At 48.1% G+C, this 70687-nt stretch overlaps 4 protein-coding genes across 8 annotated transcripts; 2 read left to right on the forward strand and 2 right to left on the reverse strand.

Annotated features, from left to right (window-relative positions):
- Positions 1 to 18327: 18327 nt before the first annotated feature.
- On the reverse strand, positions 18328 to 29803 carry LOC133896245 (glutamate decarboxylase 1-like). Its single transcript, XM_062336815.1, has 7 exons — positions 29583 to 29803; positions 29301 to 29505; positions 20503 to 20703; positions 20198 to 20412; positions 19385 to 19638; positions 19251 to 19303; positions 18328 to 19077 (listed from the first exon to the last, which is right to left on the reverse strand). The coding sequence occupies exons 1-7, from the start codon at positions 29666 to 29668 to the stop codon at positions 18604 to 18606; spliced, it is 1488 nt and encodes a 495-aa protein (XP_062192799.1). The 5' UTR covers positions 29669 to 29803; the 3' UTR covers positions 18328 to 18603.
- Positions 21166 to 23473, forward strand: LOC133896246 (protein HHL1, chloroplastic-like). Of its 5 annotated transcripts, XM_062336817.1 has the most exons (5): positions 21166 to 21548; positions 21891 to 22028; positions 22340 to 22387; positions 22738 to 22922; positions 23054 to 23473. In XM_062336817.1, exons 2-5 carry the CDS (start codon positions 21930 to 21932, stop codon positions 23118 to 23120), a joined length of 399 nt encoding a protein of 132 aa, XP_062192801.1. In that variant the 5' UTR covers positions 21166 to 21548; positions 21891 to 21929; the 3' UTR covers positions 23121 to 23473. The 5 variants fall into 5 exon arrangements, 4 of the variants coding, with proteins under 4 accessions (XP_062192801.1, XP_062192800.1, XP_062192803.1 ...); XR_009905732.1 differs by having other exon boundaries at positions 21166 to 22028; positions 22238 to 22387; positions 22738 to 22933; positions 23054 to 23465; XM_062336816.1 differs by having other exon boundaries at positions 21166 to 22028.
- A 20431-nt stretch (positions 29804 to 50234) lies between the features above and the next one.
- On the forward strand, positions 50235 to 54840 carry LOC133894891 (DNA polymerase epsilon subunit B). Its single transcript, XM_062335075.1, has 13 exons — positions 50235 to 50439; positions 50548 to 50728; positions 51316 to 51469; positions 51651 to 51781; positions 52077 to 52155; positions 52242 to 52346; positions 52440 to 52520; positions 52606 to 52736; positions 52833 to 52927; positions 53243 to 53342; positions 53740 to 53854; positions 53924 to 54034; positions 54234 to 54840. Exons 1-13 carry the CDS (start codon positions 50268 to 50270, stop codon positions 54378 to 54380), a joined length of 1602 nt encoding a protein of 533 aa, XP_062191059.1. The 5' UTR covers positions 50235 to 50267; the 3' UTR covers positions 54381 to 54840.
- A 12258-nt stretch (positions 54841 to 67098) lies between these two features.
- On the reverse strand, positions 67099 to 68979 carry LOC133895148 (uncharacterized). Its single transcript, XM_062335328.1, has 5 exons — positions 68661 to 68979; positions 68460 to 68560; positions 68272 to 68356; positions 67601 to 67819; positions 67099 to 67474 (listed from the first exon to the last, which is right to left on the reverse strand). Exons 1-5 carry the CDS (start codon positions 68977 to 68979, stop codon positions 67155 to 67157), a joined length of 1044 nt encoding a protein of 347 aa, XP_062191312.1. The 3' UTR covers positions 67099 to 67154.
- Positions 68980 to 70687: the final 1708 nt, after the last annotated feature.

Here is a 70687-nt window from a genome sequence, read left to right on the forward strand (position 1 = left end):
TGCTATTGCTAAGGAGTGAAATCCAGAAAGCATCATCAATAAAAGAGGGCATCCATGGAATGCCACTCATGTAGCTAAAAGTAGTCACACCATCATTATCCATTCGTCCTCTCTATTTCTATTTCTTTTCAGCATGAAGTGATTTGTGTATTGACCCTTTTGCCCTTCTCTCTATCCAACACAGCAATAGTCACCAGCCGAACCAAAACACACGAACAGAACAAAGAAACGCATGCACAACCAAATGCTAACACTAAGCGGCGACGGAGGCTAGGGCATGCGCGCGGAGGCTTAGGCATGAGCATCGAGGCTAGCAGGCGTGCGACTCAGGCGGCGCCACATCTCAGGGGCGTGCTCAGGGGGCTGTGGGTTGAGCGCGCAAGGGGGGGCGATGCTCGGGCAAGCGCGCACGTGTGGGTGCAACGGCTTGGGCATGCGCACGACACGAGGGGGGGGCAGAGGCTTTGGCGCGCACGCAGAGGGCAGTGGCGGTGGCTTGGGCTCGAGCGTGGAGGACGTCACTGTAAAGGAGTTGCACAACCACCATGGTTGAAGGCGGCAATGAACAAGACTTGCGAAGGTGAGTTCAATTTGGTCTTTTACTGGACTGGTGCGCGCTTCAAATTGATCCGTTTAGAACTGATGGATAGGAGCAATTTCTAAATTTTTGTTATGCCTTTCATGTATAGGAATGAGTTAGCGACATAATTTACTTTAAGTCTAAGAGTGCCAGGTACACAACAATTCTCGATGATAGCAGTAGGATTGAATTGGAGGCTAAAGACCACGTTCTATATGTGGATATAGATAGTGGGTACTTGATGCGCAATCTGTTGGATGATCCAGCAACCAAAACTGTCGGAGGGTGAACTCCTTAAGCGGGGATCCGGAGGGACCCCTTTGAGATTCGGCCAGGGGGATGATTCTGAACCCGCTTTGCACGTGAAGTAAATGGGAGTAAATACGATGCAGGTGGAGTGGAAATGATCGGATGCAGGAGTAAGTAAATGCTCAGAAGATTTTTAGACAAGTTCGGGCCGCTGTGAGTATAATACCCTACTCTTGTGTATATACTATAAATGCTCTAGAGAATGTCCCTCTGGAGATCTGCTGTGTTACAAGAATGTTATCTAAGTCTAGAGCTTCGTGCTTCTTCTGCCGTGGTCGACCAGGGTTCGCCGACGTGTTCTATGTCGTCGGTCGATCCAAGCCTCTCTTTCTCTAAGTCTTCCTCCCTTTTTCTCCGGGGCACCCGCCCCTCTTTTATACCCGGCGGGGCGGATGGCGTGCCCAAAAAGGGTTGGCGCAATTTCCAAGACGCCATAAATGGAAAGCAACCATCACGGGCTGCTGCTTGAGGTGACGGGGAGGGTTGAAAACGCGCCCCCGTCCGGTCGTCGTCGTCATCATTCCGCTTTTCAGCGATACAGCGGGGGGACCCGCCGGGTAGCCACCGAGCAGCCCCGCGTGCCCGCCCTGTCAGAGCAAGCCTGACATAGTAGGGCGGCAGGCGTTACACCTCGAGCCCTACGACGTTATCCCGAGGCACGCCGGATGACGCGCAATGGGACCCGTGCATTAAATACCCCCACGCCCCTCTGTCAGACCGTGGCAGGACCTGACAGCAAGCGTGAGGGGAGTGGTTGGAAGTGACAAGACACGCGCCCTCTTAAATGCAGCAACGGGCCTATCACCAATTGACACCTCACCGCTGAGTCCCTGTGGAGGCCACCGGCGGAGGACTTCTCAGTCCCTCGGGGAACTGTGAGTGCTCGGGGGGGCACTGTTCACGGCCTCGAGCACTCTCTCCCGGATATACCTTTTTCTTGGCCCTCGAGGAACTTGGGTGCTCGAGGGCCACTGCTCGCGGCCCCGAGAGCCCGAGCGCCCTTTCCCAGTACTGTATTGCTCGGGTCCTCGGGGAACTCGGGTGCTCGGGGACCACTGTTCATGGCTCCGAGCACCCTCTCCCGGTACTGCGACTTCACTTGTCATCGGGGAACTCGGGTGCTTGGGGACCACTGTTCATGGCCCCGAGCACTCACTCCCGGGACTTGATTTTCTTTTACCATCGGGAAACTTGTGTGCTTGGGGACCACTGTTCATGACCCCGAGCACCCTCTCCCAGGACTTGGTTTTCTCAAACCTCGAAAAGATAATCCCCGAGGGAGGGCGCCACATGGCAGACTGCTATCCTGGCATCGGGACTTAGGGACCCCTGGTTTTCATGTCACCGACAAAAACCGTTTGGGGGTGCTGTCAGGAGCCTGCTTTCTGGTTTTGGAACACTGAAAAGAGGAGATTACAAAGTATTGTCACAGACATAGATTTGGAATCTGCATTTCTGAATTTTTTGGTCCCGCAAGGTAGTCACTTTGGTTGTTGAGTTTCCAATTAAACATGGTTATCAAAGTAGCATCACAATGGAGAGAAAAATGGAGAAATTGCCATTAAAGAGGAAGCATAATCAGTTGCAAGAAGCAAGTAGTGTATCAGGATCAGATGATGAAAGTGAGCCTGATGTTGAGAATGTGGACCCTGCTTTGATGGATGATGTTGATATATTCATGGAGGATGATGAGGTGTTTGTGTCTCTAAAGTTGAGGGCCAAAGATGAGGCAACAAGATTGCACAGAATCGAGCAAGATGGTGTGGGGAAGATTGACCATGATGCACAAATTCCAGTTGATGACAATGCATATGTTGAGCCAAGTTTTGCAATTGACAAGGAAAATCCAAATATCAAGGTGGGTGAGACTTTCCCGACCATGGAAGAGTTTAGGATGGCTTTGAGGCAATATGCAATCAAAAAGGAGTTTGAAGTGCACAAGATTAAGACTGATAAGAAAGGTATAGAGCTGAATGCAAGGCAAAAGGCTGCCTGTGGAGGTTTGTTGCAAACAAGCTGTAGGGCCAGCTATCTGTGGAGGTGCCTAACTTGTCTCTAACTTATGTATATTTTCTTGGATTATCTAAATATGTCTATCTTGCCTAAATTTTTCATCCTTTTTTCATATCACTATGATTCCTAATGGGGATGATTGTGTCTCTAGTGGTAAATATGTAAGCTCAATGGCATCTCAAAAGTGGGTTGCAGAGAGGGTTGTTGGATGGCAGAGGAAGAATCCATCTCTTGGAGCAGCTGATTCGCAAGACAAATTGCTTAGAAAAGGATAGTGTAGAGACGGGTTATGGCACAGTTTGGGCGAAGACAGAAAGAAATGGATTCACTTTTTGGGGCTTGGTAAGATAGTTTTGAGCCATTGTTCAATTTCAGGGCTGAACTCCTACAGAGGTCTCTTGGCTCTATTTTTGAGATTTCCACCAAGCTGATTGGAGATGATGTCCACTTTGACAAGCTATTCCTAGCTATGAAGCCATGCATAGATGGATTCCAAAAAGGATGTAGACTTATCTTGGGATTGACTCAACTGCCTTGAATGGGAAGTACTCGGGTCACTTGGCATCTGTTATAGCCTTGGATGGTAATAATTGGATGTTCCCTGTTGCACGGGCAATCTTTGATTAAGAATCTAAGGAAAATTGGACATGGTTCATGAGACAGTTGAAGAAGTCAATTGGACATCTACCAGTTCTAGCAATTGTAATAGATGCATGCAAGGATCTGGATAGTGAATGTCGTATTCCCTGGCATTGAACACAGGAAATGCATGAGACATTTGTGGATAAACTTCAAGAAGAAGTAACATGGAGATATCTATGACAAAAACATGTGGCCAGCAACTAGAGCTTACAAGCTTGAAAATTTTTAGTACCATTTCAATCAAGCTGTTGCTACAAGTCCTGATGTTGTCGACTTCATGAACACGCATCACAATCACTTATGGAGTAGATCAATGTTCTCCAATGATATCAAGTGTGACTATGTGAACAATAATCTTGCTGAGAGTTTCAATAAATGGATTAAGAAGATAAAGGATTTGCCTCTTGTTGAGTTAGATGGATAGGTTGAGGCTTATGATAATGGACTTGTGGGAGAAGAGAAGAAGGATTGGGAACAAGCTATTTGAGATCATTCTTCCAACAATAATTTAACAACTCAAAGCCAAAACAAAGAGGGTTGGGACAAATGAAGGTCTCCAAAGCATTACACACAGCCGAAGTGTTTGGTTTTCATCATGATATGACACCATAGAGGCATGTGGTAGACTTGACCACTCACACTTGCAGCTGTGGGGAGTGAAAAATGATTGGGAAGTCTTGCCTTCATGTTTTGGCTTTTATTCAGATGATCCTACTATATTTAGAGGTTTAGGACTGCAAATAGTGGCACAATTCCACCCATGACAGACAAGTCACAATGGCCTTAAGTGGACATAGGTTTCAAACTGCTACCACCCCCATTGAAAAGAGGCCGTGAAAGACAAAGGAAGAACAGGTTTAAAGCTAGCCATGAACCAGGTGCAAAGAAGCAACAAATGTGCATCAATTGTAGAGAATTTGGACATCGTGAGACCGGGGCTTGCCCATTGAATGGCCCAAAGAAGAGGTGAGTCAAGTCTCTTGTTTTCATTTATGCATCCTTGTGTATAAGAAATTACTTACTAACTAGACTATTTGATGCAGGATAAGGGGCCCTAGCAAAAGAGGAAGCCAAAAAGGCCAAAGACAATGCCAGCTGAAACCATTTTGCCAGGATCCATCACTCGAAAAATTGTCAATTTGATGTATGGAGACCATGATATTGGAGGATCATCTAGCTCTACCACTTCATCTAAGCGCTTGGTGTCGTCCCAGGAAGGAGGCTACTCAACATCTAAATAGGATGATTTGGATGTGTTGTGTGTATTTCAATGATATTCTATGATCTTTCGTGTTCTTGTTAAACTATGCTTGTTAAACTATGAACTTTCATGTCCGAGAATAGTTTATTCACGCTAGTTTGGTTGAGTAAGGCTGAAATGCGCCTGTTGTTGTGTTTGATAGAGAGAAGGGCAAAATGGTTAATACACAAATCACTTCAGGCTAAATAGAAATAGAGAGGTGGAAGGGATAGTAGCGTAGTGTGACTACTTTCAACTACAGGAGTGCCATTCCCTAAATATTCTCTTTATTGATGATGTTCTTTCGATTCCACCCTTAGCAATGACAAAGAATGAATGATCCCATCAACCGGAGGGGAGGGGGGCCTCCGAAGCCCACGCGCCGGCGATCATTGGAGCCGGGGTCCACGGTGGCGTCACACTTGTCGCGCCGGCGTCGCAACGTGCTAGGGGGGTCGCTGGTCCGGTCGCCCCATCGCTAGGCCACGGCAATTATTGAAACCACCCAGAGCAATCAACTGGAGAGCGGAGACGACGGCGCCCACCGACGCTACGGCCGTGCCGTGGGGACTGGCTGCTAGGGAGCACAGGTGACGCGTGAGCCCCTACGGCGAGCGAGCACAGACAGCACCGCGTGCGCCCCTGCTATGGCTCATCTCCGTGGTGGTGGGCACCCACCGTATCCTCGCGTCGCACGATGCTAGCGCGCTGCACGGTCGCGTCGCACGATGCTGTTAATGCCATGGCAGCGAAGATCTTTTGACCCGGACCGATAGATGCGTCGGATGAAAACCAGCCAGGCGGCCAGGGCCCGGGCGAGCCCCGAGCCCCGGCTGGTCTTCACCTTGACGTGACGTACGCGGGGTGAAAGCTGGGGCACATTTGGGACGCGCGAAGCGGTAGTGGTAAAAAAATCAACACGGATGCGCATGTCTCGGTTCTAGCAACCGCGCCGCGGTCAGCGAAGTTCGACAGTGATCTCACATGTGATGCGGGCGTGGAAACGCACACAGCACACGGCGTACGCGAGACTGTGGAGACGCTTCTGGCGCCGTAAACGTTCGATGCCGACTGGACAGTTGTGCTGTCTGAATTTCGCTGTGAAATCTGCGAGGGAGGTGCCGTGTAAACGTGCTTTCTTTTGAGGCACCTCCTTTCTTTTGATGCCCAAGGTTTCCATTCATGTCTACTTGCCAGGCATTGATGATGTCTCTTTATTTGCATCGGAGGTGGACGAAACCTAGGATGTATTTGGTTTAAGTCTAGTCTTGTTAGATCTAAGTCTAGTCATGTTATAAATTTTAAGTAATTATTTAATTAACTGTTATAACTATAGCAAACTATATTTTAGAGAAAAATAAAAAAAACATTTCAGAAGTTATTTAGATTTTGATTTTTTCCTCAGAAATTGTTTTATTGCAAAAAACCCCTAAAGTTCGGCTTTGTTGCAAATGCACCCCTAAAAATTCAAAAACAATTTAAAAAATCACAAAAAATTCTTAAAAACTAGAGACAATTTAAAGACCTTCTGTGAATTTTTTTTCAAAAATATTATACTTTGCATCATATTTCATGGAGAGGAAGTTTGAAAAAAAAGAAAAACGTGCAACTCATTTATTAATTCGAATTAAATACATAGTTAATTATTTACTAATCCAAAAATTATGAAACTAATTTTTTTAGTCTTCTTACATGATCCTCTATCTTATAAAAATACATGAAATCTTGAAATAATTATTATAACATGCAGGATTGAGTAAATGTATTGCAGATAGATTAATTCATAACTAATCCATAACACCCCAAAATTAGTGAAACCACTTTATTAGTTTACTTAAACAATAATTTGTGTAGGAAAAATAATGGTACACATGATAAAGTTAAAATAACATGAGTTAATAAATGAGTTGCACGTTTTTCTTTTTTTCCAAACTTCCTCTCCATGAAATATGATGCAAAGGATATTATTTTTGAAAAAAAAAATCACATAAGTTCTTAGAATTGTCTCCAGTTTTTTTAGAATTTTTTGTGATTTTTTTTTGAATTTTTGGGGAGATTTTTGCAATAAAGCCAAACTTTTAGGAGGTTTTTCGTAACAAAACAACTTCTAAGGGGAAAATCAAAATTCAAGTGACTTTTAGAGGGTTGTATTTTTTCCCTATATTTTATTCAGTTTTTTTACTAACTTTGCCACACTTATGATTAATAATTTGTTAGACACACTTTTTATGATAAATTATATTTGGCTAACTTTAATCATGGGAAATATAATTGCAATCCAAACATGTCCTTAAGTCCTAAACATTATAGGTGGATGGAACTTAAGTCCCAGCTATCATGTTAAAGGGGTGTTTGGTAGGGTTTCATATACGAGATCTATGGATCTAGATGAAGTCTTATCAAAGGTGGCGATTCCACGATTCTATTGAGTAGTTCATCCATAGATCTTCTCACTTCCTTGTGCATTTCTATACAGTGGTCAAAATGTTGCTCCAAATGTGGATCCATCCCTGTGAAAACCAACAACCCATAGAGTTAAGGGGATATTACTCGCTTTTTAAAGTGGATCTTTTTACTTTTTAACCTTTTTAAAACTTCTTTTATAAATAGACCCTCTCAAAAAAGATTTCTAAGGATAAACTATTTTTATGGTGTTATAGTATCATTACACGACACCACAGGATTTTCACGCACTTGTGTGCCACGCAGGACATGCGATGGAGCCTCTCAATGACATGGGTTGTTAATGGTGCCACAAACGTTAGCATTGTAGGTCCAAGACACGACACCAAATAATTTGACATCGTACCTTGGAACTTAAGTGCGGGCCTAATTCTTTCGAACCTCTCCATCTCACCTTTCCCACCCCGTCGTGTAACTTCGAAGAGAGGAGAGGAGCGCTCAACCTCCTCTTTGTCTCCTTGTCTCTCCCTCCCCAAATTTGCAAATCCGCATGGATTTAACCCCTTTTTCAAGGGGATGAGATCCTAAAGGTAATCTTTCTCCATTCCTCCAATTATTTTCTTTGGATTGAATTGATTTTGGTGTGTATTTGATGAAACCCTAGTTTTGAGTGATGCATGCTGTCGGAGGACGAACTCCACAAGCGGGGATCCGGAGGGACCCCTTTGAGATTCGGCGGGGGGGGGGGGGGGGGGGATGATTCTGAATCTACCATATACGTGAAATAAATGAGAGTAAATGAGATGCATGTGGGATGGATGATCGGATGCTAGAGAAAATAAATGCTCAGGGGATTTTAGACAGGTTCGGGCGCACGGAGCGTAATACCCTACTCTTGTGTGTGCGCTATAAATGCTTTGAAAATACCTCTCTGAGGATCTCTTTGTGTTACAAGGATTTCTGTCTAAGTCTAAAGCTTCGTGTGTCTCGTTCTTCGTTAGCTTGTCTCGGTCCTGAAGAACTTGCTCTGCCTCTGTCGATCTGAAGCACTTCTTCGACCTCTCTTTTTCTTGTTTGGGGAGCCCGCCCCTTCTTATACCCCGTCAGGGCGGCCTAGCGTGTCCAGAAAGGATGGCGCGAGTTTTAAGACGCCATAAATGAAAAGCAAACATCATGGGCTGCAGCTTGATGTTACGGAGGGGTTGAAAACATGCCCCCGTCTGGTCCTGTCGTCATCATTCCACTTTTCAGCGGGTGCAGCAGGGAGGGCCCATCGGGCAGCCACCGAGCAACCCCGCGTGCCCGTCCGGTCAGAGCGAGCCTGACACAGTAGAGCGGCAGGCGATATGCCTCGAGCCCTGCGAGGTTATCCCGAAGCGCGCCGGATGACGCGCGACAGGACCCGCTGTATTAAATGTCCCCACGCCTCCCTGCCAGGCAATGGCAGGGACTGACAGCAGGCGTGGGGGGAGTGGTTGAAAGTGACAGGCCATGCTCCCTCTTAAATGCAGCATGGGGCCTCTCACCAATTGACACCTCACAGCTGAGCCCTTGTGGGGTCCACCAGCAAGAGGCTTCTCAGGTCCTCAGGGAACTCTAGGTGCTTGGGGACTACTGTTCATAGCCCCGAGCACTCTCTCCCGGATATGCCTCTTTTTTGTTCTCGGGGAACTCGGGCACTCGGGGCCCACTGTTCATGGTCCCAAGCGCCCTCTCCCGGAACTCGGCCTCTCGAGTCCTCGGGGAACTTGGGTACTCGGGGACCACTGTTCATGGCCCCGAGCTCCCTCTCCCGGAACTTGGCTTCTTGGAGAACTCGGGTACTCGGGGACCACTGCTCATGGCCCCGAGCACCCTCTCCTGGAACTTGGTCTTCTCGGACCTCGAGGAGAAGTCCCCGAGGGAAGGCGCCATGTGGCACTCTGCTGACCGGGCCTCGCGACTCGGGGACCCCCGGTTCCCATGTCACCGACACATGCAATATGTGATTTTATTCTCGTATTTAGCTTGATTATGTGGTTGAAACAAGTTAGTAGGTCATTGATGTATACGATGTGTCAAGGATTAGCCTATACACGTAGCAATTTGGAAGAGAGAGGGATTGTTTGTTTTGGTAGTGTGCCTCCATGATGTTCATGTATACCTATGAAAAGTGTATGTAAATGTTTATTTATTGGTCCGACAAATTAATGTTGAAGTATAAGGAATTTGTTAGGGTAAATTAGGGGTTTTAGTTGGATTTTTTATTTTTTACATTGCATATATGTTTTGTTTAGGGTCTATGTAGTATTTTTTTAATGGATCTATGATTCCATTTGCTGCGTTGAGTTGCCATTGCCATCCCACCAGTTGTCTGCTACGAAGCCGCTAATGTCCCTTTGTGGTGATGAGTGCAAGATGGCGGTGTCCGATGAATGGGACATATTGTGGATGAGGTATTGGACGTGCTTGAATTACAACTTCGATCGACCGGCTAAACAAAAGATATGTATGGTATGGAAATGTGCGCACACATTTTATCTTGCATATTTTTTTGTTTTAGTAAATATTGTATGACTGTTGGTTTATTTGGTAGTATCCTCCACCGTTGTGTCATTTTGAGGAGTGGATCAACCACAAGATATCCCCTTCGGCCAAGCAGTGTGTTGAGATGGTGAAGAATTAGCACAAGGAGGACCTTAAGATTATTGCCCGCAAAAAGATTGAGGAGGAGAAAATTGAGCATCGGCGTGAGGAAAAACATAGGAAGATGGTGAATGAGGATGAGGCAGAGAGAGGGACAAGAAACATAAGAGGGCACATCATGCTTAGGGGGCTCTTCGTGAGGGCGGAGAGAATGCCAAAAGGAAGGGGGAAGTGGCCCCACGGCATGCAATAGAGGCTATGGTGTATCCTCTTTAATAATTTGTATGTGCTTGTAGTTGAAAGGTGCTATGTCAAAGAATGTGGCGCACATATGTGGTAGGCTATGATGCCAAAGAACAATAACACATCACACCTAAGTGGTAGGCTACGATGCCAAAGAACACGATGCCATGCCAACTACGTCAACAAGAACATCAACGATGAATCCTACGTGGTAGAGCATGACACAAATTGGCTTGGTGCCATCTAATGGACTGTAACACCCTAAATTTCAATTTTTTAATATTTTAAAATTTTGCTAGAATTTTAAATAGGAGTTGAAAATTTGGTTCAATAGAAGAAATTAATATCTAAATTTAATTTTTCCATAGGTTATATATAAGTTTGATGCATTCATGCCGTCGTAGTTGCAATAGGTTTTTATGCATGGAAAAGTTTGCAAAAGTTCGCTAGAAGTCGCTCGTTTAAAACCCCTTTTGAAAAATAGCTCAAATTCATAAAAGAAAAAGGATTTCAAAATTGATACAGCCTCTGGGTTGATTCCTTTTCCCCGGCCCATTTCTTCCCTCCCCCTCTCCCTTTCATTCTTCTCACCTGGGCCGCCCTTCCTTTTCCTCGCGCTGGGCCGCGCCCGATCCGGCCTGCCTCAGTGTCGAGTCGTCCCCTCCCCGTTTTCTCTCGCCACCAAGCGGGCTCGGCTGGAGCTGAGCTGCAGCGCCCGTGCCGCCAAGCTGCCCGAGCGGCTGTCTTTCTCCTTCCTCCCACCCAAGCCCGATCCGCCCCCAATTTCTACCACCTCTGGTTCAAATCCCGCCTCCCCGAGCTGTTTTGCTCCAATTAAACCCCACAACCGTGATTCCTGCCCCCTAATCACGAGCTCCCGGCCGTTTTTTCCCCTCCATAAACCCTATAAAATATGGAAAACCGATGCATTTATGGAATTAAAGCCGCCGGCCATTTCTCTTCGAATCTAGCCATTTCTCTCCCTCTCTCGAGTATATAAGCCTCTCATCCCCTTCTTTGCAACGCTCCTCACCCATTCCACTCGTTTCCCCTCAGTTTCCCACTCGGATTCATCCCCGGCGCCGGCTTCTTCTTCATCGTCGGTAAGAGCTCCGCCACCGCACCATTTCTCTGTGTCCAAGCCACCATTGGTCACGTTTCTTCCCTCTTTGGTATAGCAGGATTGTCCCACTGCTTCCCAGCCACTTTTCAGCTTCGCCTGACCTCCTAGAGCGCCGTCGCCCAAGCTCAAGCGCCGCCGACCTCTCCTCTTCGTCGTCGGCCGCCCACACTCCTCTCTTCCAGTGATAAGCCCACGGTGAGACTCCTCGTGAGCTCCTCTTTCCTTTGCAAGTTGTCCCATCGTGATCCGTGGCCGTTTGCGATGTTCCAAAGAAGTTTCGGCCACCTTCGCCATCGGCCGGCCGCCGCCGTGTCTGCACTGCTGGTCTGAGCTCCATTGAACCCCAACTTATCTACGCAACACTCATTTCGAGGGCCATAACTCCTAGCTGCATTATGCAAAAGGGGACTTCCATAGGTTCAAATTGAAACTCTCGATGAGACTATAACTTTAGTATTGTTAAGATTTGCATTTGAGACCGTTTTGAACTCCAAAACTGCATGGAAAGATAAGGCTATATGTGACTCCCTGAATATCCACAGATTTCTTGGATCCTTTATGTTGGACCTTATAGATAACTTGTATGCAAGCCCAGAGCTTTGGCTTGGATAAGATTGGGTCCAATAGCATCTTAGGCATATCTAGTGTTTTAGAAAAAAACTTTTACAGAGAAATTTGAATAAGATTTGAATTGAATTGAGTTTGGATTGAATTTGAGAGAAACCAGAAGATGAGGTTGAACAAAAATGGGAGTATATAAGGATTTTGAATTTTGATTTGGATAGAATTTGACAAAGAGGAGAGATTGGCTTTAAACAAGGATTTGGATTAGATTTGAATTGAACTAGAGAAGAATTAGGTATGATCAAGGATTGAATACATGATGAATTTAAGGATTTTGAATTCCAACTATTTAGATCCTTAACTAATTTACTACTGAGTTTTGTGAAATACCTTTTCAAAATCTTTTTCACTCAAAACACCAAATATAAAGAAAAAGAACTCTAATGCATTTACCTGTCTACTAGCAAAACTCAGTATGCAATGGACACAAAATAATAACCTATATTGATTGATTATTTATGAAAATAGGTTTTAAATCTATTCTACTGGTGAAACTACTTACTAATGTTGGAATTTTTTTAAAAAAATTACAAACTCTAAAAATCAGGGTGTTACCGGTACCCATCTAATCGGTTAAATCATATTTAATGACACTCACTTAAATATTTTTTTATTTCACATGCACATCCTTTCGACGAGTAAGGTCGTAGACACACATGGTGGCACATTGACATGTCCCGTAGCATTTAATGCTACGGGATGACCTCGTAGATGAGTATGATGACGTTCAGTGATAGGATAGAATATGCAAGACGATCAGAGTAGAGCGTGCGTGTCTAACCTTTGTTATGATGTGTTAGAAGTAGTTGGCTTTATCAGTATAGACGTGCCACATAGTCTGGTGCAATCCATTTGTGTGCACATCTATTTGTAAAATGGTTTTTAAAATAGTCAAAAAGCTAAAATCCCACCTATTAGGAGTATTGTATTTTAGGTAGGCTGTGTTAAAAGGGGCTGCTTCGGTACCTGGATACGTGCAGTGTTTGCGGCAAGTCCGAGGAGGTGCAGACCTGGACGGGCACTTGCCGGGATGACCATTACGTTAAATAGATCTTGCCCTGCGGCTGCTATCCCGCACCAAGTACGTGCCGTCGCGTAGAGGACTAGAGGTGGCTCTGTGTATGTGAATTACTACGTGACCTGCAACGATCTGCTGCTAATGTTCCATCCTAGCGTTGTAGCCTAGCTCCAGTACTGCAGAATGCAATAGTATAGTAGCGGTGCTTGGCACGAAGAAGCTATGGCTAGATCAAGCTCGTGGCAGACTGGCGGGGCTAGACATCGTTCTAGCCGTTCCGGAATTTATAAATCGCGTCAGATGGATGTGATGCTCCGTACCGCTACCGCTACCCCTACCAAATTAAGCGATACACAGGCAGAATTTGGTCGAACTACTTGAGCTAGCTATTGTGAAATTTTCATAAACTCCATGCTTAGATTAGGATTCAAAGGTTGCCACTACCAGAAAATGACACCCCGCAAGATGTAATCGTTCTGAAGCCACTTCAAAGCTATGGCAATTTGTTTTTGCCACTTTCCGGCATGTTTTGAATAATATACATGTGTATAAAATGATCGTAACCTTCTTCCTCATACCATATAATTATGGTGTTTCTTATGCGTTGTCACTTCCTAATTGAGCACAAAGCAGAAAACCAGCTTGATTTCACCACTTTATTTTGTTGCCACGGCCAACCCTCCGGACAGGGGCGAAACCAGATCCAAACCGAGGAGGTGCACGCATGATTACTATTCACAAAATTACTGTTTATTACTGTTCATCACCCCTATGTTTAGTGATAGGAGGGGGTGCATGTGCACCCACCAGCTACAACGTAGCTTCGCCCCTGCCTCCGGAGGCTGCCCGCTCCCACAAGCACCAATCTTGAAGCGGAAGGGCGAGGCCGCGAAGTAGGCTTGTCTCCATAGGATCCAGATGAGGATACCTGACGTCACGCGCCGTCGCTTACTCGTAGGGTCGGGCCCACACGTCAACAATGAAGTCACTGTGACGTCGATATCAGGAGATCCGGATCCAGGATCCACCTCCCACCCGCCTCGTTCTTCTTTCTTCCAAGAATGCCAATCACCTCATGGCGTCACTGAACTTGCAGAGGTGGATGCACGACAAACAACAAGACGATAGAGCTGATGAAGGCCAAGAGGTGGAGTGTGTTCCACAAGGTCGATCGTGTCATCAACTACGTCAGCTACAACGACAAGTGCATGATCCCGCTTATCAGGGTCGACTCGGCCGATCCGCTGGTGGTGGCCATGTAGCGTGATGTGTCGGATTTCAACCACCAGTAGTGGTGGGAGCTAGATTTTCAAATTAGATGTACATAGTTAGTAAATAATTATTAAAAAATTAAACCTCTATAAAGGAAAAGGATACGGTATAAATAGTACCTTAATCACTAGCATCTTTTTGTCTCACTCCACAAAGATTTAAATCAATAACCTTCATCCTTTTCGCCTAATCAAGAGACTCTAATTAAGCAAATGTGTTTCAACAAACTATTGACTGCCCAATTGCAATGCAGCAAATATGAATCAATTACATCAAATCTCAACTGATAAATCAATGAATCAATTGACAGCTGAATTAGTTATTACTAAAATATTGCACAAAGAGAGTAGACATGGTCTAGGTCATGGGTCACGAGCCTTCTGCGGTGCGGATTCCCCACCGTTCGTGTGCGAGACGGTGGATGAATCTTCCTCCTCGCTACTGGAGCCAATCCTAGTTGTTGTGGCCCACGTTTGACGCTGTCGGTGTGGCCTCCTTTGCAATTGTCCCCATAGTAGGACACTCCTCACGCACTTTGGCCCTACTTTCTATGCTCCCACGGACCAGGGGAGTTAGGAGAGGTGTGCATAGCCGCATCAGTTGTCGACCGGCGGGTGGCCAACAATAGACGATGCAGGAAACCCTAGCTAAAGTCCTAAAGAAGGGATCCAGCAGGATGAGATGTGAGAGCGTGAGACTGAAGACGACGGCTAGACGAGATGATGAGTCGGGAGTTGACTAATATGCGTCTGCCTCTCTTCCCACTCATTTTCATCTGGGCCAAACGTGAGCAGCATGGATAGGGGCACTAGGGAAGCTAGGAGAGGGATGGATATGAGTTGTTTTGTAGTTTTTAGCTCAAACACACATAATGTGACCTAACTATTAATATTACATATACAATATACATACTAAACTACAATTTTATTGCAAAAAATATTCAGTGTACATCAATTTTATTGCAAAAAATATTCAGTGTACATCTGTACACCCTTTACCCAAGGTAGGACCACTCCTAACCGCCACATACTCGTCTCCTAGGGCTGCATCGTACGTGAGTCAGTGATGGCATACTTTGTCATCAACTACTTCGAATTGTGCCTTTGGAAATTCATGGACTAGATGGTGCTGCAGAAGCAGAAGCGGTCATAGAATGAGAGGACTCCATTCCCCTCATCAACGGCCATGATCCCCGTATGACTATAGATGACTCCATTCCCCTCATCAACGGCCATGATCCCCATATGACTGCCATCTGCTTCAATAGTGAATGTATTCAACTTCCACGTTATTTTTGCAACATTGGTAAATCCGTTGTGTTGATCTTTGTTGAGTCTCTCTAGCTTGAGACATACAAATACTTCTAGACACGGATTTCTGGGGCTTGTCGGGTATTACTGAAAGTATATTTGCCATTTTGGTGTTATTAGTCGCCCATTGACCGATCTTCTTAAGAAGCATGTGGTGTTCCTTTAGACTCATACGGAAGAAGAAGCGTTTGTTACACTGATTGCTAAGAAGTTTGTGGTGGATACTGATGCTACAGATAAGGGCATGGGAGTCGTGCTTATGTAGGAGAATCACCCCTTAGCATATCTCAGCAGAGCCTTGGGACCGCACAATCAACAGCTATCTACCTATGAGAAGGAATGTCTGGCCATTTTAATGGCCGTGGAGCATTGGAGTGCCTATGTGCAGACGGGTGAACTTTTTATCAAAACGGAACAATGCAGTTTGGCCCATCTGCAAGATCAGCGATTGACTACACCTTGGCAATACAAAGCCTTGACTAAGCTACAAGGTTTACAGTATCAGATCATCTAAAAAAAGGGCTAGGACAATACTGTTGCTGATGTCTTGTCGCGTTGTCCGACAACTTCTGAACTTTTTGCGGTCACTACGTGTGTTCCATCCTAGATAGCTGATATTGTGGCAAGTTATAGCACTGATCCAACTACTCACAGTCTGCTGGCCAAGCTTAGTGTGAATCCAACTGCTTTACCCAACTTCTAGCTCAAAGATGGGGTGATCCGATTCAAGGGTCGAATTTGGGTTGGCCAGAATCCGACAATACAACATACTATCCTGAAAGCTCTCCATGGCAGTGCAGTTGGGAGTCACTCAGGGATTCAGGTAACTTATCACCGAGCTCGGAGACTGTTCGTGTGGTCAGGACTCAAGAAAGGTGTCACGGATTTTGTGGATGCATGTGCGGTATGCAAGCATGCTAAATTGGAAGTTGGAACACATGCTCTATCCTGGCCTCCTTCAGCCATTGCCAGTTCCTGAACATGAGTGGCAATTCGTCTCCTTGGACTTTATCGAAGGATTGCCGTGATCTGCAACCTACAACAACGTCTTGGTGGTTATCGACAAATTCACATGGTATGCGCACTTCATTCCTTTAGTTCACCCATATACTGCGTGGTAAGGTGGCACACGCTTATCTGACCAATGTGTACAAGCTCCACGGTCTTCCCAAGCGCTGATTTTTGATCGTGGTCGGATTTTCACAAGTGCGCTCTGCAAAGAGTTGTTCAAGTTGGCGGGCACTCAACTCAACATGAGTTCAACGTATCACTCGCAAATCGATGGCTAAACAGAGTGGATTAATCAATGCCTTGAAGCCTACTTGCGCTATTTTGTGCATTCTTGTCCCTCCAAATGGCATTCTTGGTTGGCATTAGTGGAGTTTTGGTACAACACGTCGCACCATTCGGCGTTGGGTTGCTCTTCATTTCACGCACTATATGGCCATGAACACAGGCACTTTGGCATCTCCAATTCCTCGATGTGTACAGAATCCAATTTGCAAGATTGGACTTCTGGGCATCATCTGCGCACAGCATTGCTCCGACAACACTTGCAACGGGCATGCCAACGAATGAAGCATTAGTCTGATTTGAAGCGGCCGGAGCGGGTATTCAACGAAGGCGATTGTGTGTATTTGAAACTTCAACCGTATGTTCAATCCTCTCTTGTTGATCGTTCTAACCATAAGCTGGCCTTCCGGTACTTCGGCCCGTTCTTGATTGTGCAGAAAATTGGAGCGGTGGCTTATAAGCTGCAGTTACTGGAGTTGAGCCGCATCCATCCGATGGTACACGTCTTTCAGCTTCGGAAGGCGCTTCCTCCTTCCATATCGAGCTCCACTCAACTGCTTGAGCTGGTACCTGACAATGCCAAGCCACCGAAACCGGAATGCATCTTGTAGCATCGTCTTCTTCGTCGAGCCGCCAAGGTCGTGGAGCAGGCTTCGATCAAGTGGACCACGCAACCTAAAGCGTCAGCGACGTGGGAGCGACTTTCGACGTGGGAGCGACTTTCGGAGGTGTGCCATCACTTTCCATTGTCACCGGCTTGGGGACAAGCCGGACTCGATGAAGGAAGGCAAGCAAGATCAGACATCTAGAGCCTCTCATGTCTTCCTCTGAACCCTCTCTAGTTCCTATGAACCCTCTCTAAATTCTTGATCTGACATTATCCTGTGATCTATAGAAGTAACCACAGCAAGTATTGAGTGGGATCGTAACACTTGGTTGCACATAGATTAGCCACACATGCTAGGCAGGCTGCAAAGCAACTCTGTCGCCCTGTTGTTACTCCTACGAGGCTTTACCTTAGATATGACCCTGTACAGTGTAACTGACACATGTAAACTCTCCATAGGACACCACAGTATCTATCTATGTAATGTTTTTATGATCTTAATGAAAATCCTTAATTCTAAAAATAACCTGGATTCGACCACGGCTATTGGATTCGAACAAGTGAGGAGTATAGTTGGAGGAGTATATTTGCTAAGGAAGTTATGGTGACAGGTCCGCGACACAGCCAGTTATAGTCATTGGGCTCATCATCTCCTGTTATCGAGGTGACTTGTGCTAGCCTGATACAATTTATACAAGGTTCCAAGACCTGGCACAAATCCAACATATGCTACTTCCATTATTTCTAGATCCTGAACATAACCATCTAAACAACAAACGGACAGATCGAAATGCCACGTGAATACATCTTCCTTTTTTGGATAGAAAAAGCTTTATTGATTTTTATCGTCAAACTAATACAAGCACATAAAAATTCATTTTCGATCTCTGTATAATTCAAATGCACGCAGCCACATAGGGGAAAAGGAAAAAACATAAAAAGGACGAATACAGCATCTGGAGTTACGTAACGAGAACACAGCAAATGGTGCCCTGTGCATGCATACGACGCGTACACGGTCCAAATGGATCCAAGCAAAGCTAGCAGGCGTTTACGTAGATACGTCATACGTGGATCCAAGCAAACAAATAAAAATTCACGGTCTCTGCATAATTTAAATGCACACAGCCACAAAAGGGAAAAGGAAAAAAACGTGAAAAGGACGAATACAGCATCTGGAGTTACGTAACGAGAATACAAAGCTAGCAGGCGTCTACGTAGATACGTCATACGTAGACAGGCATACACGAAGGCGTCACGGTGAATGAAACCTCCGAATCACACGCTCTCCGCTTGACGCATCAGCAGACCCCGGTCTTCTTCTTGCTCACCGCGTTCCTCCAACGCGCGGTGATCTCCCTCTCGATCTCCAGGACGCTCTTCTTGGTCGCAGCACCATTGTCCGTCTGCGCGGCGATGGCGCTAGAGACATTCACGGCGTGGATCGCGCGCGCTTCCAGCTCGTGCAGCGTCTTCACGATGTCGGAAACGAGCCGCTCCGCGAGGCTCCGGCTGAAGTCCTCCCTGACGACGACGCGGAGCACGGCCACGTGCTCCGCGTCCGGGGGCATGGTGTAGGCCGGCACGATCCAGCCGAACTTCCGCAGGTTGTCTGAGATGTCGAACACGCTGAACGTGCTGCTATCCTTGAGCGAGAACGCAACCAACGGCACGCCGGCGTCCTTGGAGAGGATGTCGAACCGGCCGGTTGCCGCGAGGCCTTCCCTTAGTATCGCGGTGTTCTCCATGCAGTTCTCCATGATGTTCTTGTATCCCTGCAGGAAAGGTGACACCAAAATATATACCAGGTTATCACAAGAGCATGAACAAAACTGAATGGAACATGATGAATGGACTAGTGCATCAATAATTCTGTGCCTGGCGCCTGCTACATATACTGTCTGAATGAAACTATTCTGGAGCCTGTAAATCAAGAGAGTGGAAATACCTCGAAGCCTAGACGTATGAGCTGGTAGTATTGTGCAATGATCTGGCTGGAACCTGCAGAAAATTACCAAGCACTCAAATCTCCTGCAACATGAGAAAGACCAAAGCAATGGCGCAGACCTCAAAGAAAGGTACCTTTGGAGAAGTTGAGCGTGAACGTAGGCTGGTCTGTCCCGAGGTAGTTTATATGGAAAATGAGTTCATCAGGCAAATCCTCCTTGCTCCGCCAAATGACCCAACCAACACCAGCATAGACAAGGCCATACTTGTGCCCACTGACATTGACGCTCTTCACCAGAGGTAGCCTGAAGTCCCATTCAAGCTCAGGGTAGAGGAAAGGCGCTATGAATCCTCCGCTCGCAGCGTCAACATGAATCGGCACATCCCAACTGTGTTGCAGGTATAACAGAGTAAGCGTCTTGAGAGAAACTTGAGCTAATGTGTCCAATATGTTGCATTGCTCTGCTTGGCACTAACAGCTCTGGTCGTTTCCATATGGAGGTTAGTAAAGCACGTTCTTCGGAATGATTTTAGGAAAATTCCAGCCACTTAACACCAACCATTACAACATATGAAATTTCTACAAACATTTCCACGCCATAATTGCAAACTATGGCATGCCGGTGTCCCAGATAGCACCATTGGCGGTGTTCATTTGACATTCACCTAAGGTTCATTTTTTGGAAATAACTTTTGACTTACCCGTGGCTCCAAGCACAGTCCATTTGTTACACCATTCTTGGGGGCGTGCCAAGCAGCCATCATTCAGAAATGAATTCACGGCTTTGCTTTCAAAATATTTATTTAAAATGGTTTATTTAAAAACTTCTAACAATGATTGACCACCACACAGAACCCAAAGCATACATCAACCAATGCTATTAGATCAAAACACTGTGATGGCTGCATTGAGATGATAATGCCCTAGACAACAGATAAAATGCTTACCCAGTTTCCTTGTTCTTTTCCACAAGCAGGTCATTCAATAGCTTAACATCTTCAAATTCTCCAGTGAGTGTAGATCCAAGGATGGCTGCAACACATATAGTGTTCTCATCCACCATCTCAACAGCCTTCACAGGATCCATGACATAATATCCTTCAGATAACTTAACCTCCTTTAGTTCAACTTCAAAATATCTTGCAAATTTCTCCCAGCAGACCTAGGAACATGATAGATCACCAGAGGCATCTTTTAGACATTTAAAAATGGTTAAGATCTGAGCATCTTACTCATAAAACAGAAAGGATACCTGAACATTAGCACCAGTGACAATGTTGGGTTTGTCATATGGCTTCCCCTGTTCCTTCCTTTTGTTTTGCCACTTCCTCTTGAATGCTAGACCTGCAAGCATAATTGCTTCTGAGGATCCCACTGTTCCGACTCCAATAGCTGTCTCATCCTCCTTAATCGGTGCATTGAACAGGTGAGCTATCATATTTACACAACGGTTCTGCAAAAGTATCAACAAAATAATAAGTAAATGCACGGCACAAAGCATAGAATGCTCAAGATAATAACTTGTCCATGGGTTTGCAACCTAGCTTTCTGACTAGGTGGATTCAACGGTAACAAAAAAAACATAGAAGTATATGAACAACTATAAGCATGCAAATGATTGACAGAGTGTACCCTACTCAAAATTAATAAATAGCCATTAGGTTTAGATATATAGTGTTATCCCTTTGTTTCACTATTTTTGTCCATCTTCTTTAAACGTAGATTCAAAATATTTGTGCATTAAGAAAAATCAGGATGTAGTTATTAATTGCAATATTTCCACTCCGCGCATCTACTTTAGTGATGTGAAACTATACCTCTACTTTAATTATATGATGAAAGAGGAGATTGTATTATATCATTTAATAGGTATATACTATGTGATTATTTCTTGTTAGATTTTCTTAGACTTAGGCCATCTCCAGCGGTGTCTATTTCCGCTCCGCAAACTACTGTAGCGCCTGGTTTGCCGCCGAAGGCGTCCGCATTGGTCTCCAGCAGAAGCCATATCGAGTGGAACAGGGAAGCGGGGAGGGGGTCGGCGTCGGCAAACTTGCGGAGAGATGCGGCGGCCGCATCCCTATTCACGAGGTGACTGAAGAAGTGACCGTTGCTCCCGCGGAGAGGCGGAAGTGGAGCTGACGAGTCCTTGCGGAGGTGAGGCGGGCGGCTTCAGTGGCCGGCGGAAGCAACCACCATCCAGTGAGCCCGCAGACGACGCAGATCCGGCGACCGAAGCTTCCCCACCGTCCGTTTGCTCGGCTGCCGTAGGAAGACCGTGGTCCTCCCAAGCCTGTGGTAAGTCCTCTAGTCCCAATCCATGTCTTTGCGTGGCGGACGTTTCCTTATTACGGCGACGCTGCGGAGGCAGCCGCCGAGGTGCGCGCTGGTGGTGGAGGCCCGAGGCAGGAACTGGTCGGAATGGCAGATGCAGCAGCAGCGGCGCGCGCCGCAGCTGCCCAAGATCGAGGACGACGGCAACCTGCGCTTTGTCATATTCATCCGCACTGCAAATGTCAGTGCCTAGCTCTAGCTGACATCTCCACCCGTCGATTCGGTTCCTGCTGCTTCTCGATTTCGTTCTGCAGTTTCCATCGCGCGCTGCAAACAGATCGATCAAGATTTGTGCTTTTTCTGTAGGTCTACTTCTGGTACCCGCTCAACGTCGTGACCGGCAGAATGACGGCGAAGATCATGCTCGCATCCAAGGACAACTTCCTCGGCAAGTACATCTACAAGGACACGCTCGCCAGGAACCTTGCCGCCGTCATTTACAAAGTAATTAACAATATCAGCAGTTGTTTTCTTTGCTTTACACTCTCTAAGTGGTCATTTTGTTTCACTATCTCGATAGACCATATATAGGCGTCTACTTGTTCTTGCAGCAGAACTCCAATTACTGCAAGCAATTAACTACAACTACTATTAGCAAGAAACTACTACTTGTAATTAACAACTGACTGCTTTGATGTGTCTGTCCAAGAAAGGATGAAGATGAGATTATAGACACAGCAAAGGCGCCGTACCATGTGTTGAAGACCGTGTGTTGAAATGGACAATTGCAATTTACTTCACTTTTGCATGGGTAGGAAAATGGAAACATAAGATCTGCGCTGATGACAAGTAATATGATCGAAGTACGTTTCTTGGATTTTCTAGGTTCTATCACGGTTTATCATAGATAATATTCTAATTGAGGCCCCATTATTAGTTCTTGTCAACCATGATCTTGCTTTATCCTAAGCTCACTCCTGAGAGATTTGACTCAACAAACTGTGGTCTGCTACGATAAATTTCAAATGATCAATAGTAGCTTAAGATATAGTGTCTTGGAAAGTTCTCCTATGCAGAAGTAACCTCCACATAAGAATGGAAATAGCATCTTTGATCATCTAAAAAATGCATCTTTGATAGCAATGTTCAAATTTTCGGTAGACATATTTTGAGCATTCTGGTAAGTCATTAACAGTAAGATTATTTACCTCAGCTTTCAAAGAAGGACGAGCTCAAAACTGTGGTTGACAAGGTGAAGGACTTCTTTGGTGAAGTAACTACTGGCGCCAAAGAATCCCTTGCGCAGATCACAGGGTCTGCTCTCAGCAAGGATGCAGAGCAAGCAGAAGGGGAAGAAGAGAAATTCCGCTCAAAGAGACGAAAGAAGCGGAAGTCAAAGTAGGGCCTCAGTGAGTACATTCAGACTTGTTTCACCAATGTAGCCGGCTTATTTGTGTAAACGATTATCTTCGTTCTATAGCCATAAAACATTTGATCTAATCGCGTGATTTCCCGTTTACATCTTGCAGAGACGGAGGGATGATTCTATCACTCAGCACATCAGGGGCCGTCAGACAAGCGAAGCAGCATCTGTGATTTTGCCGTGTCCCAAACTAGAGCTGCTCTGTAATTTCTCCAGCTTTAATTTTTTGCAAAGAGAATGTGTAACCTCCTTGCGACTGACAAGTTGATTCCTTCTCACTAAATCTCGCAAATTCTGGCGAGGGGTACAGTTGTATATTGATTTCATTTCTTGATAGTTGAAAAGTGGAGTGGTTGTACAGCGCGAAATTGAGATAGTATGGTCTTGCGACTAAACTACCTTGCTGGAAACAGAATGTCACACCTTGGTGAAGTCCGCAATTTCCACTGGTAGTTGATGAAGGTGTTGATAGCACTTTATGTAGGTCAAAAGGACAATCAAATTGCACTTAAGAAGCAATGCACAAAACCACCGATATGAGACTTGAAATGAAAGGACAGGTTCGCAACAAAATAAATGTCCATGAGACGGATTTCCGAATAAATAAAATTCTTCTCATTTATTTTAACCGTGCCATTCAATAGCCGTTGCAACGGAAACATGTGAAAAAACGATGCTGCTATGGCGGTTATGACGGTTGGGCAAAAAACAGTTTAATATAGGGAGAAAGAAGATAGTGGATAAGATATAGAGTAGCTGTTGGAGATGGATGTGTTAGGAATTTAGCGGAAGTATCACCAGGATCATCAAGCCAAGCACAAGATCAACACACAAGACACGATATTTTTTAACGAGGTTCGGCCAAGTTGCCTACATCCTCAGGGCATGACTACGGGCGCTCCTCCCCAACTGTTTCTGTCTTGCCATAGTTACAACGGTGGTGCCTTCTATTTAAAGGCCCAGAATTAGGAGTTCGATTACAACTCTAATCCTAGTCCCACCCAATTACAACTCAAGTCTATCTATAACCCACCATGTACACATATTCGACACATATTCCAACAAACTCCACCTTGACGAATATGCACGTCAACTTGAGTCTGCCATGTGTGAACCTCCGTGTACCTAGACTTGAGCTGTATATCTCTACTGCTCATCCTGAACAATCCGACGAGGATGCCTCGCCGCTAGGAACGTATTCCACAAAATTTGCAGCTCCCATCTTCATGACTTCACCTTTCAACTTGTATTGATGATCTCCCATCTTCTCACTTATCATCACAGTCTTGCCATCCTGCATCACATTTAAGGTCTTCTTATCTGACATCGCCTGATATAGCCAACCTTCTCCATGCAAAAATCCAAGTGATATTAGATTCTTCCTAAGTCCTAGCACATGCCGCACACCCTCAAGTAGCACTTCTTGTCCATCATACATCTTTAGTTTGATATTGCCGACTCCCATAACACGGTAACCCATGTCATCTCCCAAGTGAGCAAGACCAAAATCACTTTCAGAGTATGAAGAGAACCACTCCTTATTTGATGTTGCATGATATGAACTCGCCGAATCTAACAGCCATGCTTCACCACAAGACTTTTCACTTGATAGTACGACAAGATCACCATCGCTATCCGAGTCATCTTTCTTGGAAACCACAATATTTGCCACGCCCTTCTTCAGTTCTGGACAATCTTTCCTTACATGTCCCCAATCCTTGCATTTATAGCACTGTGGCCCCTTCTTTTTCTTTTTCTTGTTAGTCTCCTTGCCTCGATCACCTTTAACGAAAAAAGCATCTCCAGATGAACTCTCACCAGCATTGTTCTTCCTCCTTTGTTCATGAGCAAATAACGCCGCAAGAATATCATCCACTTTGACTGCCTCTTTACCATACGTCAATGTTGTGACCAAGTACTCATAAGACCTTAGCAAGGAACACAGAAGAATAATCGCCTTGTCTTCATCATCAATTGTCACCTCCACCTTCATAAGATCAGCGACAACTTGATTAAAGACGTTTACGTGCTCAGCAAGATCTGACCCCTCCTGCATCTTCAGCCCATACAGTTTTTGCTTCAGATACAGCTTTCGAGTCAATGTCTTGGACATGAATTGATCATCTAATTTATCCCAAATCTTCTTAGGTGATGTTTCATCCATGACATGGTACATGATCTGATCGGAGAGACACAACCTTATTATCGCCGTCGCTTGTGCTTGCATCTCTTCCCACTTGTCATCATCTACCATGACTGGCTTCTTGTCACTAAGAGCCTTCAGGATCCCCTGCTGCGCCAGCAAGTCCTTTACTATTGTTTGCCAAAGCCCGAAGTTGCCAGTCCCGTCAAATCTCATCACCTCGAATTTGGATGCCATCGACGCCATCTACCTGTTGCCGCAGACCGCCGAATCCCACTCACGTGTACCTCACGTGTGCTGAACGCGCCTTTGCACGCTCGTACCTGCGCCCCGCGTGGACGCACTGCTACGCACACGCTAAATCGCGCGTACGCCTGCCTCGTACACCGCTCGTGCATGATCCGCCGCTCTCAAGCCCCGTCGACTGCCACGCTGCTTGCACACGACGAAGCCGACCCGCTCGATCGCCGCCCGCCATTCGCCGTCAACCGTCACAAGCAAAAGTTCACGAACAGCACAATTGCAATTTTCCCGCAATCCTATGGACTTCTACTTCGGTTGCCTCTGCGTTCTGCACTTCTGTTGCTCGCACGCCCTGTGTTTATGCCCCTGGACATCGACACAGCTGACCGACTCGATTTCAGTATGTTGTACGCACACGTCATCCGAGTCCCCTCGTACCAATCCAATCCGGACTCAATACCGATCCAGATCGGCCACATCCAGCTGACCTCCCACTGGGCCACGTCCGTGAGCCAGCCGCCAAGCCACCACATGACCAACACCGCAGGCCCTCCAAGCCGCGCACGGCCTGGCGCTCACGCGTGGCTCTACCGCGCCTCTGTCCTGCTGGCAACGCTTCTCGCGTGCGATCGAGCCGCCTGCACTAACCACGCGCTCCACGCAGCTCTCCCGCAAGCACACGGGCAACACGTCGTAGATGACCAGGCACATGAGTTCAGAACGGACACGCCGACGCCACGCACCTGCCTCTGGACCAAGCCGTGGCTCGTGCGTGCTCTGCTCAACACTCGGGTCCGACACGGACAGCAGCTGCCGATGCCGTTTCAAACTCGAACTCCACACCGAGGACTCTTGAGCCACACGTGCCGTCTCACCACGCGTGCCTAAGCCTGCCTAGACCGCATGGCCATGCAAATTTTCCAAGCCGTAGCCCCACCTGGCGCTCAATCGCCAGAACGCCAGGAGTCCTGATCAGAATCCACGTCGCCACCGCGCCCGGCCTCGCAGCACGTCACGTGCGATCTCCCGATCCTGCCACGCACGTCACGCGCTGTCGATCACGCTGCTTCGTAATCCCGAACGCCTTTGCAACCTCCGAAGTCCACCATGACTTTCATCACCGCTGTCGCTGCTCCACCTTGAGCAAACAACAGCCGCTCCGATCTGAATTGACCGCTTGTCAATCAAACCGTGAGTCAAAGCCGCCACCTTGATCGCAACGTCTTCCAGCCGCACCGTCGAACCTGGCCGTCACGTTTGACCGACCCCTATCGAACAGCAGCCACCAGCCGCCATCAACCGATCTCCACGTCTGGATGGATCCCCGTTGATGCAGCCCATCGAACGGTTCAAGCCGCCGCGCTCGAAGTGTCCGAATCCACCGACCGAATAGTCGATCACCGCCATGCTCCACCTTGCGCCGTCCTTCCACAGACCCGTGCAAGCCTTGCGCGGTGTGGAACATATCCTCGCGCCTTCCCTTGATCTTTCTTCATAGCTCTGGTACCACTTGTTAGGAATTTAGCGGAAGTATCACCAGGATCATCAAGCCAAGCACAAGATCAACACACAAGACACGATGGTTTTTAACGAGGTTCGGCCAAGTTACCTACATCCTCGGGGCATGACTACGGGCGCTCCTCCCCAACTGTTTCTGTCTTGCCATGGTTACAACGGTGGTGCCTTCTATTTAAAGGCCCAGAATTAGGAGTTCGATTACAACTCTAATCCTAGTCCCACCCAATTACAACTCAAGTCTATCTGTAACCCACCATGTACACATATTCGACACATATTCCAACAGGATGGAATGAAGGATGCTGTAATAGTGATAGGGGATGCTGTAATAGTGTTTTAGAGGATGAAATTTTGAGGTAGCTAATGGAGATGGCCTTAGCAATCACTTGGTATTTCTCATTGTGGGCTTAGATAAATATCGTTAAGTGAAGGGCTAGATGACTGTAAAGTTTACCGGTGCTCTACTCTGCATCGTAACAGATGCCCCTCTATGGACTCTGACTCTGCTTCCACTCCCAATTTACTATCTTTCATGTACAACCCAACAGACAACAGTCCATATTGTTCGATTGGATGCAGCTTTGAGATAACGTTACCTACTGGATGCCACATCAGTCAAAACCACGATGGTTTAGAATGAGAGAGGCATAGTGTGAGTTGGTATTTTGCATAGTTTTGAGAGTTCATGGTGTCAAATATCTTTTTTTTTAACATACGGTGTTATTCACCGAAGTAACGAAATTACAGAGTACCAGTCAAATATCTTGTTTTGGAGTTGAGAGTCCATTTCCAGGTTTGCCAAGAGTTTTGACTTTTGAGAGGGGTAAAAGACTAAATCAGACAATATTTCTTTCTCTAGCATTTTCTAGCTTTCGCTGAAGATCGTGCCTGCATGTCTGTGCCTTGATCTGATTCATCCATTATTCCATTGGGTTCAAGACTTCAACGTTCTCTTAACCACGGCAAAACCACCGAGTTTCAGTTATCGATTTCGGATCAAAGATCAGGATTTTTTTTAAAAGCCAAAACCAAAGATCAGGCATGACTTTTACGTCCGGGCCCCTAAATGTTTGGACCACATATCCTCATATTCTTGGTAAGGCGTATACAATAAGGGGCTATGATAAGCTCATCCACATCAACATTATTTCCAGGTGGAGAAGAGAGAGAAGTAGTGAGAGAAGGAGGGGCTCTCATACAAAAGGTTGGCTTCGCACGGTCTCTAAGAAAAAGAGACTGTAGATGAGTGGAGGGAGAAAAAAACAATGGAAAAAAAATTAAAAGTAGCCATACTAATTGTTTCGGAGGGCACCCTAGTGTGTGCAAAAAGGGATTGTAAGCCAAAAAGTTGGTCTTAAAACCCTATCTTAGGATCTCTCTGTCCTAAAATATAAGGCGTATTAGGATTTGAAAAAAAATCTTTGAAAGTATACTTTGACCATTGATATATTTTGCAATATATTATCAATTATTACAAAATTAATATTGTATTAAAAGATCTATGAAATACATATCTATTGATATAACTTTTGTACATTAAAATATGTGTATAATTTGACTAATTGTTGATCAAAATTTATGAAGTTTGGTTTTTTCAAATTCTAATACGCCCTATATTTTGCGACGGAGAGAGTACATTATAAGAGGGAATATTAAGGTTCATGTTGCTATGGCCGGTTTTTAAGTTTGAGGTCAGACCTTAAGCAATAAAACATTGTTTCTAGTTGATTCTCCCCTCTTCCCTCCACCACCTGCCAACTACCACCAATTGGAGCTCTCATAATGTTTATTTATTTATTTTTGAGTGGGACCTACTAGTTCGATCTAAATCTCAAACATACCATAAGTAGATATTAAATTAAACCAGCACATATATGACCCACTCGTTAAATACTCCATTCGTTTCCATTTCATTGGCCATTTTGGCCATGATACAAACCCCAAGGCAGTTATCTTTTTGAGTGGATTGACAAAAATACCCCTGAGTAATTAGGGCCACGTAAGCACATTGATGAAATTTCTAGAAGAAATTTGACCAATGTCTAGCACGCATATTGGAAATATTTCTAATACGGGTGTCTGCCATTCCATTTTTAATAGTGGGCCTATGTTGGTATGGTAGGCCATATCAGGGGTAAAATTGGAATAAAATCTTAGGATATGTTAGTGTCAAGTATTTGCATATAAAAAATAAAGTGGTCAAAATAGATAAGTATTTGTAAATGGAGGGAGTACCATAGAAGAGCTCTCTTATTGAAAAGATCTCTAGTAGCAGGACCTAAATGTTAGGAACATCTCTGAGGTTTTAGGTCCTCGGAATTCAGGAAGTATGCAGCAACTTAAGTCAAAATTATTTAGAACTAATCCGTAAAGATTATTTAGAATTAAACAGAACGCGCAAAGTTGAAGCGCTTCGAAGTTCGAAAAGAGATGACCAGATTCTTCGAACCTGCAGCTCGGTGGTGACGGGGTACTCGTCCATGTCGACGTAGTTCTTGTTGACGGAGTCCATGATGAGCTTGTCGCACTCGGGCTCCATCCACGTGGTGACGAAGGAGGCCAGGTTCAGGCGCGGGTTGCCGTCCAGCATCAGCTCGTCGCTGATGATCTGGTACGCCGCCTCCTTCGGGGTCGACCGCTCCGGCATCCGGTACCTGCAGGCAAGCCAAGAAATGTGACCCACCGGATCAGCACCACACCCACGGTCGGGCCAGCGAATCGCGGTCGTCACCGCGGCAGCGGCTCGCGGACGTAGCGCGAGGCGAAGGTGCAGCACAGGGCGTCGTCCCGGCTCGAGCTCGCGTGCGAGAGCACCATGGCTGCGGCGGCGGCTGCTTCTGCTCCTCCTGTTCGCTCTCTGCTGCTCGTCTGCTCCACCGCACTAACGGGCAGAGAGGACGTGGTTCTTGTGGGCTCGGTTTGTGTGGTGGTGGTGGACTGGTCACGTCGCGTGGTGGTACTTGTACTAATACTAAGTCTGTTTGTTTAGACTCTGATGCTGTTTTTTTAAAGTTATATTTTTGGTTTTTATAAAAGCTATTTTGGATTTTAAATTTTAAATTTTATAACAATCACCCTATTCCTAGGAAAAACTAAACTCAGCTAATTTCTCAACTTCTATTTTATTTTCTCAGAAATAGACTTTCCTAATAATTACTTTTCAGAAAAACCATTTATTTAAGTTTTGACTTCTACACTTCTAACAAAAATAAAAACTAGAAACAATCTAAAATAAACAGGTCCTAATAATGGAAGGCGCGGTGGTCTGGCCCAAAACGCAGCGGGCTGGGTGAACGGAACCGTCACTAGCAGTATAGTAAGTTAGTGACTGACCTGGGGAGCGGGTCGCGGCCGCAGCTTGAGGCCAAGAAGGTGGAGCGCACCGGCTCGGCGTCCGTGCCGGGTCCCGTCGTGGCCACGCTAACCACCATCGTTTCGTACGCGTACGACAGCTACGGCGGAGGGAATCGAGTCGGCCGAGAGGAAGGAAAGGCGAGGACGAGAGTGCGGCGTGGTGTTGTTTCGCTGGGTCCCTGGCTCCCTGCACGACGTGGTGTTTTAGGAGAGGATCGGGCGCCTGCCGCGCGGCCATTTGTTTAGTGCCGCGTCGCACACGTATGAGAGGTCAGGCACGCGTCCGCGCCGCGAGACTGCGAGAGGTCCAGGCACGCGTGGTGGTGTCGGTCGACTGACGGAACAGCTGTTTATTGCGGGCGGATCCCATGCGCGATCACTAGCCGCGTGTCGGCCACTCGGTGCGAACTTTGTGAATAGCATTCCGCCAGGTCGATCATAGTGCCGGAGAATAAGTGTGTTTGGTTTTTGGATATTTTAGCTAGCTTAGAATGCACCAAAATTGAAATGGAAGTAAGGCTGCAACCAAAATATCTGAATGCATTTCAAGCTTCTGTACAGCATATGTTATTTGGATCAGTAAGAGCTTATAGAAAGCTAGCTTACGGTTTATGGATTGTTAAAAGCTGGCTAATAAAAACTTGAGGCTGTTTAGATCCTGAATTATAAGATGGTTGGGTTGTTGATTTTAGGTGTTAATTGTCTATAATATTATTACTTTTATTACTGTTTTTTTGTCGCTAAGTTTTTGCCCATCTATTATTAGGCGGTAAGTTTCTACTATCGCCCTGTCTTTTTTTGACAGGCTGCATCCTGCGTTTTGCAGCAACTATTGTTGCCGCCCTGTAATACACCAAGTTGCATCCTCTATGTATATATGATCGTTCGATCTAGCTAGCTTCTTCACATGTATGTAGTTGCCTACTAGCTAGCAGTTTGTATTGTCAATGCAAGCTACAACTAGCTGATAAGGCAAAAGCCTACCATATCAGATTAATATCATCCTATCGGATAGTGTTAACTGTTAAAAGAATCTGTTAATGAACATAAAAAACATGTCTATCAATTGTAACTATCACATTAATACTCAAAGAAAACTCAAATGGAAGTGCTGCAACCAAAATATATGAGTACATTCCAAGCTTCTGTACAGCATATGTTATTTCAAAAGGCAAACTATCATTTGTGCGTTCAGCTACATGTGACATTGCTGAAATGCTTCTATCTAGATCTTCTTCAGCTGTTTCTTCTCCTAGCACTAAAAGTGGAAAGATGAGACCTTCATGCATGCATGAAGATTAATAAACACAATGTTCATGTTCCCTGTATGCTATCCAAGAGCAATCACAACAGCTAAGCATCAATCAGCTAAGCTTGAATGAAAAATCAGACGAGCAAGAAAAATTCCTCACTGACGATCCGTGACCAAAACCTTCATCCTCTTCCTCTAGGCCAGCAACTGCATCGATCGACCAAGGAGTGCCAGCACTCCCACCAGTATCGGTGGCGAACCGAGGAGTGCCACCACTCCCACCTGCGGCGGCGGTGACCCGAGGAGTTCCATCACTCCCAGCTACAGTGCGGCGACTAGAGGAGTTTCACGTGCGCCTCTGGTAGCCGCTCCAATCGTCTGAGGAGCGTGGAAAAGTCTCGCCACCATGGTAGCAGGATCACCGCCCGATCCGGTGCGTGTCGCCGCAACGGCACAGTCTGCATTGGCGGGTCGAGAAGGGCTAATGCCTCGACGCCCACATGCGATTTTTGCCTCCCCGATGTTGCTGACCAACGAAGAAAGTGGCATCTCCCGGTATGACATCAAACTAGGGAAGTTAGGGGCCTAGAAATTGAGGTCGAGCCCCTCTATTCCGCTGGATCCGCATCGAGGAGTAATACCATGACCGCCAAGGGAGGTGTTCGGCTTGGAGAAGAAGTCCCTGGTGGTAGGATTAGGCGGCAGCGTTGTGAGGAACCGTCCAAACAATATTTAAATTAATCATTAAGTCGATCATTTACTTAATCACGACTTCAACGATTAATCCGAATACCGCTCTGATAGTCCCGGCACGTGTTTTATGCCTAAGATCGGAACACATGTCTTCCAACATAATACATCACAACATAGATTAATAAAGAGCGAGTAATTAACATTATATTACAAGTTCTTTAAACATGCAACGGTTTCCAACAATTTACAGCAAAAGAGAAACAACAACTACATAGCGGAAGAAACCTATACAGCAAAAGAGAGAGCGGTGCCACATGCCCTTAGGCACCGCCCCAAAAAGCACGACCTCCTAGAGTAGGATGAACTACTCTTACCCGCCACCCTGATCGGCAGGCACGAAATAGCCAAAGACAGCCTCTTCCTCGACAGCAGCAATACCTGCATCAACTTAAGGGCAGCACCCTGAGTACGAAGGTACTCGCAAGACTTACACAATATAGGTATATAATATTCCAACTGCAAGGATTATGTATTGAGCTGTTAGCAATGACATACCATAAGGTTAAGTAAAAAAATATGCGGTAGGCAACCTAGACATATATGTGTGAGCACCTATACTTAACCAAGCATGCCATTCTAACCTACAATAATCAACTGAACATAAATGAAACTGTAATGTAAATGTCACACACGTACTTGAACATATAAGTAAACTGAACCAACTCATCCATCACCATAATAACCGAACAATCAACCACATATCCGAACCATCACCCACAAACGAGAACTCTACGATTGGCTGCAAATGAAACAATAGCATTCTCATGACCGAGAGTGCGACAGTTTGAACTGTTTATATACCCTGCAGGGGATACTCCTGGACCCACACGACACGAGGACCATACGACTTGTGCCACTCGCTAAAGTGCACACAAGGGGGTACTCGTGATAATCTTTCCCAACCAGCCCCAACCGTGTAGATCGTGCATCGCTCGGAGCAGCGGTACTAGATTTACTCCCGAAGCAAACTAGTACCACTTACAAACCCGACCGCTCACACCGTCGATGTTCAGGCCCACAAAGCCACAACTGTGAAGTTATTCGGCTCACCTTACCATTAGATCGGCATGTGGTGAGTAAGGTAAGTGCTAAAGCCAACTACCCCGACGATCGGCCTTAAACAATGCAAGCGGTCTACGGTACCCGGGTTCCTCTCCCGAATTGCCCCTAGGACTTTCCTTCGAGGCAGACGTCACCCCTAACACCGTATACATCTCGTCTCATACTCACCACCCATCCAACCAACATCCAACTAACCATATATGTGAACAAGTAGTAAGCCCTAAACTCGCAAACAACGATCGAACCATTACTCGTCTTCTACCGGGGACCTATGCCTTGCTAAGTATTTCGATCGACTCTTAGACATTTACTAAGTTATCAAGGCTACAAGGATATAGATGAACAATTCAAGATATAAATTATGCAATCAACATAGGTTCTACCCATAAAAACCCGACATCAACTCCCCATACATACAAACCTATATATAAGCATAGTTTATCAATATTTAGATTTCATTCAATTTGACAAAACTGCAATATGATAGATGCTTGCCTTGATGCACTGGCTGAAATAGGTGGAGCGCGTCGGGACCGCCCTTGGCCTCCGGGATCGACGGATCGGCGTGCTCTATGAAACATAACCAGTCCAATGATAAGCATGAATGAAATGCAATAATGTATGCTACAAGACGTATATGATGAAATGCCCCAAAATATGACACATAATGTAGGGTAAACAATTTTCCTAGATAGAACAAGTGTCGGAGGATGAACTCCTGTCGCAGGGATCCCGAGAGACCCCTTTTTAGAGATTCGGCCGGGGGGATGATCCTGGATAAGCTTGTCTGGGAAATAAGCGGGAACGGAAATAAATGCAGTGGCTGGTGGGAGATGATCGCCCTAGTGCGAGAAAGATGGGTGCCCCGGGGTTTAGACAGGTTCGGGCCGCGCGGAGGCGTAACACCCTACTCCTGTGTGTGTGTGTTATATCTCTTCTTGAAGGGAATTCTTCAAGGATGTATCTGTTACAGGGGTGAGCTACCTACAGAGAGCTTGAGGCTCTCGTATTTTGCTTGGCTTTTGCTTGTTTGTGATGTTCTTCGCCTTTTTATCTGGGCTTCCTTGCCTTGTTTTTCTTGTTTTTTTCCGTCTATCTCCCGAGGGCTCTCTATCCTTTCCTTTTATAGGCGCGCCGACCTTGACTTATCCAGAATGGGAAAGAGGGGGTGCAGATACCAAGGTGCCACGGAGAAAGGCGTCATCATTCCGTCTTGGCGAAGTGACAGGGGCGGTGAAAAAATGCGGCACGCATCCGACCACCCGCCACTGTGGATGCCCTCCGGCGCCATTAAGGGGGCCCACCGGGCAGCCTCAGAGGTGTCCGGTGCGCCCACCCTGTCTTGTTCTTCTGCCAGGGCAGGGTGGCAGGCGGAACGCTTCGATTCTGGCAATGTTACCCCGAGGCATCCAGATGAAATGGGACGGGACCCGTGCATTTAATGGACCCACGCCCCCCTGCCAGTGTATGGCGGGGTCTGACACTGGGGCGTGGGCAGCTGAGAATGTCAGGATGTCAGGATGTCAGGCCGCGCGTGCCTATTAAATGCGGCATTGGGCCCTTGACTGGCTGACACCCCGACGATGGGACCCTTCGAGTCGTCGGATGATCTTGCGCGAACCTTCGGGGAACCGAGTCCTCGGGGGCTGCCACGTGCAGCCCCGAGCACTCTCTCCCGAGCACTTGGGTGAGACCTTCGGGGAACCGAGTCCTCGGGGGCTGCCACGTGCAGCCCCGAGCACTCTCTCCCGAGCACTTGGGTGAGACCTTCGGGGAACCGAGTCCTCGGGGGCTGCCACGTGCAGCCCCGAGCACTTGGGTGAGACCTTCGGGGAACCGAGTCCTCGGGGGCTGCCACGTGCAGCCCCGAGCACTCTCTCCCGAGCACTTGGATGAGACCTTCGGGGAACTGAGTCCTCGGGGGCTGCCACGTGCAGCCCCGAGCACTCTCTCCCGAGCACTTGGATGAGCACTTCCTTCCCGGTATTTGGACTCTGCGGATCATCGGGGAACCGGGGTGCTCGGGAACCTAGAGGCTACGGCCCCGAGCACCTTCCCCCGGGACTTTAGTTTCTTCTTCTCCTGCAGGGTGGACCCCGCGGGATGGTGACATGTGGCGGACGGCCGGTCCAGTCTCGGGACTCAGGGACCCCTGGTTCCTAATACACCGACAACAAGTCATAAGGAGATTAGAAAAATTAGTTTCACTCATTTTGGACTTGTAAAGAATTAGTGGCGAATTAAAGAAGATTTAACCTAATTAATTCATCTCAGAAATTTAATTACTATTTCATGGTCAGGTATATTTTTAATGGATATAGGAGGTTATTATGAAACCAACAAAATTGGTTTCATAATTTTTGGAGCTATGAAGAATTTACTATGAATTTTACTTCGGGTACCGGAGTCTCCAGATGACCCTCCGAGAGGGGTCCTCTGTTATTTTCGGCTGGGAGTCACCTGGACCCTCCGGGTTAACCCGGATTCTCTAGGTGGCTCCAGAACAGCCCGTTTGAGAGGAGGAAAAATTGATCAAAATGATTTGCGAACTTCTCCATATCAAAAGAAAACATCTTAGAGCTAATTTAAGTGTCCTAGAACTCACTACCCAACCTAGAAACTCAATTCCTAACTCAAATTCATCCAAATCCTCAAATTAGGTCTAAATCATCAAAAATACCCAAACTTCACCACCTAGCTCCAAATTCGGATTTTTGACCAACTAAATGCGTATCCAAACCAGGGGAAGCCTAGAGGACTTACCCAAGGTGCTTTACCAAGGTTGGGGACCGCCGGGAGAAGGAGGAAACGGTGGGAAATCGAAGAACTCTGGTGTTCCTTGAGTTTCAACTAAGAACACCAAAAGACAACAAAATCAGCTCGAATCCTTGGAGAAAACGAAAATAAATTGGAGGAATGGATAGCTTATGAGCTCGTGATCGCAATGGTAACACATGCTTACCTCCACTCCTTCTCTTGAGCTCGGATATGAGGGAGGAAGAGAGAGTTTGAGAGAGAGGGGGTGCTCCTCTTGCCTTGGCCGGTTGGAGCTCGGGAGCAGGTGGGAGAGAGAGAGAGAAGGAGTGGGCTATTGCCCATAAAGAGGTAGGGTGGTTGGCCCACATGTGGGACCCACATTTTAGAGAAAATGGTCCGTTTTGACTGGGAATTTCTTTCTTTTCTCTCCTGAATTTCTTTCTCTCATCCAATTGATTTTTAATAAAGTGCATTAGTATGCTGAATTACAATAACGCAAAATTAAACATAATACTTAAAAAGTATGATTATGCTTAATTGCGTGATTAAAGATTTGAGACATGACAGGCGTGATGGGATCCACGAACGTGTCGTCATTCCCGTGCTTCCCAAAAAGCTCCATCAACGAGATTCGAGGCTACGGTGGGCTGCGACGGCAGCAGTGGCAGAGCTGCAACCCCAGCGGTGGCTAGGGTTCGGCTAGCGTGAACGAGAGATGGGCGGCGGCAACTGCGAGCATGAGGGAGAGATGGGCGGCGACGGCTGCGCCCGTGAGGGAGAGAAAGCGAGCGTAAGTGGAAAGAACACATGCGGGTGAGGGGATAAGGTCGTGGGGGTGAAGGGAAAAAGGTCCTTTTGACATGCATTAGCTGAAAATAGCCAAAGAGAGCCAACTTATGAGATTATTGTTATCTTGGTGGTTGAATTATTGTTAGCCGGATAAAAGCTAGGTTGTTTAGATCAACTAGAGCTTTTAAAAGCAGTTTTTTTATAAATATGAGTACTTTAATATATTTACTTTAATATATTTACTTTAATATGAGTACTTTAATAAAACACCACTTGAAAACCTAAAACGCCTTCTATTTAAGAATAGAATCAAATTTCTAAAATAACTTCTATTTAAAAACAAAGGTAGTAAAAAAATCATCTAATCTAATAAAATATAAATAATCATATCCTATATAATCTTATCGTCTAACAAATTCACACTAAGTGACTCGATTTTCTGGGAGTTACTCTGATGGTGACTTGTGGGCGGAGGTGATGACATCAAGCCTCTGGACTCTGGAGCGTTCTTGCACAAAGTGGATCAGAACAAAATCGATACGGTGTGTGGTTCGGGAAGGGTCAAGGAGATGTGTTCGTAGATTTTCTGGGGATTATTCTTCTGGTTGTGTGGAGGTGTTGGGGTTAGTGTTATGTATCTGGGCTCAGGAAGGATAAAAGCTTTTATCTCGTGCAATTGGGCAGGCATGTGCGCTGTCATGCTGTTGCTCTAGGCAGATGCAGCGGATGGCTTGATGGATCTAAATCCTATAAGATGAACAGTAATTTACGAGGGTGAACAGGAAATAAAATAAAAGAAATATAGTTGAAGCTGGTTTAAACAAACGAGTCCTTTCTAACCATCTTAGTACTGTTTGTTTGTTTCAGTTTCGAATTGTAATTTTTAATTTTTATAATTTAAAATTGAAATAAACAGACAGTTTTTTTATAGCTTTTTAAAATTTGCTGATTAGATTGTAGGAATATGAGAAGCTGATTTTTTTTAGCTTTTGATAGATTATGAAAGCTTATTTTACTAAATTGTTCATCAAAATTTTTTTATATATAATCTAAGATTTTTTCACAATCCAACTTTTTACGATCCAGCTTCTCACAATCCAACTTCTGGCAACCCAACTCCTGTAAACTATTTTTCAAAATCTCCGACTGAAACAGTACTTATCCAGTGATTCAGGATGAAAGTCACCGTAAAACCAAAGGGTCCCACACCTGCCTTGATGGGGAAGCGTGCACAGTCTTTGGCGTGTACGTTGGCTTGATGGGAAAGAATGTGTCGGCAGCACTAATGATCTAGGAATGGGGGATCGTCTGTGGTGCGTGCACAGTCAAGGACGGGGATGTTATATGTCGCTTAGGGGCTGTTAATAAGCGTGAGTTCGCACGCCCCGTGGGGCCCACTCATCAGACGCCACCGTGGCAAAACCACCTAGCAAACCAGCCGAAGGGGATTAAGTGATATAGTATTGTAACATTAGGAGGTTAAATGGACTAAAAATATATTTTAAGGGTTAAGTGAACTCATGCAATATTTATAAAGAGTAAAATAGACTCTCTTTTTTTAAGTCCAGCTTTGGATCCTCTTAGTTTGGAATGGTAAAAGCTGAATTGTAGTTATAATTTATAGGCTAAAATAAGTAGTTGAATTATTAAAACTGTAATATGATTATAATCTACAAACTGAAACTAACAGCTAGATTGTTACGATCTAAATGTTAGATCGTAACAATCCAATAATCTATCTTTCACCAGTTTTTATAATTTACAATAAATTTTTTATAATTCAATTTCTTACCACATACTATCTACTTTTCACAGTCTCAGCTGAAACAAACTAAATCCGCATTCAAGACCTCAGGCCTCACCTCAACTCCAAATTCCAAAGCCCACATAATCTCATAAAACTTTCGGAGTTTTTTTATTTTTTTATTTTTTATTAAAAATTTAAATAAATAGATTCTCCGTAGAAGAATTTGCAAAACTAGACGCCTGCAGCCCTCTGAGAGGGCAGTTAGAGCACCTAACCGCCCTCTGAGGGGGCGGTTATGACCTTTTTCCCCCCCTAAAAATGTATTTTTTTTGTGTAATTTAAAAAATAAAAAGGAAGGGCTTTAAGGAAATTAAGAATTTAAATTTGGAGTAGTTTATATAATAGTCGGAGAATAAAAAATCAGTAATTAGCAGTTGCATCATTTTACGTGAGTATGGGGTGCCAACGATGACAAACATAGTATTAAACATATGTGGAGAACATTACAATACACTGTTACCGCGACGACACGATGAGGAAATAAAGGTGGCATGTACGGTTTGCACTAAGATCTACTTATTAGTGCGCCGATCCTAATCATAACATGCCTTAGGGAGGGAAAGTATGTCGGGTTACATTAGATACTCTCTACTGAGTGCATCTAGGATACTTTCCCTTTCGGAGGGCATCGGGACCTGCCGCCTTAGCACGGCGGGCTCTCTTTCGCTTCCTTTCCCTCTCAGCCTCCTGAGCCTGAGCCACGTTATGGTCGTGCACCGTCTTCCTCATGCGCTCTTCTTCCTCCCGCTTGAGGCGAAGTTCCTCTTGTTGCTGCTCGTACTCCTGACGTGCATACGCTTCCCTTCTCCACCTCATGTTCATGTCGACCCACTGCTTATGTGCGTTATTTTGCTCATTGTCGAGTCATTGAATAAAATCATAGAGCGATGGAGGGGACTGAACAAATGAACAAGATGAGCGGTTAGTAAAAGGGTGCGAAATCGGAAAAGATGAGGCGGATATTTGTTATCGTACCAGTCGATAACCAGTTGTTGCATGTTGAGGCTTGTCATACTCGTAGTTGGCACACATGAAGAAGCGCAGGCCATAGGTGTATGAGATGTCCTGCGACTCGCGGAGCTTACAAAAATCACCACAAAAGCACATTGGTGGTTTAAGACCTTCAGGTATGGTAGTCCCCCAATGTTTCTTTGGTGGGCTTGATGGAGCTGAGGAAGACATTGCACTTGAGAGATATGAGAAATGAGTGATGCTTCAATGTAAGGAGGTTCGGCTATTTATAGTTGGGGGAGGCAGGAGCATTGGATTCGCTCTTGAAGAAAGGAGTGAGGGCAGGGGCGTAGCTGGTGGCAGGAGCATCGGATTCCATCTTGAAGAATGGGAAAGCTGTGTCATTGATCATGGTCAGAGATTCCACATTTATTGGTACCTGTGTTATCATTTATTGTTTGGAAAAACTAGGTAGTGTTGTCACTTCTTGTTTAAAGCCTGCGCAAGGAGGCATGTGTTGTCAAGTCATGGTTAAAGTTCAGTAGTGTGGTCACTTCTTCATTAAAGTAACACTCCCAACAGAGGAAGCGAGGTATCACTCGTTGCATAAGTTATTTTGTAAGATATAATGACGATGACAGAATGTAGCTTGTGATCGTGTCGGATTAAGAAATGCAACTAGGATCCCATTGTTTTGGAATACGAAATGCAGTTATGACATGCTAAGTGGACCATAAAGAGTAAACGTGTCTGAATACGTAGGAGTACATCACGAAGCGAATATGCATATGTAAGTTACATAAAATCTAAAATTCTACTGCTGCCTCCCTCGTTGTCGTCACCCGTGCGCCTCATCGTGGTCCCGATGCCGCTGGTTAACCCTCACGTGACCCCTGGAGTAGGTGAGGGGGTCAGGTGGACCGATGTGTCTGGTAGGCCTAGTAGGGAGCACCGGTGTCGAGGTCTCATTCTGCGTGGGCTGTGTCCGAAGGGGAGCACTGGGTACCTGGGAGCGCTGGAGGACGTCGTAGTCAGGTGTGCCCCCGAAGAAGTCACGAACGAGGTCGTATGCGGCGTTCGGGCCAGCCTCATCCTCCTGACTAGGGTAGGAGGACTGTGAAGGCTCTACTAGCGTCCATATGTATTGGCTGGAGGGGCCTACGAACAAATAATTATGTTAGATATGAACAATGTGGTATTGGAAGTAGTAGTAAAAATTGTATAATTGTACCTACGTGGTATGCCGGTGCAGCAGAAGAAGGCAGGCTGTTGTGCCGTAGTATGGCTCGAACATTGCGGGTGGGGTCGGGCGTGGGGCCGCTGAAGACGGACTGGCCTCGTCATCGAAGTAACCTGACCACAATATTAACTTAATTTACTGAAAGTATTAAAAACTGGGATGAATGGGGCCGCCAATACCTGAGGGTGGACACACAGGGCTCAATCTACGAGGCTGCATTGAGGCTTGTGTAGGTGCACCTAATGAAAGTTTAATAATCAATGCAGTAGTAAGTAACGAATATTGTTGAATGTCGTTCGAAATTAAAATTCGTACCAAGTTGCTCGGAGCCTCTATGACGTGTTAAAAGGGGTCGTGTGGGTGCCGACATGGATGAACGACGGTGCACATCTGACCGCCGAGATAACTCGGCGTGGACACCACTGGACGTGGGAGGTGCCCCTACTACATCTATGGTAGATCGGCAGGAGGTTAGCTTTAAGGGGCACGCGGTCTTGTCGAAAACCCGCTTGATGAAGCTCACAACATCCGACATACTAAGGTGTTGCCCTTGCCGGAGGCGGTCCATGGCACTAGCTGCATCCTTATGTACATCATAAATGATATCTGATTGCGGATACGAACAGGAATAAACAATTACAGTATACGGTTTTGTTCGTTGAATATGGACTACTGACTTCAAAGAAAAACTTACCGCTAATGCAGCGTCCTCGTCCCAATGCACTAGGTATGCCTCCGTTGTCGATGCGATGTGGGGCCGGACACCCTCAGGGGTGTAGGTGACACGTGTGCATGTATGTGGAACGTACCACCATAGGTACTTGTTGAAGTTCCGCTCGGTGTGGGGACGGGCCTCCTCCACGACATCCTGTAGCGTTTGGGCCCATGTTGCCACGTAAGGGGCCAAGCGCTCTGCCCAGAGGTTACCAGCTGGCTGGCCTTTCCGTGTGTACCTGCATTTGAACCACGGTAAATGTAAGTCACAGTAAAACGAAGGTTACAAAAACTTTAATTTTGCATATGTACCTGTGGACGTGCACGGGGACGGTACGGATGTGGACGAGAGGGAATGCCTGGTGACGGCCAAACTGCCGCATGACGCGGTGCGGTGAGTATTCTTCGACGTAGATGTCGAAGACAAGCGGCGCCTTTGTGAGCCAGTAATCCTTGTCGCGGGTACACAACGGTGACAAACCCAATCCTGCACGCCCTTGCACGGCCAAGATGTTGTAAGGCTCCCATACCACGTCATCCGGACGTAGCCTGTCGAACTGGGTACGAAAATGCTCGTAAGTGCTGCGAGGCTGCTCATGCGCCCAGTGTGGCTGCGTGACAAACATCGTTACAAATCGTTAGATGGAAAAAGCTTGCAAAGGAAAGTGTTAATATAAAATACGTACCCGATGACAGCACCACATCGAGGCTATAGTAGGCGCGTCCTCATCCGGCTCGCCGTACCATTCCTCGGGGTACGGGGAGCGGTCCACCACCGGCCTGCCTATGGCAAAATGCTCATATGACCACAGCTGCAGAAGAAGTAGACACCCGGTAAAAGTGGCTAGTGGCTCTTTCTTCGTGCACGTGTCACAGAGCGCCCGATACGTCGCAGCAAGGACAGCGGATGCCCAACTGAACTGCGGTACCTCCTCTCCATCAGCATCCGCTATCAACTTGGCGTACGGCACAATCGTCCTCGTAACCAGATGGCCTTGGCCACTAGTGAACATAACCCACCCAAACAACCAAAGCAGAAAGGCCTCCAAATGCCTGGAGACCGTGTATGCGTTGGCATGGGGGTGTATGTACGCCGACTGCAAATATGACTGGTGTCAAAAACGATTATTACTACATACTAGAATAGTAAATGATAGGTTGTATTGTACCGAACCTGAAACTGTAGGATCCACTTCTTCGTTGTCTCTCGTGCATCGGATAAGAAGTCAGGCACGTAAGGGGTGCGTCCGCCTTCCGCTCCACCGGGCCAAAGCGCTGATGCATGTCATTCATCCAGTCAGCCTCCATATCGATGACCCTAACCGCAGCTCCCGCGCAAGGAAGACCTAAGAGGTAGGCTACGTCCTGTAAGGTCGGGGTCATCTCGCCGCACGGGAGATGGAACATATGTGTCTCTGGCCTCCATCGGTCGACCAAGGCTACTATCAGCGACCGATCAAAGTAGAAACGACGCGCCGCTGCCTCGGGGTTCTCTATCGATCAGGCCTCGACCAGCCGGCAAAGCGGTAGGAGTCACGTCGCTGCCAACCTACAAGTATTGCAGTATATCAATAATATGAAATTACATTAGTGATATGGCAATTTCGTATGAAATTATCGAAGTACCTGTGTTTCCATCGCTCGTCTATCGTGAGCAGCTCTCCATGGCCTCGTGGTCGAAACACTCCTAGCTCCGTCTAGTGCTCGGCGGATAAGAAGCTATGATGCTTCTTGTCGACTGCAGGGTCTAGAAGCTCGGGGGTCGCAGGGTCGGTCATATCTGCATTTTAAAGACATATACATTAATACATTGTTAGATATAGACAGTAACAATATACTTTGAATGCAAATTAACTATATCACTATATGCAACATTAACACACTGCGACAATTACCAACAAACGAAGGTTCAAATGGTACAAATCGAGCACAACGCACCATAAAACTCACCTAGACAACAGGTGCATCACCAGGTGCATTTTTGGGACAATACTTGTACGTGTGACCTATTTCATTGCATTGACTGCACCGCTTGACCCTAGGGCCAGCCTCGAATTCATCCATATCGTTGCGAATCCGACGAGTTTGTCTTCGACCAGGTGCATTCTTCATCTTTTCCAAATCAGGCACGTATATTCTTGCAGGCCCTGGATTAATTATAAAAGTGTCAACAATGCCGTAACCATACAGCTCATGATTCCAGGTGTTGAGTATTTAATCTTTCATAAAATACTTTGAAACATATTGCTTGGGAAGCATATGGTGCTCCGCACACGCAACTATGACGTGTGTACAAGGTTTATGGAGTAATTGTGGCCTCTGGCAACTACAGATGCATGTCCCACTCCTTAGCACACACTCTTGAACATGCCGCTCACATCTACCCCCCCCCCCCTCCGACCCTTATCCCGGCACAGGACACTGAACCTATGCTCCGCAGTCCCCTCTTGATTTGCGCGATGCATGTGAGCCTTCTTATTGGCTTTCTCCATGTACTCACATAGCATCCGTCTGTAAAATATACGATTGTCCTCCATTACAATCTTAGCAGCTGCATACCGATCAATAAAGTACTTACAAGTCCCATGCAAAATGCATTCTACAATTCCAACTAGTGGTAGGGACCTCATTCATCGCATGACCCAGTTATAAACCTCTGCAAGATTTGTAGTCATTACTCCATACCGTGCACCACCACTGTCGTACAACAGAGTACATTTTTCATTTGGCTCATTACGTATCCACTGTGAGAAGCTCTTAATAGATGAGCCTGATCTCCTTACTATCTGTGGAGTATCTGTTGGAAGAGGTCCGAGAGCGATTGGTTCATCACCGTTAGGTGCAGCCTCTGTAGTTTGTTTTAGAGTCAGTTCATCAAGTCTTTCCCATAGTGCATTGAACTTCCGTTGCTGGTTTTGACTGCACAACTTTTTGAAAAGCTTCATCAACTCTTTGTTTTTAAACTATATGTAGAAGTTCGCACCCATATGGCGCATGCACCATCTGCTTTTGAGGTCGGGCCACTCTGCTGCTACACCTCATCGAACGCTACCATGTTGCATTTCCAGCAAAACCTGCAATAATCCTGCATATCTATCATGAATGAGACACACATCTGGTCAGTCAAGAACAATTGCATGTTTGACCCGCTCTAGGAACTAATACCAGCTGTCCCTATTCTCACTCTCCACGAAAGCAACCCTAGTGGCAGGACTTGGTTGTTACCGTCGACCCCAATTGTAGACAATATCTGTCTTTTGTACTTCCCAATCAGGAATGTTCCGTCTAGGCATATGATGGGTTGGCAATATTGAAATGCTTTGATAGTAGTGGCGAATGCAAAGAAAGCACGCTGCAACACTCTTTTCCCGCTGTACTCTACATCAGTAGAGGGGCAATGCTTGATATCATAGTAGCTGCCTAGGTTCCTTCCACAAATTATGGCTAATTGACGAGGTAGATTGTGATATGAATCTTCATATGTTCCGAACCTCATCTCAATAGCCTTTTGTTTCGCCCTCCATGTCTTCGCATAGTTTATTGTGTACTAGAATCTTTGCTCAATAGCACGGATTATTGATCGTGACTCATACCTTAGGTTGTCCACAATCTCCTCGTACATAACATTTTCAATGAAGGCAGATGACAGGTTCCGGTGGGCGAACTCTATTTCCTCAATGTGACAATTATGTTCTTTAACTATTGAGCACTGCCAGTAGTCTACCCATTTCCCTCTGAATGCGTGCACCCGCCAAGGACACTACGGCACCAAACACTTCACATCGTACTCCCTTTTACTGGATTTAACAACCTTGAATTACCTCCGAAGAGACAACGACCAGAATTTCACTGCATCAATAACTGCATGCTTTGTAGGGTACATAGCACCCTGTGACACCTCGTTCTCATGGTACTGCCACGGTGTCCGGTCAGTCTCGCTAACCACCAGCTTCGAAAATTCATGATCCCTCCACTCTGCAGGAACTGGAGTATTACCCTCCTCGTCAGATGAATCCCCATCGGTAAGGCCTTCCTCCAACTCTTCATCCTCCAAATCCATATCTTCAATGATGCTAGGGATGTGCTCCCCTTCATCAGCTATACCCATCGGTTGCAGCTCTGGAATATCACCAACATCCTCCCTGGATCCGACATTAGCCGCCTCTGATTCATCTTCCACTGCCTCACTTGGTCCTGCTACTGCTTCCGCAGAGTTCACCTCAGTTTGATCTTTCAGGTACGCCTCAGCTAACAAAACCAGCGGCGGGCCACGTTCACAACATATATCTATATACTGCCTCCAAGTTGATGTGGCTTCGATGGGAACAAGCTCACTAAAGTATCCATGACTAGCACGACTGATGATAGCTTTCAACTTCAGCTCATGTTGCTGCGGATCCAATTGGAAAAACCGCATGAGCCATTTGCACACACCCACAATGGTTCTCTCATTAACTTTACTAAGACCCTTCATGACATGACGAAATCCAGACAGATCTACACCGTTAGGACCACACCTAATTTCACCCTCACCATAATATATCTGAAAAATTAATTTATCTGCCATCCCTGGAAACACCCGCAAACATAACCAATGTTAAGACCAACAAACTATATTTCTAATTATCGGATCAAATAATTTCTAAATGCTACATCCTATGTTCGTAAATTATCATATATTGTTACCTCCTATGTCGCACATTACAACCCTAATATAGTAAAAATAATATTCTATATTTCACTACTATCGTACAATTTTCTAAGTAATTTTGAATATTTTCTAAACCCTAGGTCATACATATCTAAAACCTATGTCATATACTACTAATGCACTAATTAACAACAATAAAAGGAAAAAAAGACTTACCCGAAAATAATCTTCAAATCCGCGGCTCAAATGCAGCAAGGCTTCGCCGGGCTCTCTTCTCCCTTCCCCTCTCCTCTCTTCTTCTCCCTCTTCTCAACTTTTTCTTTTTTCTGAATTAAATGAAATTTTAGGCTAATTTTAGCCCTTTTTATAGTAGAGGCCGGATGGGGGGAGCCGAGCGGCGCAAGCGGGAAGGCCCCTTACCGCCCCCTGAGAGGGCGGTAAGGACCCCTACCCGCCCCCTCAGGGGGCAGTAAGGGAGGCGGCTCGGGCGGGCAGGCCGTACCCGCCCTCTGAGGGGGCGGTTGGGCCTCCCGCCCATTTAGGGAGCGGTTAGTGGCCCAACCGCCCTCTCAGAGGGCTGCAGGTGCCTAGTTTTACAATTTCTCATACGAAAAATCTATTTATTTAAATTTTTAATAAAAAAATAAAAATAAAAAACTCTTCAGAGAAGGAGTGCTTTTTCTTTGGAAGGCCCAGTCGAACTGATATTCAGCCTTTAATTCATAGCTCGTGGCCCATATGCCAATAGCAAATACGTATACCATCACGTTCAATTCACAGGCTACCGATACATTTTAGTGGTCGAGAAGCTTTCATTCAACTCTACGCTTGCCTCGCGCATCTGCATAATAGTTTGTCAAATGTCGTTCCTTATTTTGAGCAAGTTAAATGAGCCACATGCATGCAGTCTTATAATTGTTCACGTCAAATAAAAAAAAAAGGCTACACACATTCATGCATGCATGCAGTCAGCTAGTCTCTTGCTGATGGGGCCATAGCTAGCTTGGGTTTGCATCTCAGTGAACAAAAGCATATTAAGCAGGAGACTGATTGGTGATTAGCAAATTTGAACTTCAAAGGATCAGGTCGTGAAGCCAGAAAACGGCACCTGGGAATCTTGATCGGATGACTCTCTCACCGAATGGAATAGTGGCGACCCTCTCTCATTGCCTGCTTCTTCCACCGCCAACCCTAGCACTTGCGTATAAAAGGCCATCAGGTTGCCACTCGCAGGGGCTAGCGTCTTCCATCTCCAATACTCACACACACATATTTTCCATCCTCCATTGCCACCATACACAGCACGCACACCTATCCATCTGAGAGAAGCACGCGCACATAGAAGTGAGCTCACAAATAGGTTCGCCCGCCAGAGGTCGTCATGGCCGCGTCACCGAATGGTGAGGCACCGTGTCGACTCTTGCATCTCTCCTCCCTCCTTCTCAGGTGCTAGGTTGGTACGACGATGAAGCGACTTGTGGGCGGGTGCCAGCCAAATGCCGGCTAGCTCGTAGGCCGCCGTATCATGAGATCCATCCGATGTACAGGAACAGGTCGTTTCGGTGGCAGCGCTTCACGCCTTACCTTACAAGCCGTTTCGGCGCTTCATAGGTACAAAAGGTTCGTAAGACCCATATCATTCGGTCGTCGGCGTTTACACACGTACGATGGTGGGGATCTACTTATGATTTATGGACATGTGGTATTGATAGCTAAAAGGCGGCATGTTGGTGGGGATCGATATATGATCTGTGGGTTTGTGGTAGAGACAAATGGTTTTAAAAGTGATACGATGGTAGGGATCAGCTTATTATCCATGGGTTGACGATGCGAATGGTACAGAAAGCGGCATGTTTGGTGGGGATCGGCATATGATCTGTGAATCTGTGGTAGAGAGAAATGTTTTGAAAGGTGGTATGGTGGTGGGGATCGGTTTATGATCTGTGGGTTGGCGGTACGAATGGTACGGAAACTTATGGTAGAGACAGATGGTTTGAAAGTTGGTACGATGGTGGGGATCGGCTTATGATCTATGGGTTGGTGGTATGAACGGTACGGAAAGTGACATGTTTGGTGCGGATCAATGTATGATTCATGGGTCTATGGTAGATACAGATGATGTGGAAAGCGGTGTGATGGCATGAATCAATGTATGATCTATGGGTTTGTGGTATGAGTGGTTGGAAAGTGGTATGGTTGGTTGGGATCGGCTCATGATTCGTGGCCTTGTGGTACGGGAGGCAGAACACTTTATTCGCAATAAAAAATTTGTGATCAGTATGAGATCAATATGACAATGCTATAGAATCTGTCGAGGGCAATAACATGTTAAGTATGCCTCATGGCGATGCCGTAGAGCTGAGTAAAAGAGCAAGCATGCATGCACTGATGTCAGTGTAATGCAAGTAGCAGTACTTGTAGCACAGAGGTACCATAGCAAATATGGTGCGCAAGTTCGATACTCAGAGGCAAATGACGCCCAAACCTTTCTGTGGTGTAGTGTGCTCACCCAGAATTATTCTCACAATTTTGATCCAATTTGGAACATGGGAAGGCACTCAAACGATTTGTTCAGAACTTCATAGTGGACGGACTAAGCTGTGTTGCAAAATAGACTGCCCGATCTATGCTGTTATAGAGGGGGAGTTGATCTCTAAAATTAGAGATGCGCACGGAATATATCTACAACTCTCCCATAAATTTTGGGTCAAGTGGTAAGTTAATCGGTAATGGTGCCGTATTGAGACACAGAAGCATTTGACCGATGTGATTAGACTCGTGCACAACATTAGCACTTTCGGGGTAGAGCTAGCACACTTGCCTTCCAACATTATATTATGTAATATTTCTAGTCCATTCACGGGCAGCAGCCGTGAAGAATTCAAAGCATCGCCATGCTTTAATATATGGCAAGACTAGCGCTTGAGTACACACTTGTATGCCATTACAGAGAAAACCAAATAGGCGCCTGACTAAATGTCGCACTGATCTCAAAAGCACACGTAAGCTGAAGTCCCAGGCTTGCATGAGCATGCCCCCTGATACTATCAACCCACCATGCCCATTCTCCGTGTCATCAAGACCGATCAGTTCGGAAACTAGTATATGTCCTGACCGATGAGGTTGGACACCTTCTGTTCATGACTGTCGAGGTCGAATATTTTTTTATGAGACTTTATTATGAATTTCGTGACTAACAACAACGCTGAGTAAAGATGTGGCGTTCAAATTGCTCACCAGAATTATGAGCCTAGTATTTTTTTTTTATCTCATGCAACGTATCATACATCTATCGAGAACAAGACAAAGACTTGAGATTGACGACGATTGATGCAGCTTAAGCAGAGGTATTCCGTAGGCTCAACCTACGGATATAATTAACTAGAGTTCTTACAAGCCTCTACGATTCAAAAACTATGCAATCAATATATTAAGACGTCATATAGGGATTCTAAGGATGAATAAAGAATACAAGTTTCCTATTTTATTTGTGTTTCTATATTTCATTTATTTATTCATATACAATTGTACATTGGTACGTGCACACTCAATTCTACTATATGCAGAGAAATTTGAGCATTTTTCTCACGAAAAACAGTATTAATAATTTATTCAGTAGTATCAGTATTATGAATTTAGAACTAATGTACACTAAACTATTAGGTGTAAAAAACTATTATACACATAGAGGTTTAGAATAGCTTTATAGTTCTCAGTAATATTTAATAGTTCTATAGTTTAATAATATTAGTAGTGCTCAGTATTATCTAGTGGTATTAGTACTACTGAAACTATCGACACCTATCCAGGCACGCTAGGCGAGCATGAGTGCCACGTGACGTACGCTGGCGCGGGCCCGAGGCGTGGCTGTAGGGACACATGTCGTGCTCGGGTGTGCGTGGGTGGGCTGAGCCGGTGGACTGCCGTGGCGCGGCTGGGCCGAGCCGGGTGGGGTAGAATCACCGTTCACGGCCCATGAAAGCACACGAAGGCGGAGAAGGCCAGGCAGTCGCCATTATTATCCCGCCATTTCCCCCAAACCCCAGCCCCCCTTTCCCGCCACACCCTTTCCCCGCCCCCTCTCCCATGGCGGCGCCGTCGGCGGCCACGCGCAGGAAGCTGCAGCGCAAGTTCCGGCTGCGCGGCTTCACCCTCAAGGTGGACGCCCTCGAGGAGGCTGCCGCCTTCCTCGACCGCTTCCCCGACGCCGAGGACGACGCGCTCGACCTCCTCCTCGACGAGCTCGACAAGGAGCCGCGTAAGGCACTCCCCCCTCTAGGTTCCCTGCACTGCACGCCGTTCGTCTCGTGTTGTTTGGGTGGCTGTCAATTTGATGCCTGTGGCTCTGGGTCTGTGTCGCGCGCAGTGCAGTCGTCGATACTGGATCGGGACGCGGTCCGGCGCGTGGTGGCACTGCTCGTCGAGGCGGAGGAGGCGGTCGACGCGGCATCGCTGCAGACCACCAGCGCCCGCTCAGCGCTGCGGGTGGTGGACGCGTTTGTCGTCCCGCGGTTCCACTACGACCCAATCAAGAAAGTGTTCTACGAGTATGTGAACGCCGCCTTTTCTTTGTAGATCCGGGAAATTCCCTATGGGGACTTGATAATTTGTTCATCCTTTTTGGGTTTCACTATTGAACTATGGTTAAAGATGGTTAGTTTGGCCAAACTGGATGCTCAAATAGTGATTTTGGATTGATGTTTGGGTAGCTTCTGCCACAAAAGCGCTATTTAAGTGTCTATAATTCTAATTCGCTTTAATCTGGCATAAACTTTTTATCGGTTGCTAATTTGCAGAGTGGATGTTAGTAGGACAGTTTAAGTTGTGCCTTTATAAAAAAACTAAACTTATCTCCAAGTGTTAGAAAAATGTTTTAGATGAATAGTTTTTTTTTGCATTCAGGAAATTGCTGCTGACTAATCGTCATTGGTTAGCTCGGTCATGTGGATTTAATGGATTTTTAGAAAAAAAGTTGTTTTCTTACTATGAAGATTCGTATAGAGCACACGAATTGCTAAAAGAGCTTGTTTTCTGAATATTTTGACCATATTTAAGGAGAACTGGAAGGTAGTGATTATAGTGACCCTCATGTTTCTATTGTTGATGCTATGCTGCGTTTTTCTGTGTAAAATAGGCATACCGGCAGATTAGCTATTCATGGAGAAGCCGGAGATAAAGCTTCCCTTTATAGGGACAGATATCAAGTGCTGCTTCAGAGGCTCTCTCGCGATAAATATTTCTCTAAGCCAGCTTTTGACACGGTTGTGGCAGAAGATGGTAGTTGCGAGGTATTTCTCCTTTCTATGTTGAATCTCTCTATCATGGATTGATTTCTGTGATCCCTATTACTCCACTCCAAAAATTGGCATATTCCCTGAAGAACATTTATTCAACCTTTTTTTCTTCCAAATTCTGTATTTTGTTAGCCTTTCAATACAAAGTTATTTATACAGTTTTTTTTTCATGTAGATAACTTCTATACAGTCTCTAATTGGATGCACTGGACGGAGATGGATTATGGGGGTCATATCTCAGTTGGAGGAGCGCCAGTTCTACTTGGAGGATCTTACTGGAGCAGTGCCAATTGACTTATCGAATGCCATATCCTTAGAACCCATTGCTATTTTAACACTGATGGCTGGTTACTATTACCTTCATGTGAATAATCTATAAATAGAGATCCATATCTTTGCTATGCCAAATAAAAATGTGTCAATTTAAACTTCCTTCAGCCACTTGTAAAGGAGGATATACAAAGGCAAGTCCTCTTGGTTTACATGGGTTAGCATAGAAGACTTACCATATACGCAGAAAATTGTGTACCAACATCTGGCATTATCCATGGGGGTTTCATGGTTATTGAGAAAGTATTACCACTTTCCTTAACATAGAACACAAAATCACTTCAGGTTTTTTTGTTGAAAATACTGTAATTGTCGCTGAGGGGGAGCTGCTTTCAAATGGCATTTTCCAGGTTTAATTCGCATCTCCTAGAAAATTTGCATCTCTTTCCTGTATTATTTATTCTATTGAGTGCGCTTATATTCAAACCATGCACAGGTCAATACATGTGGGTTTCCTCCCCTAGAAGACAGGGAAGCATCACTTTCATTGCTTATGGGTCTTGATTTCTTTGGGGGAGGTGTAGTACCAACTGAAGAAACGGTAAGTTCAATAACTCCATTACAAATATTGAATAATTAGGTCTTGTAAAAAATAACTTCACTGATAATCTTTGCTTCCATTGATATCAAACAGCTAAGATTAACATCACTGGAACAAAAGGCCGTGAATGATATGTTTGTCATACTTTCGGATGTTTGGCTGGACAATCCTGAGGTATTTATTTACATCAGTTCTTGATTTTGTATTACTGTCATTATTTTGTCCTCTCAGGATGTTCATGTGTTATCTCGTAGAGAAGACTATGGAGAAGTTAGCTATTGTTCTTGATGGTTATGATTGTGTGGAGGTGGTGCCTTCCCTCTTTGTTTTGATGGGCAATTTCTGCTCTAAGCCCTGCAATCTAGCATTCAATTCATTTGAAGAACTCAGGTCTGACTTTGTGTTCCATTAGAGATGATGGAAAGTTGTATTTTGTTCTTGCTATTCCATTGCAAGACAAGGCCTGACCCATGCAACTTCACTCAGATTGCAGTTTGGAAAGCTTGGCGAGATGATCGCAGCTCGATCTAGATTAAAGGAACATAGTCGTTTCTTATTCATTCCAGGTCCTGATGATGCAGGTACTCCAAAACTTAATGATACACTTTTAACTGATAATTGCTCATATCCACACATATGTACTCCTATATCCAGTTTTGTAGTCTGAATGTCTGATCACGAACTAACTTGCTTGGTCCATTCTTTTGATATCCTATTACTATAGCTTACCTTGCTATTTTAGATGTAGGAACATTTTTTTTGTGATCCTGATAGGATTAGAAATGAGCTTGTTCACTGTATATAATGCCAGCTGCCTCCCGAGATATCTGCAATGAGATGTTTCTGTGTTTCTTCAGCACTTGATATGCTGCTCTTACTTGACAACAAATCTGCAGGCCCTTCTAAAGCTCTCCCAAGGTGCGCACTTCCGAAATATCTAATTGAAGAGCTTCAGAAGCACATCCCAAATGCAATCTTCGCAAGCAACCCTTGCAGGTTTGACATGAAACTAGTGCCTAAAATTCCAACTGGTTCCAGGATTACACTAATAGGAAGCTGTATACATTAAACACCACATGCAGAGTTAAGAATATAGATTTTGGATTTTTGGGGGCGAAACTATTATAGCTTCAGTTTCCTAAAAAAAAAAAGGCGCATCGTTGTGTGTCGTTTTCAGCGTGGTCCTAGGTGGCCAACCTTTGGTGTCTTTTCTCGACCTTTAAGTAATGCCATGATGGGCTATCTTCCCCCATAGGTCGAGTTTTTATTTATAAAGTGATAGATTTGAAAAGAACATCTTGTCCAACCTATTTCACCAATCCAGATCAAGTTGTCATGATCAAAACAACACTTCAGCTTAAAATTTCTCAATTCTTATCTCTATGATTTTCAGGGTGAAGTTTTATACACAAGAAATTGTGTTTTTCCGGCAAGATCTCCTTTACAGGATGCGACGGTCATGTCTAATTCCCCCAACAACGGAAGAAACAAGTGACCCTTTTGAGCATGTGAGTTAAACATCTTCTAATTGTTGTTATTGTAGTGAGCATAACAATAACCTATCCTTCTCTTTTCAGATGGTAGCAACTATCACCCATCAGAGTCATCTTTGTCCATTGCCTCTTACTGTTCAACCTATCATATGGAATTATGATCATTGCCTTCGGTTGTATCCAACCCCTCACACGGTATGTCATTTAGAATATAGTTTATGCAAACCTGCTTGTCCCAAAAAAACAATGTTTTTGAGTTATAGTTTCTGTGGATCTTCTCTTGTGTCTTGAACATACACAATTCATAAGTATACCTTTGCCAAATAGTCATAACCACTCACAACGAAAGTTTGGAGGGTGTGTGCTCATTCTTCTCTTTTCAAAACTTCTTCAGATAGTATTGGGTGACAAGAGCGAGCAGAAAGCCTTCAAATATACCGGAATTACTTGCTTTAATCCGGGTTCTTTTGCGAATGACAGCACCTTCGCTGCATACCGTCCTTGCACTAAGGAGGTTGAGCTTTCTGCATTAGAAGGCTAACATAAAGGGAGAACAAAATGAGGCTCTCCAATTTGGTGAAGTGTCCCATCCAACCCAGCATTCACGGGGCATATATTTGCATTGTACATCAGCCATCTGGATTGATATATGTGGCTTTGACATATAAATTAAGGAGCAGGCCGTTTTCACGCAAGAATTCGTGGAAATAACATGGCACGCATGAAGTTGTGATGTTTCTCTGAAGAGAACTGATGCTGGCATCCCATCATAGGCTCAGCAAAACCATAGCGGCAGATGGTAATGGTGTTTGTGCAGCAAGCATCTCTAAACGGTTTTAACTCACTGACATTGTATGCTTTACCATTTTTTTTACCTGTACTATTTAGTTTTTTTACCTGTACTATTTAGTTTCCATTGTTGTAAATCATGGTAACAAAACTGCCTTCTGAGAGTGCTCATATGTGTTCTATCTTCAAATGTGTTCGCCCAACTGTGCAATTTTTCTTCTGATTATTCTGAAAATATGAACAGTCAACAGAGTACTATGTGAGAATCGTGGTTCAATAACAGGTCAACCCTACAGAATTCTGATTTATGCCTATCCCGCACCAACCCTTGCATTGCAGTTTGATGATGAAGTGTTGGATATGTGTTATTGTACGGAATTGATTAAGTATATGACTGGTTGTATTAGCGGTATATGGTGGAATTATAGTAGTATTTTAGAATAGCGATAGGTTCAACGAGTCTGTCGGAACTTCGGGAAACGACTGATGTTGCTAGTTCAAGAATATCTGTAGTCATGCTTTGGTGTTATAAGGTTTGGTTGAACCTTGTTAACAAACATCGTACCTCTGGTGTCATTTATGATTGTGTGTATTATTTTTGACCATCTGTTGCTTTCGTTGATGATTAATTTTCTAACACGTGGTATCAGAGCTATGATTGTCTTGGATCTAGAGATATTGCGTGAAAGATCACGTAGAGACACGAAGATCATGCTCTATAAGGTGTCATACAATGCACGGACGGTGCAAGGTGGATACCACATAAGGTGGAGCATGCAGCGTCTAGTGCACACAGGAGGTGCGTGTACAACTGCTGCGGGTCGACGAGAGCGTTAGCTGTGGAGTCGAATGGTGTTATTGTGGACGACATGGATGCCATCGAGGAGTTGCGGACGCGTGGAAAGAGGTGTGCGTAAGGGCAGTTCAACCTCGCGTGATTCGCGGACGCTGTCGGTGAATTAGGAACCAGGGGTCCCCGAATCCCGAGGCCAGGCCAGCAATCCGTCACGTGGCGCCATCCCGCGGAGTCTCCTCCGCAAGGTAAAAAAGATTAAGTCCCAGGAGAGGGCGCTTGGGGCCACAGTCAGTGGTCCCCGAGTACCCAAGTTCCCCGATGATCTGCGAAGTCTAAGTACCAGGAAGAAAGTGCTCGGGGAAGTATACGGTGGCCTCCAAGCACCCGAGTCCCCCGACGATTAGAAAAGCTAAGTACCGGGAGAAATGTGCCCGGGGCCGCGAGTGGTGGCCCCCTGGGCACCCAAGTATCCCGCGGACCCACTGAAGGGAGTTCCGGGAGAGAGTGCTCGGAGCCCCCGAGGATCCGTACAAGCGTGCCCGGGAGTGAGTGCTCGGGGAGGTGAACAGTACCCCCGAGCACTCGGTTCCCCGAGGATCAAGAAAGGACATTCTCGGGAGAGAGTGCTCGGGGAGGTGAACAGTGACCCCCGAGCACTCGGTTCCCCGACGACTCAGAGAGCCCCCTAACAGTGGCTCCCGAGGGGCCCACTGATGAGGTGTCAGCCAGTCAAAGGCCCAAGACCGCATTTAAAGAGCGCGCATGGCCTGTCACCTCCAACTGCTCCCGCCACGCTCGGTGTCAGTTCCTGCCATATTCTGGCAGAAGGGCGTAGGGCCATTAAAAGCACGGGTCCCATCCCGTGCCATCCGGCCCGTCTCGGGATAACGTCGTAAGGGCCGAGGCGTTCCGTCTGCCGCGCTGGTGTGGCAGGAGAACAAGACAAGGCGGGCACGCCGGGCCGCTCTGCGGCTGCCCGGTGGGCCCTCTCCACGGCGTCCGTTGCCAGTGCATTTACGGTGACAGATGACCGGGCGTGGGATGCATTTTCCACTCCCGGTCACTTCGCACAGAGGCTATGATGACGTCCTTTCCATTTATGGTGTCTTGGAACTCGTGCCCCCCTCCCGTTCGGGGCACGCTACTGCCGGCGGGTATTTAAAGCCACCGGCAGCATGGACAAAAAAAAGTTTAGAGGCTTTGGAGAAGTTTTTCGAGGTAGCAAAGAGAAGAGAAGATCGAGAGCACCCAAAGCCAGCAGATACACGCAGACCGGAGAACAAGGAGCCCCAGGCTCTAAGTTAGACAAACATTCTTGTAACCAGCAACATCCTTGAGGGACATTCTCAAGGCATTTATAGTATCCATACAGGAGTAAGGTGTTACGCCTCCGTGCGGCCTGAACCTATCTAGACACTAGCGCATTTACTCCGTTCCGCACTAGATCATTCCGCCCCACCGGCCATCGCATTCATACCCATTTATTTCTCCGGCGAACATATTCAGGATCATCCCCCGGCCGAATCTCTAAAAAGGGGTCCCTCAGGATCCCTGCGACAGGAGTTAACCCTCCGACAGCTGACGCGCCAGGTAGGGGGGAAGCATCCCTGAATTTGTTTGTTGTCTTCTGCAGAAAAAATGGCTGGTCGTCATCGTCTCCAGCGCTCCGGCTCCAGCTCCAGTGGGGAAATGGAGCCCCTTGCTCAGGAGGCCCCAGTCGCTGCTTCGTCCTAGCAGCAGCCGCGATCCTCACGCACGGTGTTCCCCTCTCAAGGGGACCAGGGCGCTGGGCCCAGCAGGGCCGCTGCCGCCGTCGCCGGTGCACCACCCAACCCCCAGCAGGTGGCCGAAACTCTTGCCGCCAGGTCCGTGTCTGGACAGCGCCGGGCCCCGCTCCGGTGTAGGCTTGCCTTCGGCGAGGCCAGTCCCGGGAGTGCGCTGCTTGCGGTGCACGCTCTCCTCAGGCATCCGCCAGTCCAGGCGGCGGGGGAAACCCCGGAGGGCCGCTGGCTCCAGGAAGTCGCCGCCCTAGTCGGCACGGCCCGCTGCCAGGTGCTGGCCGAAAGTTCCCGCATCACCACCCAGCGTGGCGCCGCTAGGACCGGCCCATCGTTAGGTGGCGTTCGCGCTGGCCGCGGGGCCTCCAGGCGGAGCGCCGCCCCCTGGCCACTTCCGGAACCCAGGACCTCCGCTTACACCTCAACGAGCGGAGGGGCATCGAAGACGCGCATGTCACTCTCGAGTGCCAGCGGGAGACCCGGCAGGAGACTGAAGCTGAGGACCAGGCCTCCTCTTTACCGGCCCATGATCGACGGGGCTCCCCGGCTCGCCGGCGTTCACCGCCCAAGGGCGCTGCCCGCGCCGCAGGGTACGGCACCGGTTGCCGTGCCTTCACTAGTGAGCTCCGCCGGGTCAAATGGCCCACCAAGTTCCGGCCCGAGCTGCCAGAGAAGTACGACGGGTTCATTGACCCCGTTGAGTTCCTCCAGATATACACCACCGCTGTCCAAGCGGCTGGTGGCAGCGAAAAGGTGATGGCTAACTACTTTCATGTTGCCTTGAGGGGCTCTGCCCGCTCTTGGCTTATGAACTTACCCCCAGGGTCTATCAGTTCCTGGGATGATCTTTGCCACCAATTTGTGGCTAATTTTCAGGGCACATACACGCGCCTCGGCCTGGAGTGCGACCTCCACACCGTCAAGTAGCAGGAGGGGGAGACGCTGCGGTGCTTTATTCAATGCTTCAGCCAGGTCCGCAACACCATCCCGTGGATAACCCCCCACGCTGTCATTGTCGCATTCCGGCAGGGCGTCCGCGACGAGCGGATGCTTGAGAAGCTAGGTACGCACGAGGTCGAGACCACCGCGGAACTTTTTGCGCTGGCCGACAAGTGCGCCAAGGCGGCGGAAGCTCGGGCGTGGCACGTTCCGCGCCCTGAGCACCCCGCCGCCGATCAACCAGGTCTTTCCCGCTCTGACAGGCGGGAAAAGAAAAAGAGAAGGAGGCGCGAGGCTGTCCCCGTCGAGCCAGCCCAGGGTCCCGCCCGTGGGCCAGCCCAGGAGCCCGACCGCCGGCAAGCACGCCGGGCGGCCGCCGACAGACGGCCCGCGCCCGCGAGGGCTCCGGCTCCCGCAAGGGCTCTCGCTCCGGCAAGGGCCCCCACTCCTGTGGGGCCCGAGCCGGGGAAGTGGTGCCCAATTCACCAGACCAGGTGGCATGACCTCACGGAGTGCCGCACGGTCAAGGGCCTCATCGAGCAGCGCCAAAGGGACCGCGAGGAGCCCCGCCAGGGTGGCGACGACAGAGCCGCCCCCAACAACCCAGAGCTCGGTTTCTAGGAGACTGAGCACACCGTCGCCTTCATCGACGGAGGCGCGTACACGCCCTCCTCCCGCTGCAGTGTCAAGACCATGCAGCGCGAGGTATACTCGGCGACCCCGAGTGAAGAGGTCGTAAGGCCCCTGAAGTGGTCGGACGCCCCGATCACATTCAGCTTGGCCGACCACCCCGCTAGTACTGCAGGCGTGGGGCGACTACCCTTGGTAGTGTCCCCCACCATCTGCAATGTGAAGGTCAGCAGAGTGCTGATCAATGGGGGCGCAGGCCTTAACCTCCTCTCCAAGGAGGCTTTCGAGAAGATGCAGGTACCCTTCAGGCGCCTAAAGCCGTGGCTCCCGTTTTACGGGGTGACACCCGGTCTCTCGAGGTGGGGGATCTAGTTCTCCGACGCGTCCAGTCACGCGAAGGAAGGAATAAACTGTCCCCTATGTGGGAAGGCCCCTTTACCGTGATCGGTGCCCCGCGAGAAAGCTCCTTCCGGTTGGCTGCAGAAGATAGGCAGCCGCTCCCCAACGCGTGGAACATCGAGCACCTGCGCAAGTTCTTCCCGTAGATGGCCATATTTGCAAGCTCAGGTCAACCAGGCCGGGGGCTCCCCCCCTCGCCCAAGTTGACCGGGGGCTACCACTAACTGGGTAAGTCACCCAACCTTGTAAAAAAATTGTCAATACAATACATATATCAATGAGCCGTTCTTATGTCAAAATTTATTTTTCTGGATTCCATATGTTTAATCTGTCTGGTGAGATGCTCGATTGTGCAAGAAAAGTTCGCTCTCTCATTTTCCCTGTTGATAAAAGAATCCCGATCGGTATGCGCGCGGGCAGTTGCCGCTGACTTACATATGTCGTGGTAGGCTGTGGTGTTCGGTGTCGTGGTAGTCTCCCGGGCACTATCGAGCCCTTAGGGTTCTCGGGTAATCCTATCGCTCGAGCTGCTCAAGTAGTCCGGAGCCTAGGCCCCAGGGGCGGGCTATCGGTGCTCGGTCTGGTCTGTCATACCCGGGCGCCACCGAACCATAGGACCTCTGTGTTATGCCTCTACCTGTTTCTGTCCGCCGGTCTGGGTATTCGAGAGGTCTCGGGTCGAAAGCGAGAGCAGTTTATAATGAGTATCGCACTAACAGAGCGCACCAAACAAAGAATTTCTCTATTTTTCTAAAGTCACAGGATCGACAATCAAAAGCAAAAGCAGCTCGACCGCGAGGGCCTCAGTGCCTAGGTCGCTGCTCGGCCCTAAGGATCCTCGGGTGGTCCTACCGCTCAGGCATGAGTGGTCGGGATCGCCTAACCCCGGGCTCCCCATGCGCCCCCCAATGCTCGGGTGCCCCAGCCGTGGGAACCAAGTTCCCGGGCACCCCGAGCTCGGAGCGCATGCCTCTCCTGGATCGGTTGGCCGAAAAGTTGACAGCTGTCCGGTGAGTGGTTAAATTCATATGAATTTACATTCAGTAATATATTGTTCCCGAGCTGTCCTCGGGGGCCATCGTATTCTAATCTGTTCGGTGAGATGGTCTCCTCGCACACAAAAACCCTGCCACGTGTCCACTTTTCCTAGCACGACAGAACGGACAGTAGAAAGGTGTACCGTACGTACGGCAATGTTTGACCGAAGTCTTTCATGGTGGTCGTGGTGTTCGGTCCGCTTAAAAGGCCCCGGGCACTACCGAGCCCCTGGGGTTCTCGGGTTATCTCACAGCTCGAGCTGCTCGAGCGGTCGGGAGCTTAGACCCTAGGGGCGGGCTGTCGGTGCTCGGTCCGGTCCGTCCTAGCTCGGGCACCACCAAACCGTGGGGACTCTTGGTCGCATTCCCGCCCGCACGTGTCTCCAGTCTACTTGTTTGAGTGGTCGCAGAGTGGGAAAGTGTTCACTGGTCATGGCGTGCTCCGTGCTGGATCGATCTATCTCCTGAGCAAGGAAGTTTGTACCTTTGTCTTTTGACTTAGCCGTTGCGGACTCGCGAGGGCTCGGGGGCTGAACGCGCCGAGAAGGCCTCACTGCTCGGGCGACGAGTGGTCGAGGCGACTTCATTCTTGGGGAGGGAAAGGTCAGGCCCGATCTTACTGAGTACTCCTCGGGGCATCAAGTGAAAAGAATAGAAACTTCATCAAGCACTCAGAAGAACACTGGAGTTGCGATCCCAAAGAAAGGCTTACATTATATTCACAAAAAAGGACAGCTATTCTGAGGGATCACTCCCATATTTACATCAAGTCAAAGAAAAAGAAAAACTACAAAAGCCTACTCTAAGTCGGAGCCCTCGCCGCTGCTCCCTGGGTGCGGAGTCGGCGGCGCCTCTCGCGTGAAGCAGGCCGCCACCTCGGTGGCGGCGCCCTGAACTGCCTCCTGGGCGGCCTCCTCCTCGGCTTCGACCACCCCTTCACGAGCTGGTTCCAGCGGGAAGTTCGGGTCCCAGCTTCGGTAGCAGGCCAGGACATGCTCGGCCACCGCTTGGGCCAAGCCTCGCCCTTCCCGGGCGGCTAGCTCCTGGACGGCATGGGGGAGCGCCTCGAGACGCTGGCTGATTCTCTAGAAGACAAGGGCGATGTGGCCGATGCCCGTCCCCTTAGCCTCCACGTGGACTCGCCCGAGCCCGGCCACCCTCACGGACCTCTGCGCTTGCCGAAGGATGTCTTCCATCATCAGCTTCACGTTGGCCCGTTCGGTCTTGGCGGTCTCGAGCTCCTCCTTCACGCTCCGCAGCCGCTCCTCGAGGCCCTGACCCCCGGCCGCGGCGGCGCCGGACGCCTGGGCTTCAGCCTACTTCACCCGCTCTGCAAGGGCGGAGAGGGCCTGTTCGTGGGCGGTCAGCTCCGACTCCCACTTGGCGGCCCGCTCCTCCCGAGCGGCTGAGGCCAGAAGCCGCCTCAGCAGCCTCTGTCTCCCGGAGGATCAGCAGTTCCTCCCGGGCTTCCAGATCCGCCGTCGTGATGCCGACGTCAGTCTCTCGGATTGCGACGTCCTCCTCCTGGCGCTGGAGCTCCTCCTCCCGGCGCTGGAGTTCGGCGCGGATCTGGTCAGCCTCGCCTTTCTGGCGGGCCAAGTCGGCCTGGGAGGCCTCCGTCATCCGCTCGCGGGCCAGGACCGCCTCCTCCCGCGCCTGCGCCTGGCTCTCCCTAGCGAGCGCCTTGGCAGCTTGTTGCTGCGATGCCTCGGCCAAGCGGGCGGCTTCTCCCCGCTCCCGCACGGCCTCCGTGCGAATGCCCTCCAGGGCCTCCAGCTCCTCCTCCAGCGTGCGCTGCTTGTTCTCGTTGACGGCGCGCGCCGCGGCGATGCGGGCCTCAAAAAGGCACCTGCCCTCGGCAAGCCGCTCCCTCTCCACGGCAAGGGTGGCGCGGCTCGCCTCAAGCTGCGTCATCTCTCCCACCACGGCCGTCTCCAGCTGCCCGATCACCTCCCGGGCACTTCCTAGCACGACTGGGAGAGGGTCGGCCGGTCGGCTCGGCGGCGGCTGGGCGCTGGGTCCCCTGCGAGCCTCCTCTTAGGGCTCGAGGTCCCCGAAAACTGCCATGCAGGCACCGCCCATGACAAGGTAGTTCGCCCCATGCTCGACGCGCTCGGGGCGGGCTCAGCCGGCGCCGGTTGCTCGGGCGCGGCCGCTGCCACCCGCTCGGGGCTGGGCGGCGCCTGTGGTTCCGTCTCGGCCGGCGCGCTCAGAGGCTCCGGCTCCAACGGCGCACTTGGCTCGGGCGCGCTAGGCTCGAGGGCTGGAGCCGGCCTCGGCGCCTCCGACCGTCCTTGGTCTCCGGTGGCGCCCGTAGGCGGCCTGCAAAAGAAGAACGAGGTTAGTCTCCAAACTCACTCCGGGCAAGGCATGCTCAGGAAAAAAGGGGGGGGGACTTACGCAGATTTGAGTCTTCGATATTGCCACCTCGATTCCGGGATCCTGTACCCCGGGTCCGATGGCGTTGGCCCGGAGTCCTCCCTCCTCCTCTTCCGCGGGGGGCTCTGCGGGGCCGCTGTGCGGTCTCCGGGCTCCAGCCCAGGTCCAAGCAGATCAAAGTCTGGTTCCAGAACCGCAGATGCCGCCCCCGCCGACGGCCCCGCACTGGACGATTGGGCGTCCTGGCCTCCCTCCTCCTCGCCAGGCGACGGTGACGGCGGGGACGTCGGCGCAGGAAAGAAAGTTCGGGGGCGCTTCCCTCTGTCCTCCAGCGCTGTCGCCGCCCCACTGTCGGCGGCGCCTCCTCCTCCGGCCTGGCGGCTGCTGCCTGCAGCAGCCCCATCGCTGGCCTGCGGCTCGCCGCCTGCGGCGCCTGGGCCACCGGTCTGCGCCGGATCGCCTGCGGCCTCCTCGCCGGCCTCCTCGTCCACCCTGCGAATCTGGATAGTCCCAGGGTTCCGGCGCCCCAGCCGGTCGACCAGCCCCTGGGCGTCGAACTCCGGCAGCTTCGCCTGCAGCGCCACCCGGTCAGGGTCGGCGCAGAGCACTAGCTCCTTCCAGGGGAGCTCCGCCCGGCTCAGGTCGACCACCCCGATCACCACCCGGAGCAGGCCCCTCAGCGCCCCCTGTCCAGGTCCCACTCCACGCCGATTTGGGTCCGGGTGATGTCCTTGGAGCCGGTGTACACCCAGCAGGGCCGGGCCCGCTCCCGCAATGGCGCCAGGCGGCGGCGCAGGTAGTCCGCCACCACCATCACCGAAGTAAGCCTGGCCTGGCACAGGAAGTCGATGCGCTCCAGGGCCGGTGCCATCCGCGCGTCCGCCTGCGGCGGCACCTCCCAGGTCGCCTTCTAGGGTTCCGCCGCCATCTCCGGCAGGGTCAGACGGTCGTGGGGGCTGACGTTGACGTAGAACCAGTCGCACCGCCAGTCCTCCCACTTGCTCCGTAGCACCTGGGGAATGTACTGCTCCCCCAGGCCGTCCCATAGCCGGAAGTTGCAGCAGCCGGCGACGTCCGCGGTGGAGAAGCCCCTCTTCTTCCCGGCCGACCGCAGCACGAAGAAGTGCCGGAAGAGCGCCACCGACGGCGGCACCCCCACGAACATCTCGCAGAGGTGTGCGAAGACCGCCAGGATGACGACGGAGTTGGGGCTGAGGTGCACCAACTGGATCCCGAACGTATCAAGGATCTGAAGGAAGAACATCGAGAATGGCGGCACCAGCCCGGCCGCCACGAAGGAAGTGAAGAGGACGATGCGCCCCGGACAGTCCGTCGCCGGCGGGAAGTTCGCCGGCGTCACCACCGAGGCCCCCCACTGGCCCTCGGGCACCATCAACTTCCGCACCTTATCCGCCGCCTCCTCGTTCACAAGGCGGGACTCCGGCAGCACGCTGTCGGGAGTCCTGTCGCAGCGGCTTCCTCCTGCTCTCGACATCTCGTCAGGGTGGGGGAAGAGGGGTGCTCTGATTGCCTAAGGAAAGTCTAGGGCTCAGGAGCGCAAGGAAGGCAAAAGCTTGATCGCAAGATGGCGTAAAGAGGGGGGTAGTTTGCTCCCCTCCTCCTTTTATACCCCAAGGAAATTCAAACGTCGCCTGCCGCGGTGCGCTCAGCGGGACGGTTTCCTCGGCCAGCGCGAACCGCCAGGCGAATCTCCCTCGGGCCGTGCGGGTGTCAGCAGTTGCCAGGCGTATTTTCCTCAATTTGCACGGTTGCCACGCGCACCGCCTGCCTCGTTATCACGCGTCGCCCGTCCCGTTATCACACGCCTCGGGAGTCGTTTGGACGCGCGTCCGTTCTGCTCCCCATTGGGCCGTACCAGAGGCCCGGACCGGAAGGGCCACGATCTAAGAGCGCGCCGCGTGGCGTCAGTACTGGCTTCGGCCTCGTTGATGATGAAGGGCCCATCCGCAGTCTCTGGGCCATCGCCTGCCAATGGGCCTGGGCGCTGCTGTCGGCGAATCAGGAACCGGGGGTCCCCGAATCCCGAGGCCAGGCCAGCAATCCGCCACGTGGCGCCATCCCGCGGAGTCTCCTCCGCAAGGTAAAAAAGATTAAGTCCCGGGAGAGGGCGCTTGGGGCCACAGTCAATGGTCCCCGAGTACCCAAGTTCCCTGATGATCTACGAAGTCTAAGTACCGGGAAGAAAGTGCTCGGGGAGGTATATGGTGGCATCCGAGCACCCGAGTCCCCCGACGATTAGAAAAGCTAAGTACCAGGAGAAATGTGCCCGGGGCCGCGAGCGGTGGCCCCCTGGGCACCCAAGTATCCCGCGGACCCACTGAAGGGAGTTCCGGGAGCATCGCCTGCCAATGCGCCTGGGGGCTGCTGTCGGTGAATCAGGAACCGGGGGTCCCCGAATCCCGAGGCTAGGCCAGCAATCCACCACGTGGTGCCATCTCGCGGAGTCTCCTCCGCAAGGTAAAAAAAGATTAAGTCCCGGGAAAGGGCGCTTGGGGCCATAGTCAGTGGTCCCCGAGTACCCAAGTTCCCCGATGATCTGCGAAGTCTAAGTACCGGGAAGAAAGTGCTCGGGGAGGTATACGGTGGCCTCCAAGCACCCGAGTCCCCCGACGATTAGGAAAGCTAAGTACCGGGAGAAATGTGCCCGGGGCCGCGAGTGGTGGCCCCCTGGGCACCCAAGTATCCCGCAGACCCACTGAAGGGAGTTCCGGGAGAGAGTGCTCGGAGCCCCCGAGGATCCGTACAAGCGTGCCCGGGAGTGAGTGCTCGGGGAGGTGAACAGTACCCCCGAGCACTCGGTTCCCCGAGGATCAAGAAAGGACATTCTCGGGAGAGAGTGCTCGGGGAGGTGAACAGTGACCCCCGAGCACTCGGTTCCCCGACGACTCAGAGAGCCCCCTGACAGTGGCCCCCGAGGGTCCCACTGATGAGGTGTCAGCCAGTCAAAGGCCCAATGCCGCATTTAAAGAGCGCGCATGGCCTGTCACCTCCAACTGCTCCCGCCACGCTCGGTGTCAGTTCCTGCCATATTCTGGCAGAAGGGCGTGGGGTCATTAAAAGCACGGGTCCCATCCTGTGCCATCCGGCCCGTCTCGGGATAACGTCGTAAGGGCCGAGTCGTTCCGTCTGCCGCGCTGGTGTGGCAGGAGAACAAGACAAGGCGGGCACGCTGGGACGCTTTGCGGCTGCCCGGTGGGCCCTCTCCACGGCGCTCGTTGCCAGTGCATTTATGGTGACGGATGACCGGGCGTGGGACGCATTTTTCACTCCCGGTCACTTCGCACAGAGGCTATGATGACGTCCTTTCCATTTATGATGTCTTGGAACTCGTGCCCCCCTCCCGTTCGGGGCACGCTACTGCCGGCGGGTATTTAAAGCCACCGGCAGCACGGACAAAAAAAAAGTTTAGAGGCTTTGGAGAAGTTTTTCGAGGTAGCGAAGAGAAGAGAAGATCGAGAGCACCCAAAGGCAGCAGATACACGCAGACCGAAGAACAAGGAGCCCCAGGCTCTAAGTTAGATAAACATTCTTGTAACCAGCAACATCCTTGAGGGACATTCTCAAGGCATTTATAGTATCCATATAGGAGTAGGGTGTTACGCTTCCGTGCGGCCCGAACCTGTCTAAATACCATCGTATTTACTCCGTTCCGCACTAGATCATTCCGCTCCACCGGCCATCGCATTCATACCCATTTATTTCTCCCGCGAACATATTCAGGATCATCCCCCGGCCAAATCTCTAAAAAGGGGTCCCTCAGGATCCCTGCGACATGAGTTAACCCTCCGATAGACGCCATTGCGAGGTTGCGTGTGGGAATTTGGGCGAAGACCATCGAAGCTGCAGGACGAAGCACGGTGGACATGCGGAGTTGACGGCGAGGGACAGAGAGCATGTGCGAGGATTAGCGCAATCATATCGGAATCGAACAAGCGAGTCGGGCATGTCCAAGTCGAAGTCTCCTCGACGGGACGTATACGTGCATGACTCTGTTTCGTGATGGTGCGAATCGGCGTGATGAAATCACGCAGTCCAGGAGCGTGACTCGACATGCGCACAGGCCAGAACACGGGCGATGCGATGCGGTGTAGTCTCTGATTATAACTTTCCTGAATCGTATTGTTATCGAATATCTGGATGACTGTAGAACATGATAAATTGTTTGGAATATCAGCGTATATCTTATTTATCTTATGGCGGTTATAAAACTTATTGTATCGGACTAAGTATACATGTATGGTGAATATACATCTCTAGATATATATATTTCTGGTAAATCTTTAATTATTAATTATCAAATTCTTATTAAGTGAGGATGCCATAATCAGGAGACTACAGTCATGGAGGTGTTCATCAAGCATGAGTGGATATCTTCTAATAGAATTTGCGTTTAAAGTTTTCCTTCATTCATGTTTGGAACTTTTGAGATTTAGCTATTTATTGGCTTGTTATTTCTTAGCCCATAGCTGAAACTTTGTAATAATAGGCCGGAATAAAAACATTTTTTTTAAAAAAAAGCAGTAAGCACTCATACTTGTACAATTCATTCAGCCTCTTGTCCTTACGATGGTTATCGTGCCTCTTCCTGCGGTGTGGAGCCTGGTGAAGCCGGCCACCGTTCTGCCCGACGGCGCCGGCCGGTTGCCGGACGGCACCCACGGGGCGCACGCAAACTCCCCCACGGGGTGCCGAACAGGGTGCGCGGGTGGCGTGAGGATCCACTCGTTGATGTCGGCGAGCGTCACGCCGCCGTCCACCCCGCTAGGCTTCACCACGGTGAACGGGTGCGCCACTGTTCCAGCACCGACGGTGGACGACGGCGCCTTCCTGCTTCTCTTCCTGCTCTCGCCACACTCCGTGTCCAGTTCTGCGACATGCAGATCAACAGATGCGTAGGATTGAGGATTTTGTTGGCTCAAAAAAAAAAAAAGATTGAGAATTTTGCACGGGATAGCAGTGAGAAATCATTGCTGCGAGTTTAGTGCCTTTCAGTGAGCCTGCACTTCTGTACCTTCTGGTGCCGGGCGCTTGGACGACGAGCAGTTGGCAGGAACGATTTGGCGCTGGGTGGCACTGGTGTCACTGGCCTGTGGGTCCACGCTGCAGTGGGATGAGGAGGAGCTGGGAAGCTCTGCTTGTGGCTGCGTCAGAGTTTTCTCCGGGGATGTGGGCGACGTCAGCGAAATGGAGCTCACGGAGAGATGAGCAGCATCTGCAGAATCGTATCACTATCATGCTAATCTTGAGTGGGCCGAACATAAATTTCAGAAGGGAGAGTGATGATGGAGATTAAATCTGAGTGAGTGTTCGTTTCAAAAATAAAAAATCTGAGTGAGTGTTTAAAATTCTATTTCTGCTAAGAATTAGTACTGCACTACTATTGCCTGCTAAGCCAGGCGCATGATGCACAAATGATGGGTCAGGACAGGCAACAAATGTGCTGCTAATCTCGAGTGGGTCCGGACATAAATTTCACAAGCACCGTGATTATTTAATAATCATCATAGTTCGTCCTAGTTTTTGGAACCGTACCACTATCATGAAATAAATGAAAATTTACAGTACCAAAGTCCTTGGTTAGCGTAAAAAATAGGAAGAGTGTAAACCAAGTTAAACCACTTCAGAAGTTCAGAGCAAACCAGTAACCAGCTTGCGAATTCTTACGTTGGGAAGAGAAAGCACTCGCTTCTTTCAGAGCGCAGAACGAACTCAAGCCCACAGCCGGTTCCTCGTCCGAACCCCATAAATTCTGAAGAGGTGACACAACTTGAGTCCAACGAGAAAAAGCAGACGCCATGATTCTACCACAAGAATTGCATGTGAATCTTAACGCAGCTGAAGCTTGCACTCACCTGGAGTAGTTCATCCAGCTCCCCGGGCATTGCCATCGCATTCTGCGCCGTCGGCAAGCCGGTGACCGCCGTTGACGCCTCTGACACCGGGGAATCCATGCCTAGCACACATGACAGTCAACGAGTTACCGCCATGGACACAAGCTGCAGGGAGAGGAAAACAAAAGGGCAGGCCATGTACACACGCAGCGCAAGACCTACACTTGGGGACGAAGAGCTCGAGCTCACGCTCATGGGTATCAGGACCGCCGGGATCAACTCCCAATGATCCTAGACCAAAGTACCAGCTGAGCTGTCGTTCCCATTCAAAGTGGACGCAACTGCTGCTGCTGGTGGTGCTGTCCAAGCTGCATGCCATGGTGTCCAAAGGCCACCAGGCCTGCCTCCCGTGCAGCTCACTTTCTTGGGCTGCCTCCATGGGAGGTGTGCCGGACGCCCGGACTGGAGTAGCAGTAGTGGACTTGTGGGGAAGAGAGACTGGAGAGTCTGAGAGACAGGGCATGCGAGTAGCTACTGCCATGCGTGCTTAAATAGCAGGGCTTTTGGGAGGCAGGCCGCAGGCCTAAGACTACTCTCAATGAGGTTTCATATTTATTTTTAGAAGTGTCACATAAGCAAAAATATATTTAATTTATGGTTGAAATAGTCTCATATAATACATTATTTTATTTTGTTGTTTCATAAGCAACACATGTTTGAGAGTAACTTCGTTGAAAAGAGTGACTACGTAGTTTCATCTGAATGAAACATTTTTCTTCTCTTTTCATTATTTCTTTGCCACATCACCAAAAGTACTAATATGACGTTGTATTTAATAATAATGAAATTTCCATTGGGAGTAGTCTAAAGGCGAAAGGTGGTGTGTGCACTGCAGGCTGCAGTGCGGCATGCCAAGCACGGTTAGTCAGGGGATGAGGAAAAGAAGGCTTGGAAATTTTGCAAAGCGTGAAGGGAGCAACGAGCCAACGAAAGCGGCTTTGTCTTGTTAGCTATCACTCTTCGTTGTTTCCATCTTTATATATGTCTCTCATACCTCGTCCTCCCTTTTTTAACTTTTAGTTTGTTCACCGTGCGAGGTTAGAGTAGGTGCCGAATTTGGATATTGTTTTCGCTGAGAAATTAGAGAAAAGTCAACCAAAGTGTTTCAATTTGCTTGGTATTGTCGAAGTAGATTGATTGCTCACCAATCTCCAAACAGCTTAAACATTTGGGTAAGTTAGTTGATGCATAACATTCAAGTTGGTATCAGAGACAAATGTCTTGCCTTGGAGTTGATCTGAGAAAATAATTTCAAATGCATACTTATATACAGCTATATGATTATGAGATATTTGCTATGTAGATATGCATTTATTTAGAACATGCAACAACTACAACAAGATTAGGATCCACATATGCATACTCTGTTTTTTTTTAGTAAAGTGCACACTTTAACCTAATATAACCAAGACTTTGTTGTCGAATAAGAGACAGAATGCTCATGCGATGAAACTCAAATAGAAGTATAGAAAGGACAAGTAGTGGCTTACGGTGGCGAATCTAGAATTGTAGATAAGGGTGATTCAACTTAACATAATTTAACATACCAACCGTACTATAGTACCGAAGTTACAGTAAAAAATTCAAGGGCTGGTGCAAATTTTAGGATGATCTATGACCCACCGTGCCACCCTGCTGAATACGCCACTGCTGACTTACCTTACATGGTTGATTCTATTATAGACATGGATGCATATACAATATGCCAGCATCCTGCAGTTGGTTCTTTTTTCAACAGATTGCACCATGAATATTAATGATGCTAATCGTGCAGTTGTAGCCTTCAGACCGTAGCTGCAACATCACTTCCTTCATGTTCACTCGCCCTGGATTTGAACAAGAATCACCTGTTACTGCCCTTGTGTAGGTTTGATTCGCAACCAAAGAAGAACTTGCCCCAAGAGCCTACTTGCGGTTACTTGGGAACCTCACCCTAGCTATCATTGTATAAGTGAGGACACAACTCTATTGCCTTATGCGGGGAAGCAAAGGCCTCGTTGATAATTGATGCCACACAATGGATAATAAAATGTATAAATGTGATTAGCAGTACTATAATGAAGATCTTTTCTGAACTTGGAGCCTGCTGTCCGCAGCTATCTCTTCGTTGTATGAAGCCGATGCTGTATATGCTCTATGACCACCGGCCCATTCCGATATAGTCATCGTCTGTGACAGGAGTGTAGAGT

The sequence above is a fragment of the Phragmites australis genome, chromosome 16 (genome assembly GCF_958298935.1).
Source record: "Phragmites australis chromosome 16, lpPhrAust1.1, whole genome shotgun sequence".
Lineage (NCBI taxonomy): Eukaryota > Viridiplantae > Streptophyta > Magnoliopsida > Poales > Poaceae > Phragmites > Phragmites australis.

Coding starts and splice junctions, on each gene's coding strand:
- LOC133896246 (XM_062336816.1), top strand. CDS start 21,930: ATGACGGCGAAGATCATGCTCGCATCCAAGGACAACTTCCTCGGCAAG. Junction 22,029..22,339: donor TTGCCGCCGTCATTTACAAA/GTAATTAACAAT, acceptor TTGCATGGGTAG/GAAAATGGAAACATAAGATC. Junction 22,388..22,737: donor TGACAAGTAATATGATCGAA/GTACGTTTCTTG, acceptor TATTTACCTCAG/CTTTCAAAGAAGGACGAGCT.
- LOC133894891 (XM_062335075.1), top strand. CDS start 50,268: ATGGCGGCGCCGTCGGCGGCCACGCGCAGGAAGCTGCAGCGCAAGTTC. Junction 51,470..51,650: donor CAGAAGATGGTAGTTGCGAG/GTATTTCTCCTT, acceptor TTTTTCATGTAG/ATAACTTCTATACAGTCTCT. Junction 54,035..54,233: donor TGTATCCAACCCCTCACACG/GTATGTCATTTA, acceptor AAACTTCTTCAG/ATAGTATTGGGTGACAAGAG.
- LOC133895148 (XM_062335328.1), bottom strand. CDS start 68,979: ATGGCAGTAGCTACTCGCATGCCCTGTCTCTCAGACTCTCCAGTCTCT. Junction 68,561..68,660: donor CGAGCTCTTCGTCCCCAAGT/GTAGGTCTTGCG, acceptor CATGTGTGCTAG/GCATGGATTCCCCGGTGTCA. Junction 68,357..68,459: donor AGCTGGATGAACTACTCCAG/GTGAGTGCAAGC, acceptor TCACCTCTTCAG/AATTTATGGGGTTCGGACGA.
- LOC133896245 (XM_062336815.1), bottom strand. CDS start 29,668: ATGGTGCTCTCGCACGCGAGCTCGAGCCGGGACGACGCCCTGTGCTGC. Junction 20,413..20,502: donor TCACTGGTGCTAATGTTCAG/GTATCCTTTCTG, acceptor TCATGTTCCTAG/GTCTGCTGGGAGAAATTTGC. Junction 19,639..20,197: donor GAAAAGAACAAGGAAACTGG/GTAAGCATTTTA, acceptor CCTGCAACACAG/TTGGGATGTGCCGATTCATG.